The sequence below is a fragment of the Pinus tabuliformis genome, chromosome 4_2 (assembly GCF_031772625.1).
Source record: "Pinus tabuliformis cultivar Carrire ecotype Pingquan chromosome 4_2, CPIR1, whole genome shotgun sequence".
Lineage (NCBI taxonomy): Eukaryota > Viridiplantae > Streptophyta > Pinopsida > Pinales > Pinaceae > Pinus > Pinus tabuliformis.
Window position 1 is genome coordinate 1,139,315,585 of NC_142304.1, and position 72,089 is coordinate 1,139,387,673.

A 72,089-nucleotide genomic window follows, 5' to 3' on the forward strand; every position below is an offset into this window, starting at 1 on the left:
CTTCTATGAAATCCACTAAAACACTCAATGCTATAGAAACAAGTTCAGGTGAAGATCTTTGACAAGGGACTAATGAATCTGGGCAGTAAAAACTAAGAAAAAACAAAAACTAAGAGTAAAAAAGCAAAAAATGGAGTTTTCTCAACTTTTAGCAAGGGGACGCAGGCGACCCGTTAGAACAGGTGCGGGCCCGCTCTGTGCACACAGCAACAGTGCATCCAGGGACGCACTGTGCAGCACTCAGAGGGTGCGTCCTACTGAAAAACTCAAGAAAAACTAAAAGGATTCTAACTCTAAGCTAACCCACCCAAAGACAAAGTCACAGAGCCAAAAACCAGAAAAATAAACTAATTTTCGCAGAGCAAAGTTCATACAAAGGAAAAGACTTTTCACATTAATGGATTCCCTAGCGGAGTCGCCAATTTGTCAGGCAGAAAGAGTCGATTTTGCGGACACAACCAACCTCCCTAGGAGCCTAAGACTCTCTAGTGACAAACAAGACAAACAAGATCTATCCTTCTCTAAACATGCATTATGATATGAGATATCAAGTGTTTTGTTCTTACCTTTGTCCAAACGCTGTTGTAGAAGTCCAAGCTTTGTTGATCTGGATGAGCTCCTCCTTTTCTCCAAAACCTGTAATCACCAACAGTCAAACAATTAAATAGCACTTGATTATAACATAAAACAAAGCATATTCAACATGTAGACCAAGGAGCACATGAAATAACTCATAAACAACAAGTTATTGAGAAGAATGGACTCATTTGCATTAATAGGTAACAAAAAGAACAAATACAACCTGAGCCTTGGTGTTGTGCAAGTCCTTCCCAGGGTCCGTCAAGAGTTCTCCTTTACTTTGACAAAGCACACCCACTTCCAAATAGAACAAGCAAAGATGGCAATCTCTCCTCACAAGCTTCTAAATGGGAGTCCTAATTCCTGCAGCATTTACCCTTAGAAAATGTATAGCTTCAACCTCTCCTCCTTCTGGCCCAATGCCTGTATTTATAGTGCTCAAGAGGAGGTTAATCAGATCCACCATCAATGGGATAATCCCCTCTTTGGGTGGGATAGCTCCCTTATTGATGGGATAAGTTCCTCTTTGATAGGAGTGCATGAACCATCTGGAGGCGCCCAATACACGTCGAACAACCTTCTAGAATGCTCTAGAAATGACCACAAGTAACTTTTTAAAGATGAAACTTGCGCATTCTAACCTTTACAGGGGGACGCACCTGTCCCTTTACATACAGAGCGTCTTTGGACGCAGCTTTTGTGAACATTGGGAGCGTCCCCGCAGGTAAGGTTGAGAGAACCTGCGTCCCCAGAGATAAATACATTTATACAAGACTTTCTCTCTTTTTTGGAGTTTTGACATGGAGAGCAGAGGCATAAGGCTTGCCTAAGAGGGTAGCATGACTGTTGATTGAGCCATACTAACTGTAAATGGTCATGGTGACATTTTTTAGTGTAACAATTCCTTAAAGGCAAAATGTAATTTTCTTCGATCCCTATTTCTACTGTAACGTATGGTTACTTTGTCCCTTTCTTTCGTAAATTGGTTTCAAACCACCCTAAACCATTTGGATAAACTAAAGAAGAAATGATCCAACAAATCAAGGAGTTGATAAAGATTGAGGACCCAAATCCTCCTATTTACGAAGGTCCAATAACTTAGAGTAGTGCAAATTATTAATATGTTAAATTCATTTTTAGTTGTGTACTTTTTGGGTCGTTTTGTAAAAAAAACTACCTGTAAAGGAACCTGGAATGAAAATGCCATTATAAAGAATAAACATGTCATTCTTAGAATTTTTTGCATTTTATCGAGAAGTAGACCTATTTTTTTTCTATGTGGTTCACGGTCCACAGAGATCAGTGACCACTAGTCCACAGAATATTGTACTAGGAAGATCTACCCAAAAGGATCACTTCCTACCTACTCAACCACGAAGCCTGACCCCGAGAGTGTAGAGAGAATTGAACCCATGATCTCTCAATAGCAGAGGTGATTTTTAATGACAGGAACTTGACCAACTGAGCTAACCCTTGAGGCTTCAAGAAGTGGACCTATTTTTTCACACTTTTGTAATTACCATTGTTTGCTTTTGCACTACCCTTTTTTTATGAATATAGATACTACTTCAGTTTTGGTTTTTAAAACAATAATTAATGTAATTAATTATAGTTTAATTACAAGGAGATAACATGGGTATGTGACAAGGGATTCAACATCAAAACTGACCAAAACATTTTAGTCATCTAGATGAATATTGTGAAATTATAGATGAATGATTAGGGAAAATTTTAGGAGCTAAATTTCGTCCATGGGATTATTTTCCATGTATATTCCCCTAGAATAATTCACAAATTTTCATTTAAATAAAAACAATGATTCTCCAAAATTATTAGGATAAAATTATTTTACTCTCAAATGACCAAAAATTTCTGGAATTTATATAAAATCCTTAGAAATTTGAATACTTTTACAAAACTATCACAAAACATTTTATGGTTGCCATTTTAAAATTTAGTAAGTTCATTAAGGTTTATAAAATTTAAGATATGTATGGATCCTTTAAATGTATATTTTCTTGTAGATTCACAGCTCATGTAATGTACTAAAACACAAGACAAGAATCTACTCTACTCTTTAAACAACGGTGTTATGAAACCAACTCACAAAAAGATAGAAAAGATAGATCAACGCCTTAGAATTCAGCCTCTTCAAGGGGGCAACCTCCTTTACAATACACAAATGAACAATTCTTGGATGATACAAATGACAAAACCTCCTTTCTATATATAGGAGTCTAAGGGGTCACAATATAACTAAGTTGACCTAACAATGATAATATAAAGGCACAAAAATAACAATAGTGGGATTCTATGGGGCACAATAATAACAATAAGGGATACAATGACAATAGCAATGGGGGAATCACTAGTATTATAGGGACCTAACATGCCCCCCTCCTTCAAAAAAGTGTTGTCCTCAATGCTTGAGTAGTTATGGATGCATCTGTCTTGGGACCAATACCAAATGTTATGAAACCAGCTCACAAAAAGATAGAAAAGATAGATCAACACCTTAGAATTCAGCCTCTTCGAGGGGGCAACCTCCTTTACATTACACAAATGAACAATTCTTGGATGATACAAATGACAAAACCTCCTTTCTATATATACGAGTCTAAGGGGTCACAATATAACCAAGCTGACCTAACAATAATAATATAAAGGCACAAAAATAACAATAGTGGGATTCTATGGGGCATAATAATAACAATAAGGGATACAATGACAATAGTAATGGGGGAATCACTAGTATTATAGGGACCTAACAAATGGAAACCAAGAATCAATGAAAACAATAATCGACAAGAGGAAGATAATCAAAGACACATCACACAATTGTTTCTCTGGGGAAAGACACTGCTCAAATCCCCGACTATTTATTGCATTAATAAAAAATCTGAGTGATAATACAAAGCTTGTTCACACAAGAAAAATTCCGCATAAGTATGATCAACTCTCTGCCTCACAAGCCTGCACTGACCAACACTTAGCCAATTTTTACTTCTTGTTGAGCCCCTATTTCCTTGCACAACTCCAGGATTAATAACCCATATTTAAATGGGAATTCATGCTTCCATAACTGAGCAATCCAAATCTAGGTCCTCTAATGATTTCATACATGATCTGTACAACTCAAATCATTCTACAACTGATAGTACACTGTCCATGCACTCTAGGCTCAACTGGGTCTTTCTCTGAATAAACATGCATGAGTTTCTCTTGAGTGAATATCCAGTTAGCTAGAGTAGCATTGAGGATGCACAAGTGCACCAACTCACTACTAGAACTCTACTAGTTCCACAAACAATTAGAACTAGTTTAACTACCTATAACTCAGTCAAACTGAGTTATCTAATTACAAATGAAATAAACTCATCCTGGACCCCTAAAATTTAGGGAGAACATATACATGACTATAGAAAGACTTCCAACTTGAAATTCCTAAGCTAATTAAGTCAATTAAAATTAATTAACTATTTACAAGTTGTTATGAGAATAGAATTCAATTTTAATTCACAGTTTAATTCAAGGACAAATTAAACTGTAATTTCTTGTTTCCATTTCTCAATACTCCCTCTCAACAAGAAAGGGATTATCAGCTACCCCGATCCTATCTTTGTGAAACCTGAATTTACATCTTAATAATTCCTTTGTCAAAATGTCAACATCTTTCTCCTCTGTGGGAATGTACTCCAACAACATAATCCACCTCAATACACAATCTCCAAGATGATGATATCAAATATCAATATGCTTTGACCAATCATGAAAAAGTGGATTTTCAGATAGTTTGATACAAGTTTGATTAGTGAATTAAATCATAGTTGGATCCATCTGCTGACCAAACAAACCAACTAGAATCTTCCTCATTCAGATGGCCTCACATGTTGTCTGATTTGCAGCCATGTACTCTGCCTCTGCCGAACTGAGTGCAACTGATCTCTATTTCCTGTTGTACCAAGAAACTGTTGTTGACCCAATATTGAAGATCCCTCCTGATGTGCTCTTCCTGTTGGATGGACTCCCTGCCCAATCTGCATCGGTGAAGCCTTGAAGCTTCACTCCCTCTGTCCATCTGTACCACAATCCATACTAAGTAGTGCCCTTGAGGTATCTCAACACATGCTTTGTCGCCTTCCAATATAGCTTGGTAGGCCTAACCATCGCTTGACTAAGCTGGTTAACTGCATAGCACATATCTGCTCATGTGTTCACCAAATACATGAGTTAACCCACAAGCTACCTATAAACAATAGCTTCCACTACTTCCCCTGAAGTAGCATCCTCCTTCCTCCAATTACCTACTAGAGGAGTCTCCATGGGTTTGTTGCTCTCCATGTGGAACCTCCTGAGTATCTCGTTGGCATATTTTCCCTGAGACACAAACAATTCCCCATCACCCTGCCATACTTCCATGCCTAGAAAATAATGCATGAGCCCCATGTCCTTCATCTCAAACTCTCTTGCAAGGTACTCCTTGCAAGACCTAATCAACTGATCATCACTTGTCAAAATCAAATTGTCGACATATAACACAATGATCAATAATTTACCTTTCACCACTATGTGGTACATGTTGACATCTGCTTCAATTTAGGTGAAGCCCAACCTGGTGAAGTAGCTATCGATCTTGGTGTACCAAGCACGAGGTTCTTGCTTCAGCCCATACAATGCCCTCTTGAGCTGGCACACATGTGACTCACAGTCGAAGGTCTCAAAACCTTCAAGATGCTCTATGTACACCTCTTCCTCAATAGTGCCATTAAATAAGGTTGTCTTTACATCCATCTGATGTATCTTCCGACCCATCTACGCTGATAGGGCCAATATAGATTTGATCAATGAGTACCTTGCAACAGGAGCAAAGGTTTCATCATAGTCAATCCCGTCTACCTGTGAAAAGCCATGGGCTACAAACCTGGCCTTATGATTCTCCACACTACCATTTGTAGCTTGCTTTACCTTGTAAAGCTATTGGGAACTCACCATTAACTTGTCCTCCGGTCTCGATACCACATCCCAAACATTGTTACGAACTATGGAGTCATACTCCTCCACCATGGCATCAACCCAAATCGGTTGCTGCAATGCCTCCTCAAAGGAAGATGGCTTTGTCTCAACACATCTGCTAATAAGAGCCATGTATCTAGTGTAACTCTCAGGTGACCTCCTCTGCCTGCACTGAGATGTGGGTTCTCCCACATTCTCCCATGCATCATGCAATAACCTGTTAGCCTTTCTAGTGCGCTTTATCCCATCTTTGGAATACTCTGCCTGAGTGGATGTCTCCACTCCCAGATCCACTACATGTGGTTGCTCCACATCAATATGAGGCTCCTCAACGTTAGGAGCTAAAAGCTCCTCAACCCAATGTAGCTCAAGCTCCCTCTCAAGGGAAACTTGCATGGTCTTCTCATCGAATTCGACATCCCTGCGAACCACTGTCATCCTGCTAGTCGACAAGTACACCCAATAGTTGTGAGGTGTATCAGTGTACCCCACAAATATCCCAAACTTTGCTTGTCAGCTCAAGCTTATTCCATGCATCTTTGGTCGCATGGAAATATACTAATGACCCAAAAATCCTGAAGTGACCAACATCTGGTCTCTTATTGGAATAAGCCTCCTCTGGTGTCTTCATCCCAAGAATCTGATGCGGGCTACGGTTACGAAAATAAACCATTGTGTTTCTTGCCTTAGCCCACAAGTGTAGTGGTAGGCCCTGATCATGCAACATCACCCGTGCTGCCCCTACAATGCTTCTGTTATTCCTCTCGGCCACCCCATTCTGCTATGGTTTATGAGGCGCCATCAACTCCCATTTAATCCCTTCTGTTGCACAAAAGTTCTTAAACTCATTTGAGACATACTCACCACCATTATCACTCCTCAGAGCTTTAACCTTCTTGTCAGAATCTTTCTCAACCAATGATTTAAATTCACAAAACTTTGTGAAAGTTTGATCCCTCTTCTTCATGAAAAATATCCAGCATTCATAAGAAAAGTCATCAACAAATATAACATAATACATGTGTTTGGCCATGGATGTTGTCAAGAATGGTCCACACACATCTGAGTGGACACGCTCTAGAATCTCCTCTGCTCGATTGTCTCTGTCGTGAAAGGAATACTTGGTGTATTTTCCCAAATTGCACCCCTTGCATGTATCAAATTGCTCAAGCGTACCTTTGGGAAGACCAGTAGAGATGTATTGCATGATTTTCAAAGCCCCATGATGCAAGTGGCCCAATATCCTGTGCAACAACTCGCCAATGTCTCAGCTCTGTACCTTCTCTGCTTTCATGCTCAAAGCAACATAATCCTCTACCTCTAGCTTATAGAGATTCTTAACTTGAATCCCTATCTTCTTTACTTGATTTGTGGCTATGTGTCGAAGGAACGCCTTTCCTTTCGAGAAAATCACATCATAGCCTCTATCCTCAAGCATGGAGACTGATACTAAGTTCTTCTTCAACCCAGACACATACATAACATCCTTCAAGGTGAGAGGAGCACCCTTCTCCCTCTGAAAAGTAACCATGCTCAATCCAGTAGCACTATACCTCCCGTCATCACCCATCTCGATATGCATCTCAAGATCTTTCTCCTCCAAGTCACTGAACAACTCCTTATCACCAGTCATGTGGAATGACGCTCCACTATCAAGGTACCATACACTACCCATCATTGATGACAACATGCATGCAATGAGATTAAAGTCCAGTTCGAATTGAGAGGCCAAAGCCTCACCCGTCGCTCCTCCTGAGGACTTATTCGTGGACTTATTGAGCAGACAATTTGTAGAAAAATGGCCTAGCTGGTGACAATGAAATCACTTAACTTTCGTCATGTATTTATTCTTACCTCCATGGAAAGAATCGGATTTGGAATGGGACACCTTCCCTTTCCCTTTCCTTTCCATACTCGTTAAGGCACAATTTTTTTCATCATCAGTCTTTGATGAGGAACCATCTTTGGTGTTCCTTCTGATCTCCTCCTGCATCAAATCCGACCATAGTCGTTCCCAATCTAGCAGCTTCTCCCTTCCATTCACAGAGCCCTGATAGCTATTCGAACTCTTAGGAATGCCTAAGAGATCTAATCTCACCATATCATCCTCGACAACGGTTATTCCAACACTTCCAAGCTCATCATGACAGTGAGTGAACTTGGTCAAGTATTTTGGAATGGTCTCGCCTTTCTCCATATTGATTTTTCGAAGTTTGTCTTTCAGTGCCAATTTCCTAAGTTCATTGTTTTTCTAGAATAGGTCCATCAATGCTTTCCACATAACATACAAAGTTTCCTTCCCATGGAGACTCGAGACAATGTGGTCTTGAACTCCCTCAAGGATTATTCGCCTTGCCTTCGCCACACACTTCTTCCATTCAGCCAGATTTTGTGCATCTAATGTTGCTGGCTTAGGAATGTCTTGATCAACGAATTCCTTCAAGCCATTATCCTCTAGCACAACCTCCATTCTATCCTTCGAAGCTATATAATTCGATCTTCCTTCCAAGGCATAATCAAGCCTCAAACTGTAGAATGCCATCTTCCGATCCTAAAGTATGTATTGCAAATTCGAATTTCACCTGTAACCCAAAACTCAAAACTTCGAAATCTCCTCTAGTATACTATCTTCAGCTCGGATGCCATGTATATTTTCATGTAGATTAACAACTCATGTAATGTACTAAAACACATGACAAGAATCTATTCTACCCTTTAAATAGCGGAAACCAAGAATCGATGAAAACAATAATTGACAAGAGGAAGATAATCAAAGACACATAACGAAATTGTTTCTTTGGGGAAAGCCACTGCTCAAAATCCCGACTATCTATTTCATTAATTAGAAATCTGAATGATAGTACAAGGCTTGTTCACACAAGAACAATTCCACACAAGTATGATCAACTCTCTGCCTCACAAGCCTGCACTGACCAACACTTAACCAATTTTTTTTGCTTGTTGAGCCCCTATTTCCTTGTGCAATTCCTAGGATGAATATCCCATATTTAATTGGGAATTCATGCTTCCATAACTGCGCAATCCAAATATAGGTCCTCTTCTGATTGCATGCATGATCTGTACAACTCATATCACTCTACAACTGATAGTACATTGTCCCTGCACTCTAGTCTCAACTGGGTCTTTCTTTGAATCAACATGCATGAGATTCTCTTGAGTGAATATCTAGTTAGCTGGAGTAGCACTGAGGATGCACTAATGCACCAACTCACTACCAGACCTCTACTAGTTCCACAAACAGTTAGAACTAGTTTAACTGCCTATAACTCAGTCAAATTGAGTTATCTAATTACAACTCAAATAAACTCATCTCGAACCCCTAAAATTTAGGGAGAACATATACATGACTACATAAATACTTCCAACTCGAAATTCCTAAGCTAATTAAGTCAATTGAACTTAATTAACTATTGGGCGGCAGATCCCCCCATAAGCGGATTTTTGGGGCTTAGAGCCCGAGTTTGGTCAATGTAATGTAAAATCTTGCAAAATGCGGGTGCGGAGCGCGAGAGTCTAGGGTTGTCTGCCCTAAAATATTGTAATTTATTATAGAATGTGTCAGCCTACCCATGGTCCATGGACCATGGGAATGTATAAATAGAGCGAGACTCTAAGGGTAGAAGTGAGGTTTTTTGGTGTGGTTGTTCTGGATTATTATGGGTTTTTGAATGCAATATTCACTCTAAGTCTGTAAGTCTGAGTCGTGGGTTGTAGGAGTAGGAATAGGCTCTGCAGCTGTGTGCGCAGAGGCCTGGTAGAGTCTACAGCTGTGTGCGCGGACCCCTACAGCTGAGTGCGCAGGGTGGAATTGGATTGTACTGGAACAGAAGGTTAATAAAAGATAAGTTGATTTTGGAATATTGTGCATTTGATCTGTGTGTTTATGTTTCGGTTATATCTTTGCATCTCTTTACAGTTTATGATTGCACGCACTGGTTATAAATGTTAAATGAGTAAATAAGAATACTGGGCCCACAAAATTAAGTCAGATCTATAATAATAACATCGTAAGGGTAAAGGATCTAGGCAACGCCTCTTCACGCTCTGTACAGGGCTACACGCAGGACAGACAACTACGTGGAGCAGTGCAAACGCGCAGGATTGGTTCGCGACCTTCCAGACCTCATCAAGACATCCCTAGGGTGCGGAAACCTGGTTCCAGCGCCCTCCCATACTACCTCGGGTGAGACCTCAGTCCACGCTCCGTGGACTGTTAGCGAAAGGGCCAGTAGTTTCATGATTTGTTTAGCTAAAACACTTCTGAACCTGGGTCAGGACCCAACAAGCCAACAAATGGTTATGTTGCTAGGACCGGGATTTGCCTAAGGGATGTCTGATGTCGGAACACTAGAACCCTACGAAGAAGGAAATTGAAGATTGGTTAGATCAGAAGCGTCACGAGTTCGTGACACAGGAAAACAAAACTCTGCAGATAGAAGAGGTGGCTGGATCGCTACATATATACGGAAATCCACGAGATCTTCTTTGCATCCTTCTCTTCAAAGCTGTATGATTGGATCGCAAGGTTAGCTGACAGCCAGGGAAGGTATAAGCTCGATAAACCAATAGTGTGGACTCCGGAGTTGGTGCGCAGGCTAGAGGCATCAGAAGATAAGATCACGTGGGCTGTAGACCATTGGCTCGACTAGATAATAGGAGGGTTTATCACTGAATTTGCGATAGACATGACTGTAAGCTACAGCGAAGCAGAAAGACGTTTTCTCAAGGGACCACGAGGTAAGTACATCAAATCTTTGAATACCTAGATTAAGATTTTGTTATGTGAAAAACGAGTGATGTGACTACATTAATGATTGGAACGACTTGGAGCGGGAAGGTCTACAAAGGTATCGAAGGGTTAGGGAACAGTCCCTTGGTTTCACCTCCGCGAGCGAGCGAGGAAGAGCGCGCTCGGGTTTCTCCGAGGAGTGCGGTCAGTTTGATAAAGCAACACATTCCGCAGTTACCATCTCCACTTACGCCACCACTCGCTTCACCTCCTTCACCTCCATATTCACCCACACCACCTCCACCAAACCAACAGTTCAGTATGGAAAGCACGATTAAGCTACTCGTATTCAGAGGAGTAGGAAATGAGGACCCAGCTCAGTTTTGGTTCGTGGTAAGAGCAGTGTAGGAAGCACAAGGAGTTATAGATGATAACATTAATAAGGCTACCTTGGTAAGCACGCTGCAGGATCACACGTTGACATGGTATATCAAGCACTCAAATGATCACCCAAATGCAAGAATAGCGGAGATCCAGATTGCGTTGAACAAAGAATTCAGCCGGTCGAAATCAGAGACGCAGTCAATCATCAGATTTAAGGAGATCGTGATGCTTCCAGGCAAGACCCCCTGGGATCTGGATCATAGACTGAAGAGTACGATCCACGAGGCTAATATGATGCTAACGGATGTGCAGCACCGCGTGTGGTTTGTGGCATTTTTTACACCACAGCTGAGGGTGGCGTTGTCACAGTAGAAGCTTTTGACCCAAGAAGAAGCATTGGAAATGGTGATGAGGTTTCATGAAACACCGATACAGGATCCGGGATTGGGAGTCCAACAAATCCACGCGCAACTGCAAAACCTATGCTTGTAGATGCAGAGCTTGAAGCAGGATAGGATGCCACGGCCAGAGGCACACAAAGAAGTGTGGTGTATAAAATGCAAAGGCCAGGGCCATGATAAGGATCACTATCCGGTATTCGCGAACTACTTGGCAGGAGGGGGGCCAATGCCACTTAGATTGAAGGCGCAAGTAGGGCCGAGTGCGACACCCCCGCTCTGGTGCGTGATCTGTCGGGTGGGAGGAAAACACACAACGGACAATTGTCATCTGTTGCAGAAGTATACATAGACTCCACAACAGCTGTTTTGCAATTTCTGTAGATCGGTAGGCCACAACGAGTGTACTTTTCAGAGCTACAAGTTAGTGATGGATCGAACCCTAGCCTATCAAATGCAAATAGAAATGTGAGCCCTCGACGCAGCAGCAAGGATGGCACGCGGGGAATTTCAAGGCCGAGGTCGAGGATGAGGAGGAATGGAACCGAGAAGGGGCTGAGGACAATTAATCTGTTACAATTGCAAAGGACCAGGGCACTACACTTGCAATTGTGCCAACCCAACGAGACTATCTTGTTCATACTGTTCTCATTTTTATCATGAAGCAATAGATTGTCCTACATTGATCGCGCAGATGCACGAGAAAGGGGTACTGCAGCCTACTCTGACACAGAATATTCAAATGATGAGGTCTGAACCGCGTGAAGAAGACCCAAATGTGAATATGGTGCTCAGAAGTGGTATGACCGTAGGGGAAGATAAGGGGAAGCAGCCCAAGGAAGATACATGGGTTTGCAAGGCTCCTACAAAGGAACCTGAGTTTGACTTGGAATGCGCAAAGGAGACGTTTCTGGAAGCTAAGAAGAGCTTCGCGAAGGCCTCTACTTCAGGTAGTAAGGATCAACCAAAGCCAGGAATGGATCCTTCTATGCTTACTACCTTTTTAGAGACATGCATGAAATTGCTACGCAATAATAAGGAGGTTAAAGGACTACAAGAATTGATAACTAGGTGTGCAGCATCAAGGGAACCGTGCGTAGTCTGGGAACTAGGGAAGCATACATTGCGCACCGGGAGGGAGATGAGATTAACGGCATAGATTGGTGAATATGAAATGGATCAGGTAATTCTAGACTTGGGTTCAGATGCGAATGTGTTACCAAAGCAGACATGGGAACACATGGGTAGGCCCGCATTGTAGTGGTCCCCTATTCAATTATGGATGGCGAACCAACAAAAGATCTTTCCCATGGGAAGATTGCAAGGGGTAACAGTGGACATCGAAGGCGCGAGCATGCAGATAGACTTTGAAGTAATAGAAATTGTTGATGACAACAACCCTTACCCTGCGTTGCTAGGGATAGACTGGGCCACTGATATGAATGGAGTCATCAACCTAAAGAAGAGGAAGATGATATTCGAAAAAAAGTCCCTTCGCGTAGTAGTTCTGCTAGATCTGGCTGAAGGTGCACACTACACTGAACCTGTGCGCGGCGATGACAATGACGATGAGCTGGATTGCATTTACCAGATAACGGCACAAGACCAGGATCAGGTGAACCCAACTGAAGATGGGAGAATCGCATGGGAGCGTGACAGTTTCGGTACTTCAGATTCAGATGAAGAAATAGAACACTGGCAGAACCGATTGCATGAAGTGACGACACTTAATTGAAATATGTTGATAAAATCACTCCACTGTGTGACTATAGAAGTGCGCGACTTACCAATATATGATGGGGTTTCCACAGTAGAAGAATTTATAGAAGAATTTGAGCACGCGGTACCTGAGCAATAGCAGTTTGATGCATTAACATGGGTGCTACGCACGACACCCGCGAAATGGTGGAAGACATATCAAGGAAGTTTGGGAAGTTGGAGCGAATGTTGTAGGATGATGCGCGTACGTTTTGGAAGGCCCTAACTAAGGCGGATTGGTGGAAAAGGACAGAACAGCTTGCAAGCACACCTGTGTCGATGGGTACAGACGTATACCGAACAGACTATTCCAGCGTGCAATAGTATTACAATAGCAGGCCCAAACAGGGTGCATTGGCGGAAGAAAAGGATCACACTACCAAGTGTGAGGAGGGAAGCGTTCACCAAGGTACATGAAGTCATGAATAGGGGACAGCGGATACAATGTACAAAAGGGGACCTGCGCATCCCAGTGGTCAGATGGGCGTATACGACGCTATGCAAGAACCTGGCCGCGAAGTCGAGTCCGAGGCTGCAGAATGGTATAAGAACTAAGGTCCTTGAAGAACCTCCACAGAAGGCTATGGATGTAGCAATGTCGATGAAAAGAACAGCACGCGAAGTCCGGATTGAAGAACTCACAAGACTGCGTGAAGAGGAGTATGAAGGGATTCAGGAAGCCATTCAGCAAGGAAGATTAAAACTTCGCAAACTCGATGAAGATTGGGCACGGATGATGAAGAAAAGCGTGACATTGGACGAAGAAATCAACGTACTAGACACCGAAGTCGCGAAAACGGGCCGCGAGAAACTAAGCATGATAGGGCCCAGTCTAGCAAGCCCTACTACTGCATTAGAAGGAGATGCAACCCTGCTAACATGGCCGCAACCGCACCTTACTAAATAGGGGAGCGTACTATACAAAGAAAAATGTGACGCACTAACGAACGCAAGGGTACTTGAAGGGTGCTCGCAGCCTGGGCTAGCAGGAAAATTAAAGCCTTGCATCGGGGGTGCGACCACCTGACTATCTGTAGGAAGCACAGTCTTAGCGCTCTAAGTAGTTGAAAGAAAGCGTGAGACTATAAATGAGTCTGCAGGAGAACTGCACGGGAAGGCAGTTCTGTGCAAGGCCAGTATGTCACAGGGGCCGCAATCGCGCAGAAGGGGCTGCACTGCTGCGCGGGTAGGCTGGGAGGTGACCGTTGATGTCATTGTTCATGACAAGAGGTCTAATTTAAGGCAGAAAGGAGCGGGCAGTGAGCCATTAAGACAGGAATTAAGAGCTAGATTCGGGATGATCTGCCGCCAAGAAGGTATTAATGACTCAGAAGTGGAGGGAATGGGCGAATTCAAATTCAAATGTTATTATAAAATCCCTTGGGGTAGCCTCAAGGCAACACTTGGTTGTTTGATATTTGAGCCAGTACAAAGCATTGAGCACCAAGCTACCTTGCCACCCGTGATTGCGCGACCGAACAAACCCAATGTAGAAACAATGTCGGCTGCGAGGACCAGGGTGCGATTTGCGGAAGTAACCCCAGAACCCCGTGTGACCCAGGAGGAGCCTGGAGAGGCAGTAGTTGCACTAGAGGTTCCCAAGTCCCCACACACACCGCGACCACAGAAAAACAAGCAGCCCATGGGGCCAGTCTGGGTGTCACCATGGAACCCACAATTTAGTCAATTGTTAATGACCGAGAAGGGTAAAGTTGTTGTTGTTGAAACAGAGGAGGAGGAGGAAGATTTGCAAGCCCTGATTGCCCAAATTGAAGCACAGGATGATGAGGCAGAGAATGTTCCCCACATACCTTCAGCGATAAATTTACCCCTCTACATCCCCCCATGGAAAGGGAAGGCCAAGATACCGAAGGACCTGGAGGCCACGAAGAGTGCACTCCAGACCCCGCTTCTCCTGGACAAAATAAGGTTTTACGGTCCGCCGCTAGGAAAGGTATCGAATATAAAGTTCAAAGACTAGGACCTCAAGAACAACGAGAAGTTCCCACAGCTGGCCATGGAGCAATTATTGCAGCAGAAATGGTTACGCAGTGTGGAGAAGGTTGGGTTACTACATCTGTGGTGGATACCCCACTACCACTGCGCGTCCATCATGATATTTGTCATTCGGAAACTACTGTGTCTAGTACATGATGGGTATCTCTAGCTGGAGGAGCTGATTCCCATCACGACCAGCTTAATTCACCAGATTTCTCAGCTGCCCATCAAAGGAAATAATCCTGCAATCATAGCAGGAAAGAGCGACAACTTGGCCCTTGCAGAAACGATGAAGGCCAAATATAAGTTGGAGACGAGGAAGCGAAGGTATGTAATAGCAAGCATCAAGTTCAAAGGGGTGCGCATCACCACCTAGATGCTAGCCAGAAAGCTCATGAGGAAATGTCGCGCAGATGAGGTGCCAACATCTGTGATTGCGTTGGCGAAGCAGTGTGCAGAGGGGGTCCAGTTCAACTGGGCGCAGTTTCTCTACGATGAATTTTTGATAAATTGTCAGGAGGCCCAGGAGCAGGGTAAGACCTTCCACTACATGCGGTTTCTCTTATCCATCCTGTTGGTTGCAGGGGAGTTGTCGAAGGACAACTAGTTTCCCACCATTGAGAAGAACCTACCCGAAGCCGCGAGGTACACCTCACTCTGGGCAACGAAAGACGTGACAAGGGTTTGTGAGATCAAGGTGTTTTGGACGTTCATGGAGGTGAGCATCCGAACATGGATCAACCGCAGGCCGCATTTGTCCCCGACGGCATACAACAGTTTGCAAGCACAGCCAAATTCAAGGCGGATATGCATAATCTGTATATTCGGGCACGAAAGGATCCAACCTGAATGTGGGTGAAGCTTCCATTCATTACAACGGACAATGCCATCTTCAAGGTAATGGCGGTCTGGTCTTTGGAGTGGCGTGCTCCGGACTTGGCAGAGCTGGAAAAGATCGCAGCACAACGACAGAAGAGGGAGACCAAGTTGCGCATTGCGAAGTTGGCGGAGAGAAAACGCCAGGAACAGGAAGCGGCCATGCAGCGGAAGGCAGATGAGGCAACAACGACAATGTAGATGGAAAAAACCACAACCGTGCCCACCGAAGAGACCGAGGAAGGTCAGGATATGTCCACGGAGCAGGACATACAGGGGGAGGATGAGGCAGAGGAACGTACAACAATATCGACCCAACTCAAGAGGCCGCACGTCCCGGAGAAGCCAAACGCACGAAAGATGTTAAAGACAACGAATACCTTTGAGGAAGCCATTCTTGATAGTGGCGAACTAGTTCGCGATGTCACTAAGGATGCTCTGGAAGAGTTGATGATGGAGCATACCACTGTGTTGGGGGCGCTCAGAGCATAGTTGTAGGCATTACAGGTGCGACCCCCAGGAGTGATGACACTGCACCTTGTGGAAGGTGCAGCCGAAGCTGAGCAGATGTTGTGCGCCCGCACAACGAACACTCTGGTGTTACCAGAAGGCACCGTATTAGCAGAAGCCGAAGGTGACATGAGGGGTTGGGGGTTGAATTTAGCTGCCCTTCCCAGAGAAACCCTATACCAGCTACAGGATGGGGTAACCGTTGAGCTTCTCACCATGGAGGGTCACGCTCTCCAAGTCTTGAGCAAGCAGAAGGAAAATTTAGACCAGCTTAGCCTGCAACGCGAAAACCTGGTCTCCCAAAACCAAGGATTAGAACAAGAAGTGGATGAGGCCTGTAGCAGCATTCCGGAGTTGGCCGTGTCGGTGACACTCCCCACTGCGGAAAAAATTCATCAATTGGCAACAGGAGTTTGCAAGACTCAGGAGGAGGCCGCGAAGGTTCAATTGGAGCTGAACTTGCAGATCGTGAAGCTGCGATTGAAGGCATAGCCCTCTACACCCCCAGAAGTCCGAGAGCAGCACCACCGTGCCATTCAATCGAGGTTGAATGAAATAGAGCACGTTGTACAAGACTGCACAGGATTGTTGGACCAGTCCCTCTTCACACTCACTTCACTGCAGGAGGACCCAACGCTACAACAGTTAGAGACAGAAGCGCGGGAATTGCAGTAGGCCTATGAAAATGTCTAGGGGACTGCAGATGGTTGCCCTTACTCAGCGATTGGCCAAGATGAGGGAGGCCCAGGCTCTAAAGGAACAGGTGGATGCCGCACGCCAGAAAGAAGCAGGGCTTAAAGCACGCATCCAACCTTGGCTTGAGGAAGCATTCACAGTCACCACCACGATCGAAGGGAAGTTGGCCTAGATGCAGGACACATATGCACAAAGGCAAGAGGATGCCTCTGACAACGATGCATCAGAGAGTCGCGCACAATTGATACAGCAGACAACGGCGGAATGTGTGGTAGACGCCTGCAAAGCGCAGAAGTTGTTGGATGCACTCCGAGCAAAGATCACCGCACCAGTCGAGTTGATTGTGTTGGGGGCCTGTTGGGCAGCAGATCCCCCCATAAGCGGATTTTTGGGGCTGAGAGCCCGAGTTTGGTCAATGTAATGTAAAAATCTCGCAAAATGCGGGTGCGGAGCGCGAGAGTCTAGGGTTGTCCGCCCTAAAATATTGTAATTTATTATAGAATGTGTCAGTCTACCCATGGTCCACAGACCATGGGAATGTATAAATAGAGCGAGGCTCTAAGGTTAGAAGTGAGGTTTTTTGGTGTGGTTGTTCTAGATTATTATGGGTTTTTGAATGCAATATTTGCTCTGAGAAAGTAAGTCTGAGTCGTGGGTTGTAGGAGTAGGAAGAGGCTCTGTAGCTGTGTGTATAGAGGCTTGGTAGAGTCCGCAGCTATGTGCGCCCACAAAATTAGGTCAGATCTATAATAATAACACCGTGAGGGTAAAGGATCTAGGCAGCGCCTCTTCGCGCTTTGTACAGGGCTACGTGAAGGATAGACAGCTATGCGGAGTAGCACAAGCGCGTAGGATTGGTTCATGACCTTTCCAAACCTCATCAAGACATCCTTAGGGTGCAAAAACCTAGTTCCAGTGCCCTCCCATACTACCTCGGGTGAGACCTCAATCCGCGCTCTGCGGACTGTTACTGAAAGGGCCGGTAGTTTCGGGATTTGTTTGGCCAAAACACTTCTGAACCTGGTTCAGGCCCCAACAAGCCAACATTAACTATTTACAAGTTGTTATGAGAATAGAATTCGATTTTAATTCACAGTTTAATTCAAGGACAAATTAAACTGGAATTTCTTGTTGCCATTTCTCAAAATTAAAATTCACCTAGATGAATCTTTGATGAGGACACCTTTGCCTTGATCCCAATGCCATCATGGTTAGCTTCGACGTGGTGTCCCTTTTCACAAAAAATTCTTGTACTTGAAACAATTGATTTAATCACCACTCTTGTTGATCCCGAAACCATAACCTCATTAAAATCTACTTCAAATCCACCTTCTTTTCCCTCCATGGCACATGTTATGAATAAACTGAAGGAATCACAATGGGATCATCGTTATCTGCAGCGATCACTAATACTTCATGGAACATTTAGAAGTTAAAGGCATCAAATATTGGCACCTCAAGCCTAAATGTTGCCAGGAATTTGTGGATGATACTTTTGTTGTTTGGTCCCATGGAATTCCTTCCCTTCATGCTTCCTGAACCACCTCAACGACCTATGGGCCTCACATCCAATTTACTATGGAATTATAAGAAAAATTTTCATTACCGTTTCTAGATGTGTTAGTCATGCGACGTACTAATGGTTCACTTTCTCATCAAGTGTATAAAAAAAACCAACACCTAATAGTACCTTCATGCCCATTTCCATCACCATTCAACCTAGAAATTTGTTATCTCAAAGACTCTCTTTACTAGGGATACTCATATTTCTAACCCTTAGTTCCTCTCCAAAGAAAAATCACATCTAAATAAATCTCTTCAAAACAATGGATATTCCTCTGTCCAAATCAACAAGGCATCCCAAGTAGCTTGATTCCCTTCCTCTAAGCAACCTCCAACCCTCCCCCCTCGAGCTATGGTTTTGATTCCCTATATTAAAGGGACCATTGAACTCATATCTAAAATGTCAACCAAGAAAAACGTTAAAACTCTTTTCAAACACTTCAAGACATTAAAACAATTATTCAAATCTCCTAAAGATCGATTGGATCCATTGTTAGGCCCAGAGGTTTATAAAATTCCATGCTCATACATAAATTCTTATATAGGCCAAACGTGTAGATTAGACAAATCTCGGTTGAAAGAATACATAGCCAATACGAATCATAATCGTTTTTCTAAATCTTCTCTTTTTGAACACTCCTATAAATTTAAGCACGGTATATGCTTTGACCAAGCTAAAATCCTTGCCCCTGCTCCCTCTTATTTCACCCGGGTCATTCACGAAGCCCTCGAAATAGGAAGAACTCAAATAACTTTAATTGTGAATATGTTTACAAGTTAAGCAATTTGTGGAAACTTCTCATCCAACACCTTAATCTATGACGCCCCATTATTCTCAGATTAATTTCTTATTTCCTTTCGCCCCCTTCCCCTCCTCTTAATGTAATATTACTTTCATTTAACTTATTACAATTTTTTATCACTCCTCCCCACAATCTCCTTTTTAAATTAAATATAAATGTTAATTGAAATAAAATTCCCCCACCCCTTCTTAATTCAATTACAAATTTTAATTGAAACAAAATTCCCTTAATCCCTTTTAAAATCCCCCCACTGCATTTTTAAACTTTCTATTTTATCGAAATAAAATTATCCCCCTTCCTAAGCAAGAAACCCTTCCTCCTCTACCTAAGTAACCTCCAACCCTCCCCCTCGAGCTATGATTTCACTTCCCTATATTAAAAGGACCATTGACCACATCTCTAAAATATTAGCCAAGAAAAACATTAAAACTCTTTTTAAACCCTTCAAGATGTTAAATCAATTATTCAAATCTCCTAAAGATCAATGGATCCATTGTCAGGCCTAAGGGTTTATAAAATTCCATGCTCATGTAAAAATTCTTATATGGGGCAAACAAGTAGATAAGTTAAATCCCAGTTGAAAGAAAACATAGTCGATATGAATCATAGTTATTTTTCAAAATCTTCTCTCATTGAACACTCCTATAAATCTAAGCATGTTATATTCTTTGAGCAAGCTAAAATCCTTTCCCATGTTCCCTTCTATTGCACCCACATCATTCATGAAGCCCTTGAAATAGAAAAGCGCCTCAATAACTTTAATTGTGAAAATGGCTACAAGTTAAGCAATTCGTGGAATCCTTTCATTCAACAACTTAATCTATAACCTCCATTTTCCTCGAACTAATCTCTTACTAAATTCCCCCTCCCTCCTCTTAATGTAATATTCTTTTTTATAACTTATTACCTTTGTTTATCACTCTCCGCAATCCCCTTTTTAAATTAAATAAAAATGTTAATTGAAATAATATTCCCCCACATGTCTTCTTCATACCTAAGAAATTTTATTACTATTCATATTTACATAGCATATGAACTAATGACCCCCATATAATGTGCAGTGAGCACTCTTGTTCCCTAAATCAAAACTTGAACTATAACTAAGATATCTAATTAAAAATTATAATTGAAATGAAATTCCCAAATCCCTTTTAAACCCCCTCCCCTCCCTCCTCTTTTTCAATTTTGGAATAGCCTTATCTTGTTAATCACCCCTAAATTTTGTATTGGCATAACCCTTTAGCCGTTTTATTCTTCATAATTTATTAATTTACAAATTATTTATTGATTAATTAACTTAATTTCTATTCATCATAATTTATTATTTCAATTTATCTCCAATTTCTTGGTCATTTGATTGACCTTTGACCTTGGACCTTTAAATCTACCGTTCCACTTGACCTATGAAATCCAACATTCATTTTTCCTCTCTTCACATCTTTATAATCGTAGTTGCACTGTTTTCTAATCATTTTTCTTCGTTCAGTTCCTGAGGATGGGTGCACTGTCCACCTAAAATGTTGGGCATAATCCTTTTGCCACATACACATTAAGCATCTCCAAAAATAACATTAGTAGGTTGAATTTTATCAACTAATAATCTAGCTAAGGTGTAGGTTAGGGAATAGATAACATTGACAATAGGTCTAAGGGGGTTATCACTTCTATGGATCTTGGTCTATCCATAAATTTTAGGGGGTTTGGATTGTATGGAAGAAGCTACTTTATAATAGAGGAGTCAAGGGGAGAGGATTCAATAGATTTCTAGATCAAGTTGGTGGTTTTGATGATTGGGTTTATGGAAAATGATTTCTAGGATTAACAAGAAAGAAGATGGAGCAACTTGGCTTCACAATTAGAGGTGTTCATGATTACAAATGCATTTTCTTTATCTACTTATAATAAAAATACTAGGATTGTATTAAGATGATAAAACCTTTTAGAAAAATAAGATTTGAATTTTTTGTCAAAGCTAAGAATTTGAATTCAATCTTAGTTGACTTATTTTACTTTATGGATAGGAATAGTAAAGGTAATGGATTTAATGAAGCATATGAATGCGATGAGGGGTAAGTGCATAGTTGAATTCTTTTGGAGGCCTACTAATTCAAAGGAATAAATATTAAGTATGAGGGATAAAAAACACAAGTTAGTGGAACATTAGAGAATGGAAGATGGGAAGTTGAGAAATGGTTAGATAGGAAGTTGAGAAAGGACTAGAGGTATTAGTTCAAAGGAAGAAAGATCATGAAAAACACAGTCAATGTGAAGATTAGAGGAGAATTATGGGAAGTTGAGAAATGATTAGGGGATAATGTCTATTGTTGTGCAAGGACTAATACTTGTCATAGTACTAGTCCCACTAAGCCACAAAAACATGACACATATACCACAAATATTTGAACAAAAATATATAATATTAAGTGCTAAAATATTTGAAATTATGTCCATAACCTGCCCATGCGTTGACTAAGCCAACAACTATCCATAAATAGTCTTACAAAACATCTTGTGCCAACTACCTCTAGGTATGTTTTTACATACAAAACAAATAAAACTATAAAATATCCTTAATAGTCTAATCCACCAATACAATGTACCCATCACTTCAACCCCCACTGAACTCAATTAGAGCTAAGTATCCCAATGCAAAATCATACCTGCACATATAAAGTGTTGATTGATGTTAGCCATAACTGTAGGTTATTCAACAATTCAACGCACTAAGTTAAATAAATCACACCAACCCATTAAATTGTCACATTAAACAAATCAAAACAAAATGATCAACCATAGCAAATTCCCAACCATTGGATCATATCCAAATCAATGTAGATCACACATTCAAATTTGAGAGATTGCAATTCATGTCAATCCTTGTTACCAATTAAATTCAACAACAAATAACTATAAAAGAACCTCACCCCATGATGAATTTGGATTTTAAACAATCAAACTACTCATCGGTGCCGGAGACATACCATCAGAGAGTGTGTGCATAGTATAATAATGTTTAGGCACAATATTATTTTTATTTCTATTTTTAATATAATCAAGCTCCAATTTTCTATTTCTATTTTCCAAGTCTATTCTTCAAACATTTACATGCATTTACATGCACAATTAACTTATAGTACCAACCTATTAGGGCTTCAATTGTAGACAACTAGCCAACAATCACATTTACATTCACAATTAACTTAGAGTATCAAGATATTGGGGCTTCAATTGAAAAAAATTAGCAAACAATCATTATTGATCAAATAAAAATTACAAATAACATCAACATTTCTTTATCATGTAAGATACAGATACAAATCTGTTTGGTAGTAATACAATATTGTTAACTAAACGTATGCAAAAAATATGCAAGTAGTTGTAGCTATGTCAAGAGTTAGTAATGTTTCTCGTACAAGGAAAACAAAGAGGCAAGTGACTATGGGTGCCCAACTACAATGCACTTCATCATATGAGGACAAAGTGGATCATTTGAATGTCAATAATGTTCTCAACAATGTTGTTGAGGATGACCATGTGGTAACAGATAATGATGTTGTCCCACCATCAACCACAGAAGCATAGTCAACCATAGTTCAAGGTGTAAGTTCAATTAAGAAGATCAATCCTAAAAGAGAATGGATAGAAAAAGAGGTTAGTTGCAATTGATGATATAGAATTTAATGGATATTCAGTTCATGCATATATAAAAAAGCATGAGATCTATCCCTCATCAATACATTATTGGATAAATGGGCTCACTCATACAAAGCATAGAGGGCCACTTATAGCTATGACTAAAGAGGTGGAGGCTGAGGTGGTTTAGTGGTCTAAGGAGATGGCCCAATTGGGACATGGGATATAGTTGATAGAACTAAAATCCATAGTTGATCAAATCTATCAGGGGATACCAAACCTGTTAAAATATGGGCTTTCTGGTAAATCACGGTGATTTAGATTTTAAAAAAGGCATCCAGACCTTGTGTTATGTATATCCAAGGGCCTTGATAGAGATAGGGCTTTAAAACTACACTATGCAATTGTATCTAAGTTCTATGACACTCTTTCTAGTGCATATAAGAAATACTCTTATGCTCCATACCATATATGGAACCGTGACGAAATAGGTTTACAAGGAGGAAAGAATTGTGGGATGCGGGTAATTTCCAAGAGAGGGAACCGAAACATGCCAAATGTTTTTCCTAAGAGAAGGGAGTGGATAACTATTCTATATTGTGTGAATACAACTAACGCTTCAATTCAAAGATAAAACTCAAGTAAAAAACTACAAAATTGTGAACTAGGTGCATGCACGACTGCACATCCTCATGAATGGGTGAATAAAGAACTTTTTTTGAATTGACTTTGTCACTTTGCTGCATCTATACCAAGTTGTGGCTCACCTAAAAACAAATACCTACTCGTTTTAGTTGGCCATGGAAGCCACATTGTTATGCAAAATAATTGAGGAGGCTAACAATTTGGGCATTGACTTATTAACACTCCCTAATCATACCACTTAGATTGCAATCCATTGATGTGAGTGTGTTTGGTCCTGTCAAGAACTATTTCAGGTTAGAGCGACCTTCATGGATGGCAAAGAATTGAGGGGTTGGAGGTGAAAAGGTTTGAGTCAGCTGAGCTTGCAAGTAATGTTGGATAAAGTTATCATTGGTGTCAATAAGATGGCAACCTAGGTGCATTGTTGAAGCATGCCCTGGATGAAACCCTAGGTGCAAACCTTAAGATCCTAAGTGCATACCCTAGGTACATGAAAAACCTTATCTCTTGTTGAAGCATGTCTCTAGCCTGGTTAAACCATAGTTGTGCTGAAGAAACCTTGATGAAGAATGATGAAATCCTATATGCATATGCTACATGCATGGATGAAACCCCTAAGCCATTGTTGAAGATAATGATACCCTAGTTAAATCTAGCCCTAATATGTTGCCCTAATTATATGCATGACAAGCCCTAGATACATGATTTCCTTGCATAAGCCTTGGAAGGTTGTTGATGAAAAACCCTAGAAGGTTTGTTGAAGAACATGTCTTGACATTTATATTGGAGCAAATCCTAGGAGGAATCACTAAAGCATGTGCCATGATCACATAAGGGTCCTATTCTATTATTGACTGACAATATCATCCATCATGATACATTATCTACTTGTGGGTGGATTGATGATCGTGAGGCATTCATGGATACAAATGTTGCAAGGAAATATATTACCATAGTTCCAAATGTTAACCTATTTGAACAAAAAGATCAGAATTCAAGAAAAAATATGATTTACCTCTCTTGAAGGAAACTGGCCCCTGGATACCTGTCTCTGTTCCTCCAATATCAACACAGTGATCATGACGAATGGAACAAAGGTTTGTGTTGCTGGAGGTTATTTTCCTGAGAAAAACTTTACATGGCAAAATTAAGATCAACTTATGGCAAGAGTGTATTGCTATCAAGAAGCAAAAATGTCATGGAGGATTTGCAATTTTTTAATTAAAATTAATTCATATATACCAGGTCAGCTCCAAGAAAGGCTCAAGTCAGATCCTCAAAGGGACGTGTCCCTTCATACACACAAACAAGTATATATATAAACCTAGAACAATTTGGTTGGGCATCTAGATTGGTTTAGATCATAAGAACAAGTCGAAAAAGAGAAAAGGAGTTCACAAGGACTGATTGGAGCTTTATGTTGGACGAATTTATTGTTAGGCATTTTGTATGGATTAGTTTTTTTTTGGATTGCAAACTAAAATATTATGCTCTAAAAAGAAGCAGGACGAAGGAGATTTTTTTATATGCTTCTGTGATTCATTTTTTTCATATATATCTCTTTGTGTGACTTGTAAATCAATTTTTCGGTCCTCTATTGCTAAATTATGGTATGTTCTATGCTTAGAGCAGTTTACTTATATTTCTTATTACTATCCATAGATTAGCAATCACATGTACATAAGTAAAGTGCAGATAGAACATTAAACGATCAACAAAAAATAAACCAAGAAAAGAGACACATGATGTGGCGGCTAGCCAGGGACAAACGCCAATATGGGGAAACCCTTTGATCAAATCTTCTTTTATCTTCAATAATTCAACAGAGAGAAATAGTACAAAAGTCTAATTTGTATCAGCAGCAGCAAACCCTAGATCAGCGGCATCAACATCAGTGGTATCAGCATCATTGACATTAGCAGCATCAGTATCATCGGCATCATCGACATCAGCATCAACGGTATCACCGGCATCAGGATCATTGGCATCATCGGCATCAACATCATCGGCATTACCGACATTAGCATCATCGACATCACCAGCATCAGCATCATTGACATTACCGACGTCAGCATCATCGACATCACTGGCATCAGCATCATCGGCATCAGCATCATCAACATCACCAGCATCACCGGCATCAGTTGCGTCCTTCCTTCCCATGTGTGAGAGAGAGACCTATTTGTGCAAGAGAGAGAGAGAGACTCTTTTCTGCACAGAAGAAAGAGAGAGATGGATGAGAAGTGTGTGTCAAAATGAGGAAAATACCTCCTGTATTTATATACAAATGTTGATGATGAATAGATGCGTCTGTTGGGCTTCTAAGCCTACATGAGTTGCTGGTCGACTTGATAATTATTTCGTAATTAAAATAAATTCATATCTCCATAAATACGTATCGGAATTGGATGATCTTTAGATCAATCCTACACCTCTTGACGAGAGAAATCTAGGAAAAATATTATCAGCCATGAATAAGGTGACCCACATGGAGTTTGGCCCTAGTTTCCAATTTTAACACTCCCTCTCAACTAGGGAGAACTCCATCTGCAATTTGTCTGACCGTCGCTACTATTCATCCATCAAATGCACTGACTTGAACAGCTTGAACCCTGCTCTGCTCTGCTTTTCTCTGCCTTGCTATGCTCTGCTCCGCCTTTCTATGCTCTACTCTGCCTTGCTATGCTCTGCTCTGCCTTGCTATGTTATGCTCTGCTCTGCTCTGCTTGAACTATGAAGAAGAAGAAGAAGAAGTGATCGAGGATGTATCATACCATCCTCCATTGACCCAAAGTCAGTCTCAGAGTGTGTACCACTAGTCCCAGACCAGTCCTCAACCGACCCGAAGTCAGTGTCATAGTGGGTACAACTCCTACCACTAGTCCCAGACTAGTATCATTGATCCCAGATCAATGAAGGTCATCCTAGCATATGGAGTACCGATAGATACAGCGATGCGTCCATCGGTACTACTATGGTCCCTATCCTCATTTCCTTGCTCATTGATCAGATGAGAGGTACTTCCCATGAGTCCCAGACTGCATGGGTAGGATGCCTCGACAGGAGAACTAATTATCTTGTCCACAGGAGAGCGAATCATCCTGTCCAGTGGATGCCACGAAGAACTAATCATCCTGGCCCATAGGAGAGTGAATCATCTTGTTCCACAATCGCCATGGAGAATACATCATCCAGGCCTCACAGGAGAACTAATCATCCTGCTACACAATCGCCATGGAGAACACATCATCCAGACCTCACAGGAGAACTAATCATCCTGCTACACAATCGTCATGGAGAACACATCATCTAGACCTCACAGGAGAACTAATCATCCTGCTACACAATCGTCATGGAGAACACATCATCCAGACCTCACATGAGAACTAATCATCCTGCTACACAATTGTCATGGAGAACACATCATCCAGACCTCACAGGAGAACTAATCATCCTTCTACACAATCGTCATGGAGAACACATCATCCTTCTACACAATTGTCATGGAGAACACATCATCCAGACCTCACAGGAGAACTAATCATCCTTCTACACAATCGTCATGGAGAACACATCATCCAGACCTCACAGGAGAACTTATCATCTTGCTACACAATCATCATGGAGAACACATAATCCAGACCTCACAGGAGAACTAATCATCCTGCTACACAATCTTCAGGAGAACTAATCATCCATTTTAGGTTGCTTACTTTCATGGAAGGTTCCTCAGGGTGCAGTGTGTCCTTCAGCATCATCGAGTAGCCCCCTAAGCCAAGAGGGCCTATTCCTAGAAGAGGAAGGCTCAGGTGGATCAATATGATCCATGGGTTCATCCACATCGGGCATTGTTACATCATCCTTTTCTTTTGGTTCCCTGGTGTCAGCTTCTTGAGAGCTCTTTAAAGTAGGAAGATTGTTCACCTTGCTGAGAGCCATATCTATGTCAAAGGTGACATCATGACTAATCACGACTTCCCTTTGACCAGCTACATAGATTCTATAGCCCTTAGTATTTTCACCCTAGCTCACGAAGATTCCTTTCTTTCCAGATGCACCCAATTTATTCCTTTTCTCTTTCGGCACATGAAAATATAAAGGGCTTCCAAAAATCCTAAAATGAGATACGTCAGGTTTCTTACCGGTGAACATTTCTTCAGGAGTCTTGGAACCCAATGCTTGATGAGGGCATTAGTTTTGTACATATACGACTGTGTTTGTAGCTTCGACCCATAGAAACTTCAGAAGTCTTTGATCATGGAGCATGGCATGGACAGCTTCCACAATCGTACGGTTCTTCCTTTCCACCACACCATTCTGTTCAGGAGTATATGGTGTAGTAGTCTCCCTCTTAATGCCAACCTCTTTACAAAAGTCATGAAACTCGTTAGATTCATATTTAGTCCCATTATCAGTCCTTAAGATCTTGATCTTCTTTTCGGTTTTATTCTTGATCAAGGCTTTGAAGTGTCGAAACCATGAGAACACTTCATCCTTCTTTTTCAAGAAGTATATCCAAGTCTTTCTAGAATAGTCAATGCCAAAGTTCAGACTGAAGAGATGTGTCACAAGATATGACACCTAACGAACTTCCACCAAACTGATATAATGAATCAACTCGAAACCCAAGAGTGAAGGCATCTTTAATATTGTTTTTCAATACACGTACCTTGCCATCGCTAAAAGCCACCTTGTAGCCTTTGTCTTCCATTGCCGAAATGGACACCAAGTTCTTTTTGAGATCAGGTACATATAATACATCCAGTCTATCATAGATTTCCTTGGAGGTGTTCAATTCAGAAACATAGGCCACCAAGTGCTTGTCGATAGAGTCCCAGATGATCTTCTTTGCTTTGACTTCTTCGGATTTCCATTTGTTCCTGGCAGCAGTGGATGCATTTGATGGAGGCTCAACAATATTACCTCTCACATGGTCCAACACTTCTTGATCTTCTAAAGTCAGATCGAGAGACATCTTCCATCTGTGATAGTCAGACTTTTCACGGAGCTTGTCTTCGGTGGGGAAGAGTGTTGAGGACCCCATAGTTCTTTTTAGATAGCCTTGCCAAACTTCTCTTCGGTGATTGCTCTTGCTCTTGATGGGGCTTTGTCTTCACCTCAGCTCTGATCCCATGCTAAATTATGGTATGTTCTATGCTTAGAGAAATTTACTTATCTTTCTTATTATTATTCATAGATTAGCAATCACATGTACATAAGTAAAGTGCAGATAGAACATTAAATGATCAACATAAAACAAGCCAAGACAAGAGACACACAATGTGGCAGCTAGCCAGGGACAAACCCCAATATGGGGAAACCCTTTGATCAAATCTTCTTTTATCTTCAATAATTTAGCAGAGAGAAATAGTACAAAAGTCTGATTTGTATTAGCAGCAGCAAACCCTAGATCAGCGGCATCAGCATCAGCAGTATCAACGTCATCGGCATTAGCGGCATCAGTATCATCGGCATCACCAGCATCAACATCAATGGTAGCACTGGCATCAACATCATCGGCATCACCGACATTAGCATCATCGGCATCACCGACATTAGCATCATCGGCATTACCGGCATCAGCATCATCGGCATCACCGACATCAGCATCATCGGCACAACCGGCATCAGCATCATCGACATCACTGGCATCAGCATCATCAGCATCACCGGCATCACCGGCATCACTAGCATCAGCTGCGTCATTCCTTCCCATGTGTGAGAGAGAGACCTATCTGTGCAGGGGAGAGAGAGAGACTCTTTTCTGCGCAGAAGAGAGAAAGAGATGGATGAGAAGTGTGTGTCCAAATAAGGAAAAGACCTCCTGTATTTATATACAAATTTTGATGATGAATAGATGCGTCTGTTGGGCTTCTAAGCCTACATGAGTTGCTGGTCGGCTTGATAATTATTCCGTAATCAAAATAAATTCATATCTCCATAAATACTTATCGGAATCGGATGATCTTTAGATCAATCCTACACCTCTCGACAAGAGGAATCTAGGAAAAATATTATCAGCCATGAATAAGGTGACCCACATGGAGTTTGGCCCTAGTTTCCAATTTTAACATCTATGCTCAGTTCTGAGGCTAAGAAAAGAACTCGACCCTTCTGTTGATCTTTGTATATTTTGACATGTAGAAACCTATGAAAATTTTCATAATTTCAGCTCTATTGGAATAATTCTTCAGAACATTTAAAACAAAATTTAAGACCTTTAGTATTGAACTCAGACCTGTGAAATTTCAGTAGTTTCAGACCTGCAATTGTAAATAACTTTAGACCTGTGATCAATTTTGGGCCTATGAATTCGGTCTTATGTGGGTTATTTCTAGCAGTTGTCTTAGACTCTTGTGTACAAACTTGGTTCACCTTTTTTACCTCAGTTTGGAAACTTTTATAATAGTCCTTGTGTACATTCCTGGTATATTTTGTTACAGACCTTAGGTTGATAATTAGAAACCTTGAATTTAGTACATACTTAGGCCTTGGTCACAAAACCTCAAGTTGTAAATTTTGGATCTATTTTGAGTTACAGATTTTGGGCTAGTTGTTGCAAACATTTGGGTTGTAACATATCTTGATTTTGACATTGTTGCAGACCTCATATCTATTGAATATTTTAGTGTTACTCCTTATTGTAGACCTTGATTGAAGATCTGAAGAAACTATTGGCATACTTTGAAGACTAATCTAAAGACTAATATATGGTGTAACTAAAGTTGAAGAAGGAAGTCCTAAAGCAACTTCTCGAAGACATTTGAAGAAATTTCATCTTGGAGCAATATAATTGGAGCATCTTTAAGACATTGTTGAAGAACACTATTAAAGTCTTCTAGTAGTTTTGGATCTAGGGCATTGAGAGCAATATATTGGGCATTGTTTGGAGCAGTCCGTAAGAAGATTCTTGGTGAAAATTTGGAATACATCTTGAAGTGAATTTGGAAAAGTCTTGGGGCTCTTCTTAGCATATCTTGGAAAGTCATCTTGAAGATTGTATTGAGAGTATCTTGGAGCAACTCATTGTAGACATCTTGGGAATCATTGTTGAATTCATTATTGAAGGCATTGTCAAGGTCTTGATGGCATAGCCTTAGAAAGGATTCCTTGTACAAATATGAAGAGTCTTGGAGACACATATAAGAATTGTTGAAGATATTGTTAAAACAGACCCTAGTGTATTGTTGAAGCTTGGTTAAGGTATTCTTGGAAACATACTTTCAATATCTTGTGGAGATAATGTTTATTACTTGTTAAAGATATTTTGGAAATGTTGAGGAATCACTAAATTGTCTTGAAGTTGTGGGTTGGAGCCTTGGAAAGTTCAGGTTGGAGCTTGTATTGTAGAGAGGGTTGGAGTCTTCAAGAAGACCAAGTTGGAGCTTGCTAGAGCATAAGGTTGGAGCCTGGTTCGCTAAATATTGGAGTCTTCATCTAGGGTTGGAGGCCTAAAGGAATCATAGGTGTGATTGTACAAAATGGAAATTGAATTGTTGTAATAGAGGATTGGAGTCCTCACCATTTTTTGTTAATACAATATTTATTTTGCAGTTTATTTTGTGTTTTGTTTTAAGTAACTGGTAAATAAAAAATTGAAAAATGAAAGATTGATTCACCTCTACCCCCACCCCCCTCAGTATTTCCAACAAGTAAAGCCTTTAGAATGACTCTCACACCTTCAAATATCAAGGTTGGGTTTCCTAGGGTTGGAATCTGACCACTAGATTATGATGCTCTTATGCATGATATTGGTTGTAGTGAGATAGTTGATATGGATGGTCAAGAAGAAGGGAATGCCCAAACACATGTTGATGCCCAAGAAGATGAGGATGGATAGGAAGATGTCGTTGCAACTGATAATATGATATTCCTCTCTCAAGGACACTTCTATGGTGATGATGATGAACATGTAAGTGAAACTCAACATAATCATGAATCAATTGACAATAACATGGAGATTGTTAGACCAAATGAAGCACGTGCAACTTCTACATGTAATATTCTTAATGACTCTGAATGATCATGCAAATGATAATGAGAATCTAGTTAAAAATGACAATACTGATATGAATAGAGTTGTAGGTGATCATGCACTTGGAAGCAACAATGAGAAATTGATATTGTCAATCCAAATAACCCCACCATCATGGCTGGCATAAGCCATGATGCATATGAACAAACATAATGTCTCAAGAACCAATGAAGAAAGCATGAAAACGTCTTCACAACTAGCACAATTGAACAATGGAATTGTTCATTTCTTTGAGGACAATGGATCATTGGAAAAAGATACAATACAAAATGAGGAACAAGATGAAGAGAACAATATAGTTCAATCAATTGTCCTAGATATTGAAAGGCAAGTGTTAAGTAAGGAGCATAAAGTGTCAAGGAGCAGTTGGTCGGTTCCACCAGTAGAGAGACTGTTAGCGAAAAGAAAACAAGGAACAACAAATAGTCTTTGTTTAGGCCGAAGTCACAGTTACTCACCTCAGAAGACTATATAAAAATATTAGTTGACTTTGAACAAAATAACTTGAAATTCAAGATTTAAAATAGAAAAATAAGGATTTAGCCAAGGAAAAGAAGGCAACAAGGATTGTCATAGCAAAATCTCGAGCAAAGGAAAGGCTTGAGAGAGAGAAAACAAGGCAGAAGAAGAACCATAAAAAACATTTGACAAGGAAAGAAAATGAATAAAAAAAGGCTCAACAATTGCTTTAAAAAGAACAGGGGATGACATGTAGGGTTGACAATTATGCAAGCACTATCTAAGAAAACGGGATGATGTCAAACACACTGGACCATATTGTAGAGAATACACCATTATACCAAGACCTCATAAACATCCAAGTCCTCTGCTATCAAAAAGGGGGTTTTCCCACTTTCTATATTCATACTAATGCAGGTGTCAATCCTATGTATGATTATCATACAACTTCACTTAATGCAAGGATTAGTACCACAAGTGTGAACTGTGGCTATTCATTTCCTCCATAGCTAGAAGGGGAAAATTGGACTCAATCATATGGCAACAATCCAATACATCATAATCATCCATTCTTAGGTAGGCCAACCTACTTGGCTCAAGCAGGCAACTCAACAAGCTTGGGCAATGAAGATTTTGGAAGCCATCAAGCATAGGGGTGTCATATTTTTTTTGGTATAACCACAGTGCGATGTGGATTTTGTAAGGATTGCCTTTGTTGCTTGCTACATGGCCATTTTGGATTACATCCTAGGTCATAACATTTCGTACTGTTTGTGGCATTATAATAAAAAACAATTGTAGAAGTTACATTCATGGTTTATTATACACACATTTATGTGGAAGAAGATATTATACATAAAGAAGACTCTAGTTTCATTTTTAATGTCATACTGCAATACTTTTTTCATAAAAAAACTTGACTTTCGACAATGCAACAAGTGTTGTCATTTTTGCATTAAACCAATCTTCATTGCTAAGCTACAACAATCTGAGACTAAACTACAATAGGGGCAAACCCTCATACAACAACAAACTCAAATAATTTGTTGCAAAAAAAAAAAATAGAATCCAAACATTTTTTTGTAAATATTGTGGCTAGAAATATCTATAAATTTTTGTAATTTTTTTAAATTTCTTCATATAACATCCACACGCAAAAATCCACAAAACAATGTGAGACATACACCAAAACCCACATAAGAATTCGCTCAATGGATTACAATTCCCAATAGATTGGTAATTTAAATAACACCAAACAATTTGACTGCTCACATAACACCCACAGAAGTCCACATAACACCCACAGAGAAAAACCCATAGAAAAATATGAGAAATGCACCAAAACCCACATAAGAATTTGCTCAACGGACTACAATTCCCAACAGATTGAATGTGTTCATAAACACAATGACAATAATAGTTCCTAGGATAACAAATCCTAGCACGGAGCCAACCACGAAGCCATCACCATGCCCAAACATTGCTACAATAGTTGGCCAAACCCAACACCTCGCCAAAGCTTTCCATGCCCAAACACTGCTGCAATAGTCACCTAGACCCTAGCACCTCGTTAAAGCTTGCCATGCCCAAACGTTGTTGCAACAGTTGACCAAACCCCAACACCTTGCCAAAGTTTACTTGCAAGAGAGATAGAGAGCAAAAAGTAGAGACAAAGATGGTGGGGTTAAACAAAGAGAAAACTGCAAAAACCCATAAAAATTTCACAAAGAGAACCGGCTAAAAGCACACTTACCCTCATGAAAACCCCATGGAGCACGAAACCTCCATGTCCACCAATGAACCAACTGGAATCACCCACAAGGTCCAATGGAGACGAAAAAACCAATCGTTGGTGTGCCACAAACATAGGGCAACACTTCATGAAACAAGAAACCATCAACCACCGCTAAAAGCATGGTAAATCCCCCACATACCAGGTGAAACTACATAAACCCAACAGTGCAATGACAGAGTTCATGTTGGACCAGAGAAGGAGACTGGTTGAACACGTATAAGGGCCGCTGAGTGGCCACACATCAGGCTTGATTAACATTACACACGGTTCCAAACACTTTTCGAGAAACCACCCGAAAACAATGTGGAAAAGCACATGGAAAAAGATGCATTAAAGTGCCCACCCACCACGATAGGTGGCACTGCCATTTTGACCGCTGTTGTACTGATGAATTAGCATCCTAGTTGTTGTTTGGGGTCGTGGCAGGGAGGGTGTGCAACAATTGGCATCCCTCCCCTAGAGTTTTAAGGGGAGGTTTAGCTAGTAAAAAGGGGTTTTGTTAGATTTACAAATAAAATTCAATAGCATCCTAGTTGTTGTTTGGGGTCGTGGCAGGGAGGGTGTGCAACAATTGGCATCCCTCCCCTAGAGTTTTAAGGGGAGGTTTAGCTAGTAAAAAGGGGTTTTGTTAGATTTACAAATAAAATTCAATTTGAGAGTTGGGTTAGGGTTAAATTTTATGAGGTAGAATTCGAAGAATTAATGTTAGGGGGAGAGTTTGAAGGCGTTTTAACCAGAGGAGTTGTTTTTAGTGCGATTTTTTGGACTTTCCGGTGTCACACAGAGAAAAAATTGAGGTGAAATCTTGATTTGTGTTATTTAAACTGGTTTTTTTAGCGCCTTGAAAAATCCTTAGGGCACTTTGATTGTACAGGGATAATCTTGATTTGTGTTATTTAAACTGGTTTTTTTAGCGCCTTGAAAAATCGTTAGGGCACTTCGATTGTACAGGAATAATCTTGATTTGTGTTATTTAAACTGGTTTTTTTAGCGCCTTGAAAAATCCTTAGGACACTTCGATTGTACAGGAATTACCTATCAAACCGGAAAAACTTTCAAAAAATCACACTAAATTTGTGTTATTTAAACTAGGTTTTTTAGCGCCTTGAAAAATCCTTAGGGCACTTCGATTGTACAGGAATAATCTTGATTTGTGTTATTTAAACTGGTTTTTTTAGCGCCTTGAAAAATCCTTAGGACACTTCGATTGTACAGGAATTACCTATCAAACCGGAAAAACTTTCAAAAAATCACACTAAAGACAACTGGTTAACGAAATCGTGGGAGACGGGCTCGGTTCCCTGTGAAGTGAAACTTCCACGGGTTGAATTGCAAGGTTAACGGTGTAATGAGAGATCTCGGCATCATGGTTTTTGAGGGTTTGAGATCCGTAGAGGGTTTTGAGGGTTTAAGATCCGTCGAAGTTAAGTGATTTGCCTTGAAAGGAAACCCTGTGGTTTGACTAAGGTTTAGAGGAGAGATTGATTAGGAGCATTGGGGTTGGGAAATGCTTCGGATGGGGTCGACCTGGAATGAGGCACAGGGAAATGCTTCGGATGGAGTCGACCTGGAATGGAATGAGGCACAGGGTGAACTTCAATATCATAGGTTACACCAGAAAGTCAGGCAATGGGAAGAGGTGAGGAGAGATTGATCAGGAGCATTGGGGTTGGGAAATGCTTCAGATGGGGTCGACCTGGAATGAGGCACAGGGAAATGCTTTGGATGGAGTCGACCTGGAATGAGGCACAGGGTGAACTTCAATATCATAGGTTACACCAGAAAGTCAGGCAACGGGAAGAGGTGAGGAGAGATTGATTAGGAGCATTGGGGTTGGGAAATGCTTCGGATGGGGTCGACCTGGAATGAGGTACAGGGAAATGCTTCGGATGGAGTCGACCTGGAATGAGGCACAGGGTGAACTTCAATATCATAGGTTACACCAGAAAGTCAGGCAATGGGAAGAGGTGAGTGAGGACAAATGCCGTTTAAAGGCGCGAGGTTCTGAAGCTTTCAAATCAGAGTTATTCGTGCGATTCAATTGGATCAGAGTGAATCAGGGTTTTGTCATGTGGCGGGGAGACTGCAGGGGCTAGTGCGTAGTGATGTGTATGGAGGGTCCGTTTAGCGCTGTGGCTTGAGAACTTGGTGGGAATAGAGATAAACGGTTGAGTACACTGAAACAAATTCCAGGTGGGATCACGAAGAGGAACAGACAGAGAATTGAAAAGGAGTAGCGCCGTGGAAGGAACAGGCGAATGTGACTAGGGGTTGGTTGAGTTGTCATCCTTGGGGGAGGGGAAGGCAGGGGTGATAGGCAATGATCTTGAATCAGAATTATTGATACAAAGATTAATATATATATATTTTTTGGGGCTGCCAGAATCTCATGAATTCCATATATTAATGTTCAAAATAGAAGCGTTTAAGGTGGAGGCAGTGAAGCTTGATTGATAACCTAGCTAGCTCTTGTCTGGCGGAATGTATTTCTGCTAGCGCCCGGGTGAAGATACGAATCTGATCGGACTCCCGAAGGTGGTGCTGAATCAAAAGAATTGCGGAATCCTGGCATCGTTTGAGGAAAGTAAGTCAATTATTCTTATTTAGTTTCATGTGTTTTTTCATAATTTTCTTTAAAAATATTTAAAATTTGAGCATGATTTTTATAATTAATGTATTTTTTTTCAATTTAATTAGGATAAATTTGCTAAATTTAAGTTAGGGTAGAATTTAAACACATCTGTTTATCAGGGTCACTCGAGTAAAGTTAATCATTTAATTTTGCGTGTATCCGTTTGAAATCTACAATCTATATAAACTCAAAAATTCACCGAAAAGCTCAGATAAAAGAGTAATTATCAAAATATATTCAAATTTACAATTTACTAAACTCAGGAATCTATCCAAAGATCTTAAATAAACCAGAGTAATCTATCAAGCAAATCTGAACAATAAATTTTTAGTTATATAGAAAATAAATGGAAACCAGAAGGAAATACTTATTAATATAGGAGGAATTTTATAAAGTATTATAAGACTTATCAATATAGGAGGAATTTTATAAAATATTATAAGATTAAAGTTTATAAATTTAACAGGATTATATTTTCACCATGATTAATATATTATTTAGATTGAGACAGAGAATTGAACCAGTATTCCTATCATATTAAAAAGTGATTTAATAAAATACCTGATTACCCTTTATCCACCAAAAAAGAGAAAACTAATTTTAAAAATGAGAGCAGAGAATTGAAACAGTATTCATATTATATCAAAAAGTGACTTAATAAAATAACCGATTACCCTCTATCCACCCCCAAACAAAAATAATTTTAAAAGATTAAACAGAGAACATCATAAGATAATTAAATCAACCATTTGTCAAATTTTCAATTCACCACATCGACTCAAAGGAAAAGAGAAAAGCGTAGTGAGATTCAGATACCTGGGTAGACTGGCAAGCCTGACGAAGAGTAGGGGATCTAATGTACTGCATGGCTCACTGCAAGCCAACTATGGAGCATATCAAATGTTTTGACAGGCTTCTCAGATGGCATGCAGGGAGCCAGGCAGACCAAACTCATTTTTCCAATAAGACATCCCATAATCACAATCTTGATAGAGAGAATACCTGCAGAGGAGTTTTCGAAAAAGAAAGTATTACTAAATACTGGCAAATTGCCCACAACCTTTCATATATCATACTGATTAAAGTTCCTCCATCGCAATGAAGATTTCCATCTAGTGTAAGCTCATGAAGAAATGATTCGACCCATTTAGAAATTGTTCGTGTAATGAGATGCCCAACCCTCTATAAGTTCAGGTAAGTGTCCTAGTGTAAATAATTTTGTAATTAAGACTGGGTAAATTGAGTACGTTGAATGAGAGAGAAGAGAAGTGCTCTTGAACAGTTAAAAAGGAGCTCTTACTCTAGGAGATTTCAAGTTTCTAATTTGTCAGTGAATCTCACCACACTTATTCCAAAAGATTGCAGTTATATGAGCTGTTGGTCTATGAATCGTTTCTTAGAGTCCTTCATGCATAACCGCTAGTTTTAAGTCAAATTGGGACTGGAGAATTTATTTAAAAAAAGATTTATCAATTGCATTGTTGTGATTGAAGAGAGCTATTATAAACATAAGCACTTCTGTCTCTGAAATTATTAACCAAATAGGTAATAATACAGATACATGACAACCCTAAATGTTTAAAAAAATGGGAGCTGATCTTCTGTCATGACGATTGATATGATTCTAAAAAGCACATAACTAGTGATTATCCATCCCAAAATTGTACAGAGAAGTTTACAAAACTGTAGCTTAAGTAGTGGGTGATTGATATTCTTTCTGGCTCTGCTGGTTGAACATCCAAAGAATCTAAAATTCAAAGGTTACAACAAAGTATGAACACTGACCTTGGCCATGGATTGCAGAGTACCGGTTTCTGTATTCAGATGGCAAACTGATCCTCACTGTATACCAACGAGCAATGCTGTTGCTGCCTTCAAAATAAGTTGGAGCCTGTGGATTTCTCAAGAGAGATATCTGTACAATATACGTTAGAGACCTCATTGAAATGGTTCAATGAAACTAGAGAAAGGACAGCATAAGGAACCCATCTGGAGTTTATTATGAGCCTCCTAAGCAGCACTTAATTTGAATTGCATGCACGAATAAATTCAAAACTAGACCAAAATTCAATAGCTGTCCCATGCATATATTTCATGACTCTGCTCCATTGGTAGTATTGTTTTCAAATGACAATGCAGAGAAATAGGAGAAAGATCGCAAAGTTGTAGAAAGAACTTTGGCTACAGAAATATTGGGTCATTCTAATGGGAAAAAAGACTTTAACGAATGCATTGTGTCAAACTTTGATTTGGTAGTCCAAGATAAAGATTGTATGGAAAAACAAGCCAAAAAGACTTATGAAACAGTTAGCAGTGTTGTTATGACTGAAGTTGTGGGTTAACAAAAATTAATCATAAATATGAGATTAATTAAACTTCTGAAGTTGTGGTTTAACAAAAATTAATCATAAATATGAGATTAATTAAACTTCGTTTTATGTCACTCCGATCATTAGTCATATTTCACCTATAAACTTACATCCAGACAAAACCAGAATAAAGTTTTTACATCCAGACAAAACCAGAATAAAGTTTAGTTTTGAAACATGAAACGGACGTTTACTTTTGTGATTTGTGATGCTGCCCATAAATGCCAATAACCACTGATAGGTGTCATAACAGGGACTACTGAATTCAAATTTGGTGATAGTTTCTAATAAGGACAACCTAAATCTTAGGGAATCCAATGTTTTTTTCTATGCCTACATGTGCCCACTATATTACCGCAGTCAAACTTTGAAATTTTCGTAGTTCCTGGACTTAGTCCCATGTCTTCCGGTCCAGGACACTGTGAATGATGTAACGCCTGAGCCACATGTTTCATGTAAATATTAAAATTCAAATCACCTCACTATTCGAAGTGTATGGATGAAGACCAACCACAAAGAACGTGTCTTATCATCAAACCACTTTTTCTTAATGTACCATGTACTACACTATCAAATCTAACCCAACAAAGTAACATGTTATTTGTTTGTTATTAGTTTGGAAAAAAAAAAGATGCTATCATGTTACCCTTTTTGCTATTGAAATTGAACCCAAAAAAGTAACATGTTATTCGTTTGTTATTGGTTTGAAAAAAAACATGCTATCATGTTACCCTTTTTGCTATAAAAAATTGTACTGTCACTGTTGCAGAGAGGATAAATAAAGTAATTATTTTTTAATTATGTATAAATTTACTTCTATTCTATAAAATCAGTTATTTATTCTCTGCATGACCTGTGTGTGTTTGAATATAGGAAGCCATGATAACACTTTTCATTAGTTAAGGCTTTTGCCCGCATCTAATTCTTAAACAGAATTTAGACACATATTTAATGATTATGTTATAAAATAGTTATAAATTCAATTTGTCTGCATTTTTTTTTCTCTTTGCAGCCAGAGAAAGCAGTATCAAGAGACGAATTGCTTGACCGCCAAAGAGATGATCTGTCTGTCGAGAGCAAAAGTAATCAGTGACCTACATTTGGTTCTTTCCCACTTGTGTTCCGTGTTGACTCTTCAAGGAGTTTTTTTCAAGCTCAGGGATAATTCAGTCGCTTAAGAAATCTGGAGATTTGCAGGATGTACTCATAACAATTATGTAGTTAACGTTGAATTCACACGATTACGTAATTAAAGGCCAGTCATTGATTCAACATTTATGAGGCAAGGATTTCAATTGCATATATATATAAAATTACGGTTTCTATATTAAAATTACTTCAACTTAATACTCTATTTACTTTATCTAAATACTCTATTTTGCAGCATTTAGATATAATGTGAAATTTTATGGTTTTTATGTTAAAATAATTTCATCTTAATATTTTATTTTTATATTGTTTTATAGGTTTTAGAAATGCGATAATTGTTGGTGTTGGTAAACATTCATGGTAAACATTCCAAACCAGTAACTAGGATCTCTAGGGTGGAAATTACAGATTCCATAGAGGTGTGGTGATTCTTCCAACATCCCCCCTCAAATGCAGCTCGGGGGAATCGAACCTGGGTCCAAGCTCTGATACCATGTGGAGGTTTTCCGTTACACCAAAACCCGCAGGTGTTGGTAAACATTCCAAACCAGTAACTAGGATCCCCAGGGTGGAAATTACGGATTCCATAGAGGTGTGGTGATTCTTCCAACATGGTTGTTATGGTGCATATGTTTGGATTTTGCAGGGAATTTTTTAGGGGTGGAATTTTGCTGATTCACTATATTATTTATATATATACTGAAAAAAATATTTGTTTATTAAATACTAAATTCATCTACTTTTTACCTAAATATAATTAAATTAATAATAATCACCAAAAAGTTATTGATTTTAATGGTAATTTACATGTGTTTTATTGAATATTCACCTACTTTTCTATATATTTGATTTTTCAAACCAGAATAATCACCTAAAATATTATACATAAACATAATATGTGAATTCTTTAAAAATACCCTGAAACTTTGATGGCAAAATATTGATTGAAAATTTATACTCAATATTGATAAAAAAATCCCTTTTACAACATTAAAATTTTCAATACCATTAACAATTCTATGTACTATTGCATAACTTTATAATCAACAATTCTATGTACTATTACACAACTTTTATAATATTGCAGGTCTAATATTAACTTAAACATCTAGATTTTTACTAATTTCTTTACTAATTATAGTGATTTTTTTCCTTATTTACTAATTTTGTAATTTTTTTCCTTATTAAAATTTTATAATATTAGAGTTTTACTATTAACTTAAACATCTGGATTTTTACTAATTTCTTTCATGGTAATTTTTTTCGTTATTGAAATATTTCATTTCACAAACATGCTTATCGTTTTGCTATTTTGCACTTATCCATTATAAAAAAGATAATAATGCACTTATCCATTATAAAAAAGATAATAATGTATTTGAAAATACGAAGAATAGTATTGATTTTAGAAAAAACAGAAAGATCATACTCAAAAGAAGTAACAATTTGGAAGCAAGCCCAAGATGGTTGGGCCTACTCAGTTTTTATAAAGTAAAATGGCTTGATGTCCAGTAAGAACCATTTCCATTGTCGCTTTATTGTGCCAATGCTTTTCATTAACAATTTGGAAGCAAGCCCAAGATGGTTGGGCCTACTCAGTTTTTATAAAGTAAAATGGCTTGATGTCCAGTAAGAACCATTTCCATTGTCGCTTTATTGTGCCAATGCTTTTCATTGGTGCTTTGACTTTGCTGACCTGCACCATGCTTCCCAAACAACCTTCAGAAAATGTCGAGTATATTGAGTTTTCTATATCATGCTAAGTTGAGTTCCATGGTTGATTAAATCAAAATTTCAAAGTGAATTTCCCTATATGCACCAGTGTGGATAGGGATAGGGAATGGGTGAGAGGTGGTTCAAGTAAAGGAAACCAAAAAATAAAGGTAACCATCTCTCTTTTATGAGTGAGAGGTGGTTCAAGTAAAACAAACCAAAAATAGAGGGAACCATTTCTTTCATTAGTCAGATAATTGTAACACGTACAAGGGATGGATTTGATCTAGTTAAATCAATGTTGATTATAAATAAATTATTTTCATTTTCATTTTTATTTTACATCAGATTTTATATAGTCAGATAAAGTAATTGAAATTAAAAAAAATAGAAAAGCATACTTTTTAGTATGAGCGAAAAAACCATCCATGGTATTGACCCATAGTATTCATATGAAATATAACTTATTTGAGAGGGAAATTAAACTAGCCTAGATCCATCTTATTTTGATGTTTTTTTACTAGGTTATATTGGGTAAAATATAATATTATAATATTATATTTGAAGTTTGAAAGTAAACAAACTAAACTATAAAATTAGCAAGGGTGGAGAAATATTTAGTAAAATGTAATAACATTACATTTTAATTAGTATTTCCCTCCACCCATGGCCACCTTTTATTGGGTGGGTAATATATAATATTGTAATATTATATATTTAGGCGTCTGCTATCCATATAAAGAAAATTTTTGGTAAAAATTACATCATTGGTGGGTCATAATATAATAGTTAGATTTGACTAAATAAATAATATTATTAATACATAATATTTTCATATAAAGAAAAGGTTTAGATTTGACTAAATAATAATTGTTAGAATATAATTTTTAATATTGAATTAAGGAAAATAATTAATCAAATGAAATGAATATCTAAAAATAAATAAAAATAATATTTAGGTCAAACCTAAATAATCAAAACAATAAAACAATTGATAAAATCAATATAATAATATAATAAAATAAAAATAATATTTGAGTCAAATTTAAATAATCAAAACAATTAACTCTGAAAACTTAAAAATAAATAAAAATAATAAATGGTCAAACTTAAATTAAAAGACTTGGTTGAAACCTAATATTCAAAACACTAAAATAAAAATAATATTTATGTCAAACTTAAATAATCCAAACAATTAATTCTAAAAACTTAAAAATAAATAAAAATAATAAATGATCAAATAAAAAAAATAATAAATTAATTAACTCTCTATTAGTAAAGATAAAATACAAATAAATAATAAAAATTAGGAAACTATATATATATAAAAGAAGAAATGACAATGATCCCACAACTACTAATTTTTCAGCCATCATCTCGATTCAGATTGCTTGGCCTCCTTTCAATCTCTATAGCTTCCCTAAACTTACGATGATGGAAATGATCTATCTTAGCAATGACTCAGGTGTCTTCAATGCAAATGTGGTGTTTTGTATTTTCCGCATGTTCTGCTAATGCTGAGGAGCAGGTCCTCCCATGTTTGATGTCTGCCACATGTTCTTGAATCCTCTGATTTATTGAGCGACCAATTTCACCAACATAGGGTGTTCCACATGAACAAGGGATTACATAAACACCTTTCATATTCTTAGGGTTCACTAGGTCTTTTACAAATCTTAGGGAACATTGAATAGTGTTAAGGGGCTTAAAGGTTGAGGGAACCTTGTGCTTTCTTAGGATCCTTGCAATCTTGTTAGTGGTCCCTTTTATAAAAGGAAGGTGTACCCTAGAAAACCAATCATTGGGTTCTTTTTTAATCTTGGAACCCTTACAAGCCTCGAGGAAAACGCTAAGACATTGGAGCTTATTATAACCATTATTTTTGAAAACCTTGAGGAGATGGGTTTTCTCATCTTCAAGATGACTTTCATCAGGAACTCTAAACGCACAAGTGGATAAAGTGTTAAGAACACCCAACTTTTGAATGGGACTTAGCGTGAAGACACTGCTCCATGTGAGTTTTTTTCCGAATGACCTAGTGTGAGAATGATCCATCTTCCTTCTTTCAAATAAGGATGTCAAGAAAAGGTAGGCTCCCATTGATTTCCCATTCCATAGTAAACATTATGTAGCTAGATTGATTATTAAGATGATGGAGAAAGAAATCCAACTTATCCTGACCATAAGGCCATATGACATAGGTGTCATCCACAAATCTCTTCCAAAGCTTTGGTTTGTATTGAGCTGAGGACAAAGCTTTGGATTCAAAGTCCTCCATAGACAGATAAACTACAACAGGTGAAAGGGGTGAGCCCATAGAAACACCACATGTTTGTTCATAGAATTCCCCTTCAAAGCTGAAGAAAGTAGAGGTAAGACAAATCTCAACCAATTTAGTAATATTAGGATCCGTGATATGGTTGATGACCTCAATGGCCTCATTAATGGGGATATTAGTGTAAAGGGAGACCACGTCAAAACTCACAAGAAAATCCCCAGGCTCAAACCTTATACCCTTTAACTCATTGACAAATGATGAAGAGTCTTTGACAAAGGACTTTGTAAGGCCAACAAGGGGTTTTAGCTTTTGGGCTAAATACTTTGCCAGAAGATAGGTTGGCCCTCCTATAGTGTTGACAATGGGTCTCAGGGGAGCCCCCTCCTTATGGATCTTGGGAAGACCATAGATCTTGGGAGTGATAGGGTTACTCTCGATGAGTCTATGGCTCAAGAAGCTAACAATGCTACTATGTTTTATAGCTAGAGCCACTTTTTTAGAGGTCTTCTTTAAGGGATTCTTATTGAGTTTTCTGTAGCTTCCACTGTTACAAAGGTGGTCCAACATTTGTCTCCAGTGATCTTCTTTATCTAAGATAACCACAACTCCACCCTTGTATGCTTTGAGAATTACAATGTCCTTCTTATTGTTCAAAGATTTGAGGGCATCAAATTCAAGCTTGCTAATGTATCTCTTAGGGGGCTTTGCCTCTCTAAGGAAAATTATACAATCTTGTCTGATGATATCCTTAATGTTGTCCAGTAAACCCCTAATGCCAAATTCGATGTCACAAATAATCTCATCACCAAGAATTTTTTTAGGGGGAAGGGAAAAATTTAGTCCTTTCTCCATAAGACTGAAGACAGGAGGGTCGAAAGAGAAGTGAGAAAGATTAACCACCCTATTATTACAAGAAGAGGGATAAAACTTATTATCATTATTATTATTATTATTAACAACAACAACCATATTATTATTATTATTATCATCATCATCAACAATTTTATTATTATTATTATTATCATGACAAGGAGGGTAAGTAGAGGATTGTTTAATAGCCTCAGTAGATATGTTGGAGGGAAGAGGGCTCTGAGGAATGGTAACAACGATGGAATCCAGGTGAGGATGAGAGGGAAAGGCTAAGGAAAGATCCCCGGAACATGAAGAGCTCAAGAAAGAAGCTTCTTGAGTGACAACCACGCTGGAGAAATCCGTTTTCTTAGGACGAATAGAGGAGAGAGGAGGTACAAGAAGGGGAGCCGTGGAATACACATCATCTCTGCAACCATCATCAAATCCTGAAATATCACTGCGTCTCGCTTGACATAGAAAATCTGAAACCACATTTTCGTTCATTGGGGAAGACTTATATCCAACTTCTAGACGAGTGATGTTGTTGATCCATGAATGAAGTATAGATATTTGATTGCCATCGACTCTGCTAGAGGAAGAATAACCTGACAAATTGGAAAGACTCCCAAGAGAAGAGGATCTTTTTGCAAGCTTGAGAAACTTTCTGGATTGCTTATTCTTCCAAATTTCTTCAAGGCGAAGAGACTTTAAAGCTAAACAAGCTTTGACCCTTGCCCAAAGCGTTGCAGACATCACATGAGAAAGCTCCAGGTGTAAAGAGAACAACTTTCGGGAAAGAAAATCAAGACCTTTTCTAACCCTGTAAATCTCAGACCGAACCAGGGCTAAACTCGCATTAAAAAATACATGATAGTTTCTGGAATTATTAAGCCGATGTTTAATCTGAGCAAACAAAGGAATGATAGACAAATCTCTACATTGTTTAAGGAATGCTATATCTGACTTCATATTGGAAACCTGCAAGAATTCTCTTTCAAATAGATGAAACTTTATCGCAATGGTCCTTCCATGTATAGTTGTAATAATTGAATTTAGGCTTATGTAATCCATATTATGAAAAGTAAGAAAACTTTCGGTAAAAATCACATCATCATAGTTTTGTCGACGTGTTTTGAACCATCCATTGTGGTTCATTGTCAGGACAAGATGAAGAACAAGATCTTAGCATTAAGTTAAATAGATGAAGAGAAAGTTTTTCAGCAATTATAATATAATGGTTAGATTTGACTAAATAAATAAGATTATTATTACATAATATTTTCATATAAAGAAAACAATTAGATTTGACTAAATAAATAATATTTTAATATAAAAAATAATTGTTAGAATATAATTGTTAATATTGAATTAAGGAAAATAATTAATCAAAAGGAAAATTTTAATGAAATGAAATCACTTCAAAGATGAAAAACCCCCCCTCAAGGTTTTTAATAAGAATGGCTATAACAAGTCCCAAAGTTTGAGATTCTTCTTTAAGGCGGAAAGAGGTCCTAGGAAGAGGAATGATCCCAAGGATCGGTTTTCTGGAGTGCACCTTCCGTTTATTCAAGGGACCATGGATAAGATTGCAAGGGTCCTAAAAAAGCATAATATTCCTTCGACATTTAGGCCCCTTAGCACTATTCAGAGCTCCCTAAGATCGGTTAAGGACCCTATGAACCCCAAAGATGGGAAAGGTGTTTACATCATTCCTTGCTCCTGTGGGACTCCATATATTGGTGAAACTGGTCGATCAATAAATCAAAGGATTTATGAGCACGTTGTTGACATCAAGCATGGTAGGTCTCGCTCCTTTGCTTTGGCAGAACATGTGGAAAAGACAAATCATCACATCTGCATCAAAGAGGCTAGGGTCATTGCCAGGATTGACCATTTTCACCATCTTAAATTTAGGGAGACCTTGGAAATTGAAAAAAGGCCTATAAATCTAAATAGAGACGATGGTTGGAGTATCAACAGGTGTTGGATCCTTGCTCTATCTTCCTAGGTCTTTTTTTTTTTTTTACTTTGACTTTATTTTGGTTGATAGAATTTATTATTAATTTTGGTTAGAAGTTCTTTTTATTTATTATTTATTTCTTATTTCTTTTTTAATAAAATATTTATAATAATATAATAAAAATTATTTTCTTTATAAGTTTCTTTTCTTTATATGTCTAGTTTGGTAATATTTTTTTTTTCCCATGGAAAAATCATAATTTTCATTATAATAAAGAAAATTACATGCTGAAGATGCTATGTAGCATATGAGTAATCAGTGGCCTGGCCACTATTTGTACTGTTGTCTCAAAAATAAATGTCAATCCCATCGAAGGGAGACTGCTATGAATAATTACATATGAATGTTCAGTAATATATAGACATAAATATGCTATAATTCAAAATATATACATCAAAATTTGTCATAAAATACTAAAAAAATAGGGCCCTCGACCCCATCAAAATTTCCCATCCATAAATGGGCGATGGTAGTAGTTGTATGATTCCATGTCCTGTAATTTTTGTATCAACCAGATGCCCCTTGGCAGGTGCGAGGCTTCCTTGGATAAGAGATTGGAAATAGTGTTGTGTTCCCTGTAAATATGATGACAAGAAGATATGTCAAAATGTGTTCTCAGTCTCAATGCATCATCTAGTATGTGTCGAAGAGTGTGTGTGTGACAAATAGTTTGTTGATTAAACCATTTTATAATGATCTGTGAGTTACCAAAAATCTGCAAATTTTGACATCCTTTAACAAGTGCAAAATATACTAAATGTCGGAGAGATATAAGTTCAACAAAATTGTTTGTCCCTCCCCCCAATCCCATTTGTATCTCGTGGGAGTGTGTATGATTAATATAAGGGTGAATGCCTCCCCCACATCCATGTTGCTGGGCCAATCCATCAAAATATGTCCATGGCATATCATAGTCAATGATTTCAATTGTGATGTTGCGAGCAAGAGGGTCTCGGGTATCCTCTGGTAAACTAAGATAATCAGTGGTGAGTGTAGCCATGACATTGGCCCAACATGGTACAGTATCAGTAAAAATAATCTTGCTCCATTGGAGCCAGATGTACCAGCAAACCATTACAGGTAGGTTCTGACTCTTTTGTGAATGAGCAGTTTGCCACCATCGATGCCATGCCTCTCGTGTATCTAGTCCAATCCAGTTATTTTGAATCTGTAATAGTGTTGTAACCTCAGACAAGATAGATGTAGTGGTTGTGCAACTAAGGAATAAATGATCACATGTTTCCATTTCCTTCTTGCATAATACGCACCAGTTCGGGCCATGAAATGTGCGTTTAAGAAGGTTGTCTACAGTAGGGACCTTGTTCTGAAGGATACACCACATGAACATTTTTTTCCCTGGGGGTAGCCTTCAGCTTCCAAAGAACAGCCCACCACCACTCTGATGCAATGGGTTGGTGTTCGACATTAATAAGAAAGTATCCCTGTTTGGGGGAGTATTTCCCATTTGGGGAGTGGGACCAATTTAGTTCATCCTCCCACTCTGTAATCCGGACATGCGATTCCAACAATGTTGTTTTATAATTTTTCCAATTTTCCCGCCAGCATGGTGGGATATTCAGTGTAATGGTGTTTTTCCAAGCCTGTCGGAACATATCAGTGTGCTTTGAATCTACAATTTGTGCCAAATTGGTGTGTCCCAAGTCCGATAGATGTTGTATCAGCCCAGGTGGTAGTAAGTGAGAATTCCCACACCCAATCTAGGGGTCCCTGCCAATCCGAACAGAGCGACCATTACCAATTCTCCAAGTCAGTCCATCCCGTACATGGTTCAATGTGTTGAGTACTACTGCGAGACTGTGGAAATGTTGTTCTTGTCCCATGTAGGTAGCCTGATCCAGTCATGCAAGTGTAAAGGGGAGATGTACTTCTGATATATAACCTCTATTCAAAGGTTCTTAGATGATAGGAGATTCCAACCCATTTTTGCAGCTAGTGCACAAGAAATATAATCCAGGTTATTTATACCCCATCCCCCCATTTCTTTGGTAGTCTGATTTTTTCCCGCCGCACCCAGGAAAAATGTGACCTGCTTGTTTACCCCTCCAGAGAAATCTACAACATAATTGTTGTATTATTCTAATGATCCCCTTTCGGATCCATGCTAATGACATCCAGTAAAACGGGGTGGCCTCCATGACAATTTTGATGAGAATCAGTCTCCCCGCATGAGACAACCACCTATGATGCCAAATATTTAATCTTCTTTCGATTTTCACAACCAACCATACCTAATATGTAATTTGGTAGTTTGATGGTTTTAACTTGAATCCCAAATATTTGAGTCCCTCCTCAATCTGTAGAGTGATGAAATGGAAACGCTGAAGTGCTAAATGAATCTCATTTTGGTTGCACCCATAGGCTGATAGGGTGGATTTGTAATTATTGCATTGCATTCTAGTAACAAAGCAAAATAATCAGAATGCAACTGCAAATGCTGTGGTATCCCCTAATGATCCATTCAGAAATATGAGAATGTCATCCACAAATAGAAGATGTGTGAGAATGCAGTTGTTTGTGATCTTGATACCACTCTATTTACCTTGTGTTCGGTCTGCCGAGATGAGTCTACTCATTCCTTCCATGATCATTAGAAACAATAGTGGGGAGAGTGGACACCCTTGTCTCAGTCCTCTTTCTGCATGGAAAAAGGAGGATGTTGATCCATTGATCAAAACACTATATGATACATTTGATATGCAACACATAATCCATTGAATGAATGGTAGAGGAAATCCAAGATGGGTTAATAGCATTCGAATGTATAGCCAGCAGGTGCAATCAAAAGCTTTTGCCAAATCAATCTTCAGTATCATACCTTTGAGATTCTTTGATTTGATGGAGTGAAGAGATTCTTGTGCCATGCCCACAACTTCATGAATTTTTTTATGGTCAAGGAATGCAAATTTCTTCGAAGATATATGCTCAGATAATATGGGCTTGAGGCGGTTTGCAATGATCTTGGCAATTATCTTGTATATGCAATTACAAAGGGATATGGGCCTATATTCTTCAAAACTCTGTGGGTCATTAGATTTAGGAATGAGAGCAATAAATGTAGAGTTGAAAGCATCATACATTTGCCCACTTGTCTAACATTCTTCTATGATCTGAAGTAGTTCCTGACCAATCATGTCGAAAAATGCAATGTAAAATTCGATCGACCATCCATCTGGTCTAGGGCTCTTATCCTTCTTAAACCACTTTATAGTAGCCTCTAATTCCCCCATCGATACTGGAGAGAGTAGTGCTTCACCTGTTTCTAGGTCCACATATCTGGGGAAGAGACCAACAACCCTAATGATCTCAACAATATTTGCTTCCGGGGGAGCTTTGAATAATCGCCCAAAATGTGATATACCAAGATTGGCCAGTTCATGGAAGGTCTTTGCTGTTCCTTGCTCATCCGCAAGTTTCCAAATGGTATTAATGGCCCTACGCCCATTTGCAACATGGTGATAGAACTTGGTGTTCTCATCCCCCTCCTTTAACCAGATGGCCCTGCTTCGGAGTCGCCAAGTTTCCTCCCTATCTTTCAAGATCCTATTTCGCTCGATCTCAAGTCAGATTAAATTTTCTTTAGCATCAACAGAGATGAACCCATGGCTCTCCACTCCACTCAATTGTTCAATTGCTAGTTCAGTATTTCTCAGGCACTGCTCATCTTTGATCCTCTTACTCTTTGCCCATATAATAGATTTTTGTTTTAGGATTGTCATTTTATTAGCAAAAATCTCAGTGGTTGTTAGACCCTGCTGTGCAGGTATGGTTTTCCAGTTCTGAGTGATCATCTGTAAATAACTTTCATCTTTTAGCCAGGTTGAATTGAACTTGAAGGGTGCATTGGGTTTTCTAACACCACCAGCAATCTCCAGATATATGGGATGGTGATCTGATAACCCCCCATTTCCAACCCATTGTTGATAAAGGGGAAAATGATCCATTAAGGTCTCCTTAACCAGAAATCGATCCAATCGTCTGGCTAGTGCTGCATCCCCGGTCCTACGATTCCTCCAAGTGGGCTTTAAGCAGGGCATGGGAATATTAATCAGCAGGTGTTCCTTTAGGATGGGGAAGATCCCATCAAATATTAGGGCCATTGGCCCATTTGTGCATTCATGCCCTAGGATTCAACATGTCCCAGAGAGAAATTGAGATCCCCCCCATTAATTATGTTCTCAACCTGAAAATATTCAAATTCAAGCAACTGTTGCCAGAAAGTGAGCCTATTGTTACAAGGTCCATAGACATTTATAATCCTTAGTTCCTTACCAAGCTCTGTTGAGTAAATATCAGCCCCAATGAAACCCATCCCCCCCCAAGGAGTTTAGTAGTCTAATGGATATGGGGTCAATACCCAATAACAAGCCACCAGATCACCCACGGGCATCCAATGCAGTGAAGTTCCATCTAGGTAATATAGCCTCAAGAATGGGTGTAATTTGAGGTCTAGACACTAGGGTCTCCTGTAAGAAAATAATTTCCACCTTTTCCAATTCCATCAAATGACGGAAGGCTAATTTCTTTGCAGGGATAGCCAACCCCCTACAGTTGTAGGAAAGCCACTTCATGGAGAACCAGGGGGGGAGGTCAATGCTCTAAGAACCTTATCAATGGGTTGTTGTCGCCCTTTTGCCACATCCAGTCCAGCCTGGAGGATGGCTTTAGAGATGAAGGATTTTCGTCCACGGGCAGACTTGGTTTGTGGAGGGTGGGGAGTAATGCCAATGCCACTACCATCACCCAGGGTTAGACAAGATAATGACCGAAGGTTATAACAGTGTCCCAAAATTGATTCACTGGATGGCTCTGTAGGGGAGAGGGATTCTGGAATCCCAGTGATGGTAGGAGGAGTGGGGGAGAATATAGGTGTAGATGAATTCAATGAACAAGAAACAGAGGGACAATGCACGGTACCAACATTACAATTTGAAATGCAAGGAGAGTAAGCAAAAGACAACAATTGGAGAGATGGAGGGTTAGAGATGGTACCTGCATTAGAGGCAGTCGCCGCTGCAACCACACGTGATCTGGTGATACGTGGGGATGGGGGATGAAACTGCTCCTTGCGAGTGTATGAGCCACGAGCTGCCTGAGTGTCCAATGGTGGTTCATCCTCGAAGCCAACAGGTGCCTTCCCATGACGATCAGGTATCGGGGTAGAAGTGGAGGCAGGTCCAGGCCGAGCAACCGAGGCAGAGCTTGATGCAAGAAGGGGACAATCCTTATAAAGATGTCCAATTTTGTGGCATCTCCTGCAATGATATGGTACTCCTTCATAATCCAAAATCTGTATCCTGCATGTGTCCCTCCAATGCAGTTGCATACTTTCCTCTAGACCTTCCCTGGTATCAAGGAAAACGAGAATGCGAGCCATGGACATATTCCCAGTCAACATGTATGATTTTTCGTAATCCATGTATCTGCCGAGAGAATTCCCAATCCGCTTGAATATATCCTCTGACCAGAAATGTAGTGGGAGGCCAGGAAATCTGACCTAGATGGGTCCAGCCCCAAGGTGTTCACGTTCAGGATCAAATAGGGGGCTCCATCGCTTGAGGAGGACCGATGCCAATTCAATATGCCAGTGTCTTGATAGAACCCAAGGAATGAACTCAAGCCTCTGAAATTGCAATGCGAACCATCCACAAGAGAGGGTAGCAACTGACGACAACTCAAAGAGAGTATGTCCCCATATCTCCAACACCCACTGCTTTAGTCGCGCGCCTGAGTATGCCCTACCCTGAACACAACCAACCAAAACTCGGTCGGAGGTGTCCAGTACTTCCCCCATCTGAATGTCGACACCAAAAGTGAGGGATAACTTCTTATTTCCCACCTTCACCCCTTTGAAGCGCTTAGTAGGACGCCCTGAACGATTAGGGGGAGTTCTATTCTGCTGCGGGAGAGATGGGTTCACTTCGGCCTTCGAGCTAGGGTTCCCAGACAAATGTTGATGGGGAGGAGATGAGTCTACAAAGCAGCCAGAGGTGGGAGGGTCGAGGATGGGGGGAGGGGGAAAGGGGACTGCAGGGTCCGGTGGAGGGGTTGATTGTGAATGCGAAGCTAGAGGAGGACAGATGAGGGAGTATTCCGGGGGGTGGGATGGATGGGGGTTCAAAGGGTGCGGGGGATCAGGCGGGTTTAGATAGGAGGAGATAAACTATAATGAGGTCGAGGATAGCGGGGGGAGGTCAGAGTCTGGTGGGTAGTCCACTGCTTCAGGGCAAGGAGGAAACAATAATGAAGATGAAGATGGTCCAGGTAAAGGGTGATTCTGCTGAGCTGAGATGGTGAATGCAGGATATTCTAGTACTAAGAAAACCCCAAGTGCCCCGACTAGGGTTGTGGGGATGTCCAGCGAGATATTTGAGGAGGCGACCAGCAAATGCAGAGGAAAAACAGTCCAGTGGGGGTCCAGTGCGAACGGATCCTCGAAGTAATCGACAATGTCACCCTCCATGTTAACCGACAATAGGTATATAATCGTCCCGAGGAATACCCCAGCTGACAAATGTCGGGTCAGTGAGGTGTATAGAGCAATAGCCGCGTAACAGAACGGATGGTCTTCCAAACAGAGAAAGGTCAGCCTAAAAGCGAGAGGGAGATAACCTGTGTTTATGGTGTCCTGCAGTTAACCATGACTGTCATGGCCAATGGACAGGCCGCCATCTCCAAAACTCAAACAGAACCCTAGGCCATAGTTTAAAACCCGTCACCCACCGCCATTCCGTTTTGTTGCTCTCATTGAATCCGTCTGGTTTGGTAATATTATTATTATAATCAATTTTATTAATAATATTATTTATAATATATATTTTTTATTAATTATTTTTAATAATACTATTCATAATAAATTTATTTTGAATAATTTATAATAATAAATATTTCTTACTATAAAATAATTTTTATTTTATTATAATAACGGTTCTTGAGTCAAACTAGCCATTATAATCTAACGACTAGTTAGCTTTTCTCTACATCTATTTATTTCAATGCCTAGATTGGGTTCCTCATCTTGTCCTGAAGATGAACCACACTAGTTGGTTTGAAACATGCCGATGAGATTTTCTCCTATGTGATTTTTACCGAAAGATTTTTTCTCAAAAATATCTAACAATAAAAATAAAAATAAAAATAAAAACAATATTTAGGTCAAACCTAAATAATCAAAACAATAAAACAATAAATAAAATCATTATAGTAATATAATAAAATAAAAATCATATTTGGATCAAACTTAAATATCAAAACAATTAATTCTATAAACTTAAAAATAATAAATGGTCAAACTTCAATAAAAATATTTGGGTCAAACCTAAATAATCAAAACACTAAAACAAAAATAAGTTGTCTTTAGTGCGACTTTTTGGATTTTCTGGTGCAAGAATCCGGTGGAAAATTTTGAGGTGAAATCTTGATTTGTGTTATTTAAACAGGTTTTTTGATTGTATATATGGATTCAACATCGTGAAAAACCCCTAAGGCACTTTGATTGTGCAGAGTTACCCATCAAACTTGTGGTTTCAATAAATTTCTGCCAGATTTTAGAGAAATTAGACTGAAAAACCCACCGGAAAAGCTTCCAAAAAGTCGCACTAAAGACAATTCCCAAAAATAATATTTAGGTCAAACTTAAATAATTGAAACAATTAATTCTAAAAACTTACAAATAAATAAAAATAATAAATGGTCAAACTTAAAAAATTAAAATAAATAATAATAATAATAATAATAAAAAAATTAATTAACTAAATAAATAAATCAACAATGAAAAATATAAATTATAGTGAGCCCGGGAGGCTTCTCTCCAAGCTTTTTGAGCATAGGAATAAAATCTTAAATCAAAATAAATAATTTGTTTCTTTAGGTCCGATAGACCAAGTTTGGTCTCAGCGGACGTTAACCATCATCATCATCAAAAATGCAAATTAATAATAAAAATTAGGAAATTATATATATATATATATATATATATATATATATATATATATATATATATATAAACTTAAGAAGAATTGGCAGGGATCCAACAACTTTTAAGTTTCTAGCCATCGTCTCTATTCAGATTGCTTGGCCTCCTTTCAATCTCTATAGCTTCACTAAATTTATGGTTGTTGTTTTTTTTGTTTGTCAACAAGCTTTTGTTATATTATCAAAGAGAAACTGAGTACACAATTCATCTGAACAAGCCCTTCTCTCTCATTCTGAACAAACTTTTTGAGAATAGGGCCTGGAGGTAAACAAAGACACTAGGTGCTAGCCCTTATTTCCAATTGGCCTATTAGCCATACCACACCTAAACAAAATTGAACATAAACGAGAGTAGGAGTCAACATATTAAGGAGGTGGGTTGGGAGGAAAGACAGGAGGAGCAAAAAAGTAGCCTGCATGTTCATGCATGTGGAAGTCTATGTGTTCCACCCTTGCTTCTAGAGTGTGAAGGTGGTTGTTGTTGCACCGATGCTATCACCGCATGTTATCCAGGTTGTCCAAGATTTCATTCTGAACATGTTGAACATCATTGATGTAGGCTGCCAATTCATTTCGATCCTCATAGCACTGTTCCCGCATGATGTCGATATTCATTTGAATATTACACAGCGGGGCTTCCAGAGAGTCCAAGGTAGATGACACTATTACATGGCTCGGAGAGTGGGCGGGGGAGATTGTAGAATCCTCCTCCATTTCCCTGCTGGTCTCATTCTTCAAGGATGAGTGGCTTCCCTCGTTCTTCCTCTGCCACTCTTCTTGATGAAGAGTTGCCCCCCTCATTGAGGATGACCCCTCTATCGCGACGTGGAGGCGGACCAAGGAAAGATGAAGGTGGGTGTGGCAGGACCATTGTGCCCCTAGGAGTCAGAATGAAACCTTATAGGGGGCCTACAGAAAGACCTCCCCCTCGATAAGAAACACCAATTGATACAGAAATGCACAAGAGAAATGAGCTCGTAAAACGAATTACCAAACCCGAAGATGTTGTGACCGGAAACGCTCCACAAATTCTTCCATCATTTTCCAACACCACCCCAACTCGTGCCCATGTAGAATTCTCCCTTCCAAACTAGGAACGAGATGGCCATCGGGCCATAACGAGTGCTGGTGAGGACCAACACTATTCAGACCTCTCCAGCATAGAAAGAGCCAACCCATAGAAATCTCCATTGAAACTTCAGCCTAGAACAAAACTGTGTGCGAGGCCGGTAGCAATTGGGATGAAGAAGACTAACAAATACATAATTATACTGAGAGCTGAGGTAAGACCCCTCCTCTGTTGACAACACAAGTTGCTCGATGGATAGACCAGAGTACCCAAGGGTAGGGCTCAAAGCCTTGGCCACCTCCAACGTGCCAGGATCCAACAGGTAATTCCTGGCCAATATTTCCCCTTGTTTTGGATTATTGCATTCCCCACAGTGCTCGCTTTCCCGTTGTTGTGATCTTGGTAGGGCAGTCCAAAGCATAAACCCAATTCCCTCTGCAACCTCTGACTTCATCGCCCGAAACACCACACTGACCAAATTCTTGTACTTATCATGGAATATATTGTCATCGCAAGTGAGAAAGTCACTTGCCTGCAGGAACTTAATGCCAAGCTTTCCCTTTATGGTGCATCGACGGGGCACGTGGAGGCCAGGCGGGCTCTGTATGATGCCCTACTGCCATGTGTTGTGCCGAGTGACCACTCCCATCTAGGAACTTACGGTTGTTGTTGTTAATAATAATAATAATAATAATAATAATGATAAAAAGTTTTATCCCTCTTCTTGTAATAATAGGGTGGTTAATCTTTCTCGCTTCTCTTTTGACACTCATTTCTTCAGTCTTTTGGAGAAAGGATAAAATTTTTCCCTTGCTCCCAGGATAATTCATGTTGATGAGATAATTTGGGACATCGAATTTCGGAATAGAGGTTTACCAGACAACACTAAGGATATCATCAGGAAAGACTGTGTAGTTGTCCTTAGAAAGGCAAAGCCCCCTAAGAGCAGCACTATCAATCTTGAATTCGATGCCCTCAAATCTTTGAGCAATAACAAGGACATTGTTATTCTCAAAGTAGATAAGGGTGGAGCTGTGGTTATCTTAAATAATGAAGATTACTGGAGAAAAATTTTGGACCACCTTTATAACAATAGAAGCTACATAAAACTTAATAAGAATCCCTTAAAGAAGATCTCTAAAAGAGTGGCTCTAGCTATAAAATCTAGTAGCACTATTAGCTCCTTGAGCCATAGACTCATTGAGAGTAACCCCATCACTCCCATGGTCTATGGTCTTCCCAAGATCCATAAGGAGGGGTTCCCCTGAGACCCAATGTCAACACTATAGGAGGGCCAACCTATCTTCTGGCAAAGTATTTAGCCCAAAAACTAAAAGCCCTCGTTGGCCTTATAGATTCCTTTGTCAAAGACTCTTCATCGTTTGTCAATGTGTTAAAGGGTATAATGTTTTAGCCTGAGAGTTTTCTTGTGAGTTTCGACGTGTCTCCCTTTACACTAATATCCCCATTAATGAGGCCATTGGGGTGATCAACCCTATCATAGATCATGATACTGCTAAACTAGTTGAGATTTATCATACCTCTACTTTCTTCAGCTTTGAAGGGAAATTCTATGAAAAAACGTGTGGTGTTTCCATGGGCTCGCCCCTTTCCCCTATTGTAGCTAATCTGTTCATGGAGGAATTTGAATCAAAAGCTTTGTCCTTAGCTCAATACAAACCAAAGCTTTGGAAGATATTTGTGGATGACACCTGCGTCATCTGGCCTCATGGTCGAGATAAGTTGGATCTCTTTCTCCATCATCTTAATAATCAGTCTAGCTCCATAAAGTTTACTATGGAATGTGAAATCAATGGGAGCCTTCCTTTTCTTGACGTCCTTATTTCAAAGAAGGACGATGGATCATTCTCACACTAGGTCTTTTAGAAGAAAACTCACATGGAGCAGTATCTTCACGCTAAGTCCCATCATTTTCCTACTCAAAAGTTGGGTGTTCTCAACACTTTAGCCACTCGTGCGTTTAGAGTTTCTAATGAAAGTCATCTTGAAGATGAGAAAACCCATCTCCTCAAGGTTTTCAAAAATAATGGTTATAATAAGCTCCAATGTCTTAGGGCTTTCCTTAAGGTTGGTAAGGGTTCCAAGATTAAAAAAGAACCCAATGATTAGTTTTCTGGGGTACACCTTCCTTTTATACAAGGGACCACTAAAAATATTGCAAGGATCCTAAGAAAGCACAAGGTTCCCTCAACCTTTAGGCCCCTTAACACTATTCAAAGTTCCCTAATATCTGTAAAAGACCCAATGCACCCTAAGAATATGAAAGGTGTTTATGTAATCCCTTGTTCATGTGGAACACCCTATGTTGGTGAAACTGGCTTCTCAATAAATCATAGGATTCAAGAACATATGATAGACATCAAACATGCGAGGATTCGCTCCTCAACATTAGTAGAATATGCGGAAAAGACAAAACACCACATTTGCATTGAAGATGCCTGGTTCATTGCTAAGATAGATCATTTCCATCACCGTAAGTTTAGGGAAGCTATAGAGATTGAAGGGAGCCCAAACAATTTGAATAAAGACGATTGCTGTAAAATTCGCAGTTGTTGGATGCCTACCATTTCTTCTTATATATATATATATATTTTTATTTTCCTAATTTTTATTATTTATTAGTATTTTTATCTTGACTACTAATAAATGATTACTATTTTTTTCAATATTGATTGATTGATTTAGTAAATTAACTAATTATTGAACTAATTTATTTATTTATTATTATTATTATTATTATTAATTAATTAATTATTTTTTCTTAAGTTTGACCATTTACTATTTTTATTTATTTTTAAATTTTCAGAATTAATTGTTTCAATTATTGAATTTGGACCTAAATTTTAATTTTACTTTAGTGTTTTGATTATTTAGGTTTGACTCAAATATTTTTATTTAAGTTTGACAATTTATTATTTTTATTTATTTTTAAGTTTTTAGAATTAATTGTTTTGATTATTTAAGTTTGACTCAAATATTATTTTTATTTTATTTTATTATTATATTGATTTTATTAATTGTTTTATTGTTTTGATTATTTAGGTTTGACCTAAATATTCTTTTTATTTGTATTTTTAGATATTCATTTCATTAAAATTTTCCTTTTGAATATTGATTTTCCTTAATTCAATATTAACAATTATATTCTAACAATGAACAAGATCTTGACATCAGGTTAAATAGATGAAGAGAAAACAAATTAGTCATTCTAATATAATGGTTAGATTTGAATAAACAGATAATATTATTAATACATAATATTTTCATATAAAGAAAACAATTAGTTTTGACTAAATAAATAATATTTAATATAAAAATATCGTTAGAATATAATTTTTAATATTGAATTAAGGAAAATAATTAATCAAAAAGAAAATTTTAATGAAATGAATATCTAAAAATAAAAATAAAAATAATATTTAGATCAAAATTAAATAATCAAAATAATAAAACAATTAATAAAATAAATATGATGATGATGATGGTGGTGGTGATGGTGGTTAACATTCACTGAGACCAAACTTTGGTCTATCGGACCTAAAGAAACGAATTATTTAGTTTGATTTAAGATTTTATCCCTATGCTCAAAAAGCTTGGAGAGAAGCCTCCCGAGCTCACTATAATTTTGGCAACGTAAAAGGCTAGAAAGGTTAGTATTGCAACAAAGATTTTGAAACTGAGATCTAATAAAATAAAAATAATATTTGGGTCAAACTTAAATAATCAAAACAATTAATTCTAAAAACATAAAAATAAATATAAATAATAAATGGTTAAACTTAAATAAAAATATTTGGATCAAACCTAAATAATCAGAACACAAAAATAAAAATAATATTTAGGTCAAACTTAAATAATCGAAACAATTAATTTTGAAACTTAAACATATTAAATGGTCCAGAAAATAAAATAAATAAATAAATAAATAATTTAATTAAATAAGTAAATAAATAAATCAATAATCAAAAAATAATTAGAAATATATATAGGGTGATGTATTTACGATCTCTCTATGGTAATAATTCACAATCTCTCTACGGTAATAATTTACGATCTCTGCGGTCATAATTTACGATCTCTCTGCAGTAATAATTCACGATCTCTCCGCGGTAATAGAAAAACAATCTGGGGCACGTGCGTTAGCGGTTGGGCTTGCTGATATCAGGTGAACACATTCCTTATATTTTTCTAATACATATCTGCTCATGTTTTTTCAAGTATGAATAATTCACCACAATTACCAAAGATTACCAAAGGTAGATCTAGCACAATTACTCTATAGAGCCTCTATGAGTATATAGAGTCTTTAGAGAAACGTAGAGAAGAAAGAGAAGCCAAGCTACAAACAGAGTTAGCATCCATGCTCGAAAATAAATTCACATCTCTTGAAGAGAAGATACAAAAAAATAGAAAATAAAATAGAAGTATTGGAGAATAAGATGGAGGCAATGGAGTCTAGGTTGTAGGTTATAGAAAAACAAAACCAAGATATGAACCAAACATCCTAGCAAGTATATGCTGATACTTTAGAGAGTCTTAAAATGAAGGACACGATTAAAGAGCTAGAAGAAAAATTTAATAGCCGCCTCACCCTAAATAGTGTGGCAGGTAAATTAGATATCAAACCAATTAAAGATGAAATGAAAAAATTGATAGAATTAGACCATGAGCGTAACAAAAGGGCCTTGAACCTTATAATCTTTGGTTTGAAAGAGGAGGTAGACGAGGATACTTTAGCCATAGCCCAAACAGAATTACATAACAGATTACAAATTGAAACAACATGTCTCATAGAAGCAACAAGGTTGGGAAAACTAACTGAGAATAAAGGAAGGATGATCCGAATAAAGGTGAGCTCTACTGACCATAATTATGACATACTTAGTAAAACCTCAAGTCTAAAAGGAACGTGAATATTTATAAATGAAAATCTCATTCCAGAAGATCAAGCAGAATTTAGAAAGGAGGTTCAAAAGGAAAAGGAAATTGGGAAGGAAGGAAAATGAGCAATAATTAGAAATAGAAAATCTGTTATTCGAGATAGAAGCCAAAAACGTAATAATAAATAGCAATTCAACATGCTCCTAATGATTTCTTGGAACTGTCGAGGCTTTCCATGGAACAAAGGCCCCAAGCTAAGTTGGATCTCGAATGATGTTGATATTATTTTGCTTGTTGAAACTTGGGAGCGCGAAGAATCTAAGGTCCCTAACATAGATGGCTTTACATTATGGTCTACCTGGAATAAGCGATCCTCCTATAGAGGCATTGGGGGTATAGCTTATTACATTAAGAAGAACATCTCTCCCCATGCTAGGATTTATAAAAACGACCCTTAAAACCAATATAGTTGGATAGAAAGCCCCACGGGGGTAAGCGAGTTGGTAATCACACTGCAATGAAGTTCGTTAGAAAGGCGGGCTCCGTACTGAAGGTCACGAGTTCAATTCCCTCGGACTAACTCGACACTGTGGAGAGGGGTGGGCGCAGCTCCCAGTGGTTATAGAGGTAGCGGTCAGAATTGACCCTGTGTAATGGGAGTCGCGAGGCTGCCCCTGTTTCTGATTCCACTGTGAGCCCCACGGGGGTAGGCGAGTTGGTAATCACACTACGGTGAAGTTCGTTAGAAAGGCGGGCTCCGTACTGAAGGTCACGAGTTCAATTCCCTCGGACTAACCCGACGCTATGGAGAGGGGCGGGCGCAGCTCCCAGTGGTTATAGAGGTAGCGGTCAAAATTGACCCCGTGTAACGCGAGTTGCAAGGCTGACCCTGTTGCCGATTCCACTATATACAAAAAAAAATATAGTTGGATAGAAATTACTGACATTTATGATAAAAAGACATACATAGCAATCTGTTATTCCCCCCCATCAATTCTAACTTCTATAAGAAAAAGAGTCTAGATAAAAATAGTCCTTACAATGGTTTAGAGAATGATATTTCTAGCCTAAGGAATGAAGGCAATATCCCTCTAATGGGTGACTTTAATGCTCAAACTTCAAGCAACCAAGTTATTCTTCTAAGCAAGCATTCCAACCCTAATCCTCTTTGGTTAGACGAAGACCTTCCTCTCGCTAGCCGGTACAAAAGGAACTCTGAAGACCTCAGGGAGAATTTGTTTGGGTCAGAGCTAGTCAAGCTCTGTAGTGCTCAGGATCTCATAATTTGCAACGGTCTAAAGAAGTGGCCCAATTCTAGCCAGATGTGCTGCATCCATGGGATTGGTAGAAGTGTGGTAGACTATGTTATCTCTGATCTCCCTCTAACAAAGAAATAACAAATTTTGACGTCTTAAATGACCACGAGCCTCACTCTGATCATAGCCTTTACTTATAACTCTCAATTTTGTCATACATAGAGATCCCATAGAAGATAATACTTATAGCCAAAAGCAGTTAATCTTTGATAGAAATAAAAAAGATCTCTTTCTAATTAAATTAAAAAAATTTCTTCCTTTATCTAGTATACACAACATAAAAGATCTCTATCATAATTTTACTACAACCCTCTCATATTCTATTAACAATTTCTCAATTGAAGTTTCAAGTAATAAAAGAAATAGCAAAACCAACCCATGGTATGACAAAGATTGTAAAAGTGTGAGGAGAGCAATTAAGGAAGTTGTTGATGATTCTCTTAAACTTTGCAAGATAAAAATATACAAAGCCCTAATTAAAAGGAATAAAAGGTAGTATATTCATAAAAGACAAGAGAATCTCTTACACCTCTCTAAGGTATCTCCTAAGAAATTCTGGACTCAGATTCTAACTAGGAAAACTAAAGATAATAATAAAATTGCTTTACATGACTGGAATTCCTATCTTAAAAAGCTTTATGAATCTCCAAATGTGATGGATAACTTTGAAACCATGCTCACAACGAACGAAGTTTTCTCATTAGAAGACATTGATTTTGGATTTAATCGCTTGGATAATGGGAAAGTTAAGGACATTGAAGGTTACCATGTGGAAATCTTAAAAATTGGAGGTCCTGTCCTCATCCCCCACGTTCACAAGCTTTTCAATCAAGTGGTCAAGCAAGGGTTCCCTAAACCATGGACTTAAAACCTCATTATCCCTATTTTTAAAAGTGGGGATACAAATAACCCCTCTAATTATCGGACAATTATGATCAGCTCTCTCCTAGCCAAGTTATATGGTATTATTTTGGAAAGGAAGTTGAACATATGGCTTGAAAGTGAAGGTAAGTGGGCTAAAGGCCAAGCGGGTTTTGTAAAGAAGCACTCAACAATAGACCACCTCGTTATGCTTAGGACCATTGTGGAGGAATGCCATAATGATAAATCCAATCTCTTTTGTTGGTTTGTGGAATTTAGAAAGGATTTCGATACGGTTCCTAGAAACAACCTTTGGAACAGATTAGAAGAGCTAAAGGTTCCTTTTGAGTTGAGAGCTACCGCTATAAGGTTATACGAAAATGCAATTTCCAAGTTAAAGAGTAATGAGGGGTGGTTGAAATATATTTAGTGTAATATCCGAGTTAAACAAGGTTGCCTCCTCTCCCTACCCTATTTGGCATTTACATAGACAAGCTAGAAGGTTGTTTAGAGGAAGTAGGATGTGCTGACACGATCTTAGCTGGGATAGTCATCATCCTTCTTCTCTACGCTGATGATATTGTTCTTCTCGCAAGGTGCCCATCTGATCTTGATAAGCAACTTATACTTCTTAAGGATTTCTGCTCTACCATGGGTATGACTGTTAACACTGACAAAACAAAAGTTATGATTATCAAATCCAAGAAGGACACTTACTCTAATTTTATGTATGACAATAGTAATTTGAAGGAAGTGTCTTCCTACAAGTACTTAGGAATTGATATTCATCACAAGCTCAACTGGAACTATAGCATTGAGAAAATGATTAATGGGGGATGGAAAGCTTATTTTGGTCTTGAAAATAATTGTAAAATGGTAAACCTCATAATGTGGGATAGAAAGAAGTTCCTCTTTGAAACTTTAGTCACTTCGGTTATCTTATATGGATGTGAGGTTTGGGGTTGTAGCATCACTAGAGAATCCTAGAGAAAGATTAATCAAATCCAGAAGCATTTTATAACGTATAACCTCAAAATTAAAAGCAACACACCCTATCCTATTCTCCTTATAGAATTGGGTCTTTCCCCTATCAAGAGCCTAGCTATGACTAGGCTTCTGTTGTACAAGCACAAACTCAATAACATAGGAGACCATAGACTTCCTAAGCTAGCTTAGGTTCCAGCCAAAACCACCTAAGGCTCAAACGAGGTTGGTATAAAGACACCAGGGCTTGGTTAAACCATTGGGAGATCGACGAGAATGTTGCATTGCAAAACATTAATAACAGTAAAAATATTGTTACTTCTAAGTTCAAAGAAAAAATGTGGTGTGAGAAAGAATTAGAAACTAAAAGAAAATTAAGATATTATAAGGAGGTCATCAACCCCACCCTAGAAGATCAAAAGTATCTCTCTATTTTAACTAAGCTCAAAGAAGAAAATTAATATAGCCAAGATTAGAACGAACTCTTATGAGCTCCGTAGTGAAACGAGTCATTGGGCAGTTCCTAAAACACCATGAATGGAAAGGTTCTGCCATCTTTGTGAGAATACAAACATGAGGATGAAACTTCCTCTTAGAGTGCCCCATGTACAACCACATTAGATCTCAGTTTCAAAATCTTTGTTGCAATACTAACCTTCCTAGCCTTTTACGTTGTCAAAATTACAGTGAGATTGGGAGGCTTCTCTCCAAACTTTTTGAGCATAGGAATAAAATCTTAAATCAAACTAAATAATTTGTCTGTTTAGGTCCGATAGACCAAAGTTTGGTCTCAGTGGATGTTAACCACCACCATCATCATTATCATCATATATATATATATATATATATATAAGAATAAATGCAGGCATCCAACAACTGCTAATTTTACAGCCACCGTCTTTATTCAAATTATTTGGGCTCCCTTCAATCTCTATAGCTTCCCTAAAGTTACAGTGATAGAAATGATCTATCTTAGCAATGAATCAGGCATGTTCAATGCAAATGTGGTGTTTTGTCTTTTCCACATATTCTACTAATGTTGAGGAGCGAATCCTCGCATGTTTGATGTTTTTCATATGTTCTTGAATCCTATGATTTATTGAGAAGCCAATTTCACCAACATAGGGCGTTCCACATGAACAAGGGATTACATAAACACCTTTCATATTCTTAGGGTCCACCAAGTCTTTTACAAATCTTAGGGAACTTTGAATAGTGTTAAGGGGCCTAAAGGTTGGGGGAACCTTGTGCTTTCTTAGGATCTTTGCACTCTTGTCACTGGCATCTTTTATAAAAGGAAGGTGTACCCCAAAAGACCGATCATTGGGTTCTTTTTTAATCTTGGAACCCTTGCTAGCTTTAAGGAAAGCCCTAAGACATTGGAGCTTACTATAAACATTATTGTTGAAAACCTTGAGGAGATGGGTTTTCTCATCTTCAAGATGACTTTCATCGAAAACTCTAAACACACAAGTAGCTAAAGTGTTGAGAACACCCAACTTTTCAGCAAGGAAATGATGGGACTTAGCTTGTGCTTATATGAGCAGTATCTTCACGCTAAGTCCCAACATTTCCCTGCTCAAAAGTTGGGTGTTCTCAACACTTTAACCACTCATGTGTTTAGAGTTTCTGATGAAAGTCATCTTGAAGATGAGAAAACCCATATCCACAAGGTTTTAAAAAATAATGGTTATAATATGCTCCAATGTCTTAGGGCTTTCCTTAAAGCCGGTAAGGGTTCCAAGATTAAAAGAGAACCCAATGTTCTGTTTTCTAGCGTACACCTTCCTTTTATACAAGGGACCACTGACAAGATTGCAAGGATCCTAAGAAAACACAGGGTTCCCTCAACCTTTAGGCCCTTTAACACTATTCAAAGTTCCCTAAGCTCTATAAAAGACTCGGTGGACCCTAGGAATATGAAAGGTGTTTATGTAATCCCTTGTTCACGTGGAATACCCTATGTTGGTGACACTGGCTGCTCAATAAATCAGAGGTTTCATGAACATGTGGCAAACATCAAATATGGGAGGACTCACTCCTCAACATTAGTAAAACATGTGGAAAAGACAAAACACTACATCTACATTGAAGATGCCCGAGTCATTGCTAAGATAGATCATTTCCATCACCGTAAATTTAGGGAAGCTATAGAGATTAAAAGGAGGCCAAGCAATCTGAATAGAGACGATGGTGGAAAATTAACAATCGTTGGATCCCTGCCATTTCTTTTATATATATATATATATATATATATATATTATTTTTTCTAATTTTTTTATTTTATTTTTTATTTGTATTTTTACCTTGATGACTAATAAACGATTAATTATTTTTTCATTATTGATTGATTGATTTATTTAATTAACTAACTAACTTATTATTATTATTTATTTATTTTATTTTTAAAGTTTGTCCATTTATTATTTTTAAGTTCTTAAAATTAATTGTTTCCATTATTTAAGTTTGACCTAAATATTATTTTTATTTTAGTGTTTTGATTATTTAGGTTTGACCCAAATATTTTTATTTAAGTTTGACCATTTATTATTTTTATTTATTTTTAAGTTTTTAGAATTAATTGTTTTGATTATTTAAGTTTGACCCAAATATTATTTTTATTTTATTATATTATTATATTGATTTTATTAATTGTTTTATTGTTCTAATTATCTAGTTTTGACCTAAATACTATTTTTTATATATATTTATTTCATTAAAATTTTCCTTTTGATTAATTATTTTCCTTAATTCAATATTAAAAATTATATAACAATGATTTCTTTATATTAAAATATTATCTATTTAGTCAAATCTAACATTTTTCTTTATATGAAAATATTATTTATTTAGTCAAATCTAACCGTTATATTATAACAACTAATTTTTTTCTCTTAATCTATTTAACTTAATGCCAGTGTCTTTTTTTCATCTTGTCCAGACGATGAACCACAATGGATGGTTCAAAACGTGTCGACAAAACTCTGATGATGTGATTTTTACTGTATTTTTTTCTTATTTTTCATTGTAACATTATGTTTTATATAAAATTTCCCCTCAACCAATTTATTTTTTATTAAAGTTCTTCTTTATATTTGAGGTTCATAACTTATAAGTAAACTTAACAACTATGTAAATATTTGATCCTAGTACGGTAGAGATGTTATAATTTTTAACATTTTGACTTGGTAAAAATAAAATAAAAAACATAAAATTAATAACTATATTTACATTTACATTTATAATTAATTATAATTAATAATAAAACCAGCATAGGTCCATCTTAACTCCGGATGTACCAATTTCAAGAGGGATCAAATTTCTTGAGATGCAAAGCTCTTTTAAAGTGAAAAGAAATTTGATCCCTCTCGGCGCTTGATAAATCCATAATTAAAATGAATCTAAGATAATAGTATTCAAATCAAAGTATTAAAAGTTACACTTCTTATTCTCCATAATCTATATTTGTTTTATATAATCATGCATTCCAATCTATCAAATTTTTAGACTTTTGTTTATAATAATGAATGTAGATTGATTTTAGGTTTTTATTATCATTATCTCTATAGGTAAGGGGCATTGACTTTTTGATCAGAAGATCAAAAGGCACACTAAGTATTGTGTATGAGAATAATTAATGTATAGAGAATATTGAGTCAAATTTTGATATTCAAATTTAGTTGTGAAAAGGTATAGTTAGTACGTTTACAATGATTAACTAGTGTGGTTCATAGTTAATATATCTTTTGTATAATTAAGTAGTCCAACATATCAGGTTTTTGGACTTTTGGCTATAATGTTGAATGTAAGTTGCTTGTCTTTGTACGTCAGGTATGTTTTAATTGATATCGAATTTAAGGTCACCTACTTAATTGTTTGATCACATCTTTACCAAAAATAAATGATATGGTTATGGTTATGTGTGGAGGGTTTGTGTTCATTTTATAAGTTTTTGCACATGCAATGTAATTAATAATGCATTCTCATGCACTATGTGTCAATTTTTAGATGTTGACAATGCACTTTTGATGTGGCATGTAGCTGCTTGCAAAGTTTTTTTACAGCTTATTTTTGAAATAATTTATCCATTCTCTTAATGATGAATGAACATCCATGATATCACAAAGTATGATGATGGCTCAAGAAAATGAAAGGAAGGGAAACACATCAAAGTAGAGTGAATAAGAAGAGTTTGGTGTTTTGACTGAGTTCTCATGCATAGCAAAGAGAAATCATGCATGGTAGGCACATGAGAGTAGAAACTTATGGAGAGACCATGAGTACACATGAAATTGATCACACTAGAGAAGCTAAATGGTCATGAATGGAAGGTAAAGAGATAAACACAATATTATAGTTGTGGCAATTGTGAAATAGTCAAGGAAGATGAAGCAATGTGAAGGATGGGGGTACTTATAACAGTTTGTTTTATTAAGAAAGATGGAAAATCAATCAAGGAAGATGAACATTAGGGTAGTGTACAAATAAATAAGATGGTGACAAAGATAATTAAGTTTCTTATTTGTGTTTTTATAGAGTTAGAGGTTTACATGTGAACATACGAAGTTGTAAGAGTGATCCATTGAGCCAAAGTAGAACATTGAGGCATGCGATTATAAATTTATACTTGTTTACGAGATTGTTGATCATTTAAGTTTGTAAATTGCATCTCCATTCTAATCTAAATTGTTGCAATTCATCATCCACGAGTGAATAAATGAATATGGGTAACATTTTTAGTAAAATGCGGTGATAGAAATTTGACATTTTACATATTTTGTAAATTGAAGCCTCAGAATTGTATTTTGCCTTGTGAATTTGATATGTAGTGATAAAATAGTTTGTAGGGATTTGTAATATTTCTAATAATATTTAAAAAATATATACTAATGTTCTTTTATGTTTCAAATTTGCATTTAATTAAGTGTCTGTCCTTGCAAATTTCCAGAAACGTTAACAATTGACTTTTGTTCCTATCAACTAGTTCAGTGTTCAACACAAAGTTCAAAAAGGAATATATGAGCACGATCTACATAAAATGTTGTAGTTCAAATTATTATATTTTATTTTATGTTTGGAAAACCATATTTTTTATTATTTTTAAAAATTAATGAATTAATATTTGAATAACATTTTATACATCTTTATATTTTTGTCTACTTTTTTCCTACAATTTACATAAATTGAAAAACCAAAAGTATACTTTTGAAGAGGAATCATCCACACAAATCCCACATATTTTATATAATTTTCAATTGTGTAGTTTTATGTTATCGATTTTTCTTTGAGCACCTTTGGACCTATGATTTTTTTATTTTATATTTTTTATAACTCTAAAAAACACAAGTTAAAAATATAATAGAAAATCAAAAGTGTGGAAATGATACATCATTGCATAGAGAATTCACCAATGGACCCATTAGCATCAAATCTACCACCTAATGTGAAGAGATGAATGGATTTCACCCTTGGAATTTGTAGTTGTAGAAAATCCTCTAGCAAGGGGGATGGATTTAGGATTTTAAATTCTCGATTGAGGGGTATCATAAAAGATCAATCAAGAACCTAACAAGGATTTTCAAAATACCTCTATCAGGGGTTAGCTAACCCACTGATCAAGGCCTTTGTAAGTTGAGGAAAATAGCTTGATCGAGCTAACAATTGGATAAAGTCTCATGTGCTTCACTATTGAAAAAAAATATAAGCATTAGTGTCATGCCTTAACCCCCTTACTGAGATACTTTATTAATGTATGCAACCACCTTCCTTGAATAAGGCCCATAAAATAGTTTTTTTTAAACTAATGAAAACATATTGAGAGATATTAATAGTCATAAATACACCTTTACCACTATAAGAAAACTATAACAAAAATGTAGGCTTGCTTGATCACATTATTCAGAAGGAGAGCCCACATGTATTGGTAGTTATGAGTCCTTGTCTTCCTCGAATTGAGTGAAGGTAATGCCTGTCATATTCTTGGCCAAACTAAAACTTTGCTGTCCAACTTCTCTAATTTGTTCGGAATCTAGCATAGATCCCACACATGGATATTTTCCATGGGGATAAGATTCTGATTTGTAATCTCTTGAAATATTCTTCTCAGAGAGTATGAAAATTCTTGAGTCCAACTCTGGTCCAAGGTATCAACTTTAAAGTTAAACTCTTCATTTTCTAATTTGTTTTGAAGTCTATTTCCATTTCTCCTAACATGGGATATAATGGGCGCTGTGATTCCTTCCAAAAGATTTGCTACTCTTTCTAAGCTAGGAAGTCTCCAACTGCTTGAGACTTTAGAAGGGTGTGAGCCATATTTGAGTTTTCCAATCATCTGGAATATTACTTTTAAGTCCATTTCTATTACCAATTTTTGATAATTTCTTCTTTTGGCGACTAGCAATACTTGTTTAAAAGCATATAATTTAGCAAGATTGTTACTCCATATCCCGAGATATCCTAAGTAAATATGAATTATGTGACATAGACCATTCTGCAAATACCTCCAAAACTGGCTAGTCTTGGATTACCTTTTGAGGATCCATCAAATTTTAGTTTTAGAAAATCAGTTGGGGGAGGAGACCAATAGTTGGGACTTGAAGATCTCAACGAAGGAAAAGGAGCTTGAAGACAAGTGATGAATTTATGGAGATTTAATAGAGAAAGAATGTTATTTCCTGATGATCACAATCCCAATCTTAGGAAGTCCAGGGGATTAGAAAAATATTTTCTTTGATCTTATTTAGGATAGAATACCAGATGAAATACATGGGAGAAGTTTTAATTTTTAAATATTCTTTGATTCCTTTATTTCTAGGTTTTCCATAAGATAAATCTTGGAAAGAGTTTCCTAAATCTATTTAGTATTGGATCAGAGAAAGGGGTAGATCTCCATTCTTCTATGGTTGACAACAAGCTACTTTTGTTTCGATATAATTCCCAAAAGAAAAAATCCATGTGATCCTATAACTGAGAAGGAAACTCACAACTATTCAATAGGTGCTTAGCATACTTAGGGTTGGAACAACAAAGTGGCATATGGAGGGCCCCTAAAAGCCTTTTTTGAATCTTATCCCAGGTTAATGTTTTGTTAAGCATAAGAAAATAGAGGAATACATTCACCTTAAGCCATAGTTTAAGAGGCCCATTAAATAGTTAGTTAATAGTAATTCATTGTAAAAAGGGTCCTTTCTATTAATAAGGCCCAAATTAGTTGGTTGGCCTTCATTATAAGGGGCTCATAGGTAGTTAAGATTCATTATGGATAGCTATATATAGAGTAGAAGTTGATTTAATGTTTTGTCAAGAATTGTTATTGTATTTGAGCATTGCTCTTGGAGGTTGCCCCCTTGAAGAGGAAAATGAAAGTAGCTTTCTATAAGGATATATTTCTTAGTGTTTATTCTTGTTTCTTTTCTCTTATGCTCTTGGGTTTTCCACTACATTTTATATGCATTTTCTACAATCTTGTAGTTAAATACACTACAGTAAGGGAATTTTTTGATTGTTTTTATAAAAAGGGACCTTGATTCAAGCTCTATCTCTCAATTAAGGGTTTTCTTAACCCATACAAACTCCTCAATTGATGTTCTGTTTTATTTATTAGGAATGTTAGAGCAAGGGATTATTTAAATACTTATTAAGCTATATAAATATAGTCTCAATCAAGTACTTTAAATTAGCTCAATCGCAAGAAATCTACTATTTCATCGTCTCGTTTTCCAAAAAGTATTACCCATTTTTATGGATTCACTCCCATAAGTTTTCAAATTTTGAGAATTAGCTACTTTGGTTCCATTATGCCCTCCATTGCACCATTTTCTATTAGTGTTGATTGAAAAGAACTGGGAGGGAACTAAGGAAAAGGACGACCTAGAATAGACATTAAAGAGGTCTTGAATATTGAAGTTAGTGGAATTTGGCAAGAAGAGGAGGAAGAACCATAACAAAAACCACAAGAATTAATAATAAGAATATAGGAGAAAGAGAGAATGAAACAATATAAAAAAGCTAAAGAAAATGGCTTGGAACTATAAGAGGAAGAAGTAAGTGGATTCAAG

At 37.9% G+C, this 72,089-nt stretch overlaps 1 protein-coding gene and 1 long non-coding RNA gene across 2 annotated transcripts; one reads left to right on the forward strand and one right to left on the reverse strand.

Moving 5' to 3' along the window:
* Positions 1-21,844: 21,844 nt before the first annotated feature.
* On the reverse strand, positions 21,845-39,342 carry LOC149173688 (uncharacterized). Its single transcript, XM_089424699.1, has 3 exons — positions 38,313-39,342; positions 37,344-37,529; positions 21,845-21,988 (listed from the first exon to the last, which is right to left on the reverse strand). Exons 1-2 carry the CDS (start codon positions 38,467-38,469, stop codon positions 37,381-37,383), a joined length of 306 nt encoding a protein of 101 aa, XP_089280825.1. The 5' UTR covers positions 38,470-39,342; the 3' UTR covers positions 21,845-21,988; positions 37,344-37,380.
* LOC149173689 (uncharacterized) lies at positions 35,049-40,238 on the forward strand. The gene is made up of 2 exons (XR_016259150.1): positions 35,049-36,479; positions 39,909-40,238. It is a non-coding gene; the product is annotated as an uncharacterized LOC149173689 (long non-coding RNA).
* The last annotated feature ends 31,851 nt before the right edge of the window (positions 40,239-72,089 follow it).

Coding starts and splice junctions, on each gene's coding strand:
- LOC149173688 (XM_089424699.1), bottom strand. CDS start 38,469: ATGAGGTCTCTAACGTATATTGTACAGATATCTCTCTTGAGAAATCCA. Junction 37,530..38,312: donor CTCTGCAATCCATGGCCAAG/GTCAGTGTTCAT, acceptor ACTCCTCTGCAG/GTATTCTCTCTATCAAGATT.